Raw genomic sequence first — 72,089 nt, 5'->3', positions numbered from 1 at the left:
GCATTTTCAAGCCCCTCCCTGTTACTTACAGGTAACAGTGATGTAAATGAAGTTGGCATTTTACTTTACTGAGTCACCATAAGGGAAAAAAATATCATGTCCTTTCTAGAGGAGAAGATCTAACTGCCTGCTCAGTGTATAAGACAGGATAGAACCATAACTATACTCTTTTCCTAAGCAAAGGTTCCAAGAAAATTATTTGATCACTGGATCACTGAGTAGTTTGTTAAATCATTCCCTGAAGTTCCCTTTCATTTCTATAACTGTCAAGTAGTAAATGGTTATGACAGATATGAAATTTCTCAGAATATTTTATGCTGACTGGACACCTGTAATTCTTATTATATCACAGTTTTTAATTTAAAATTGACAAGAAGGGGAAATACAAGCAAGAACATAAGTAAATAAGGCAAAATAATTTTACTTAGTCCTCATTAATACTTCAGAAGACTCATAGATTAAGAGAGGAAAAGGAGGAGCCAATAAAGTGCTAAGAGAATTCAAACAAATGCAACAAGTTTACCCATTCCAAGAGAAGACGTATTAACTAACGTACTATTAGTGGAAATCCATCTGACAAAAATACATACACAGGTGTTTAAGGAAGCCTATTTTTACTGCTTTAGGGAAGAGAGCTTTAATACAGCTCAATATGAGCATGCTAGTTTAAAATTTTTTACCTGCTCTTGGTTTTGCTCTTCCTGTTGAGAATAAAAACATAAAAAAGATAAAAATAAACATTTAATTTCACAAAGTTACTAAACCTGCAGAAAGGAATTCATAAAATTCCTAAATAAAAGCTCTCATGTGCTAATCCCAGTTGGTCATGCTTGATACCACAGGTCAAGAAACAAATGAGTGAGATGGTGGTAGCAGTGGAAGTCTCTCCTTTGAAGGACTCAGCAGGATTTGGGGAACTCATCAGAAGTAACCTGATATCTGTAAAGATAAGAGATAACCATGTAAGTTTATCTGCCTTATTGAAATGACTTATTGAAATCTTAACAGATGTCTGCTTCTTCAGACAGGAATCTTAATTTATTGCTGTATGGGATATTTGAAAGTGACATAATTCTAACTTACATAAAAGATTTAACTATCAGGACATGGAGAATGACTTTGTAGGTGGCAGCTGGGCCTGCCTTCTGTCTGGCCCTTATGAACTGGCTGCTTATTGGTACGAAACAGAAAAAAAAAATCAACAAAGCACCTTTTGCTAGGATGTATATGCTGTCAGATTGCTTCATTTACTGTTCCACTTCAAGGCCTATTCTTACAATAATAAACATTCTATATATCTTGATTTTTTCCTGTGTTTCAGTATGGATTACATCATTTATTTCCCCTCTTTAATACAGTTGTGGAACATCAGCTAATTCATTCTGGTTCCATTCAATATATTTAGATACAGACTGGTCTTCACGATTTATTCAAGGGACTACAACTCTGCACCTCATAATAAAGACAGTATAAACATTAATATTTTGAAAAGGGTACTAGACCTAGAAAAATAAACTAGACTAGACTATAGCCTAGTGGTCAGACCATTATATCTGAAAGTGATCAAGTTGACTTCAGATCTCCTCTGATAGAGAGAATAGGAGAACCCCCACTCCTTATACCTTGGTTGGCCTATTCAAAGGCAACACCAGCATTTCACATCATGTGGACTTTCAAATACCAGGCACTCAAATACTTTTTTTCTCACAGATTTGACATACCTTATAAAAATAAGAATAAATTTGAAATAATCCAAATTGCTTCTTGGCTGTTAAAGTTTGGTTTGCAGTTTTGATTTTGTTGGGATTCTTTCAATCAACAGTTATGCAGCAGTACAAAGAGTTTCTTTTTTCCATCTGTTATTTTCATTAGGTGACTTTTTATTTTGCTTAATATATATTAATAAATAATAAGAAAAAATGTAACCTCAAACTTCAAATTTCCATCACCCACCATTTTTAGTTTTCTGTGAACTTTCTTCACTTATCATTGTTACTTCAAATAAACTATTCCTCTAGTTCCTTTTTCCACTTAACCAAGATACTGAAGAAAAAAAAAAAAACAACCCACTGCTACACCCAAGTACTTGTTAATATTTTATTGTGTCTAGATACTTTGTCTATCACAGAAGCTCGGAACTGTTCAGGTTGGAAAGGAACTCTGGATATCATCTGATCCAGGCACCCAGCTCAAGCAGGGTCATTCACAGCCGGTTCCTCAGGACCATGTGCAATCAGGTTTCAAGTATTTCCAAGGAGGGAGACTTCACAACCTCTCTACGTGTGCTGGTGTGGGCTGGGATAGTTAATTGTCTTCACAGTAGCTCATATGGTTCCATGTTTTGGATTTGTGATCAAAACAATGTCGATAACAGAAGGATGTTTCATCTATTGCTGAGCAGTGCTTACAGAGTCAGGGCTTTTTCTGGTTCTCATGCTGCCCTACCAGCAAGTTTTTTGCACAAAAATACTGGGAGGGGACACAGCTGACCCAAACTGATCCAAGGGATATTCCATGTCATGTAACAGCACGCTCAGAAGCAAAAACGGGGGAAAGAAAGAGTAAGCAGGAAGGACATTTGAAGTGATAGTGTTTGTCTTCCCAATTAAATGCTATGTGATAATGTCTTGCTTTCCTGGAGATGACTGAACACCCACCTGCCAATGAAATGTAGTGAATGAATTAATTGTTTGTCTATGCTAACATGTGAAGCTTTTTCTTTACTTACTAAACTGTCTTTATCTCAATCGATGAGTTTTCTCAATTTTAGCCTTTTGATTCTCTTCTTGCCCTTCTGGGGACAAGTAAGCAAGGAGTTTTTTGATGCTTAGCTTCTGGCTGAATCCACAACACTAAGCAACCTGTTCCAGTGTTTGATAATCTCACAGTAAAAAAGTATTTTCTTGTGTTCGAATGGAATCTCATGTGTTTTAATTTCTGTTGAATGCCTTTTGACCTTTCTGGCTACATCATCATCATTCCCTCCCATCAGGTGTTTATATACAGTAACAGGATCCCCTGAAGCCTTCTCTTCTTCAGGATGAATGGTTCCAGTTGTCTCAACCTTTCCTCATTGCTAGTCCTTTAGCGGTCTTTTGCTGGACTCTCTCCAATATGTCCATGTCTGTCTTGTACTGAGGAGACCAGAACTAGATACAGTACTCCAGATATGGCCTTACCAGTGCTTATTAGAGCAGGAGGATCATCTTCCTTGACCTGCTTGCAATACATCACACCTTAACAATTTCTTACATCTTAACAAAAGGGTTGGACTCTCTGGGAGAGACCCCACATATATTCTTCTTTATATATGTATTTCAACATACGTATAAATTTCAAAATTCCTGTCATTTGTAACAGTCATGCAAAATGTATTGCATATTTGATAATTTATTCATGTGGCACAAAGGAACGGTAGTAAGATTAGACCTGTATTTTGCATATTGAAGTGAAATAACAAAGAAATGTCCTCACTAAAATCCTCACTTTTGTGTCTTGTATAAATTCCTAAAAGATTCAGATATAAACTGTAGATGGGTAATTGAGCAGATGCCTTTAGACAAATTAGGAATAATGTCTAGTTTTTACACCAGGTTTACCTCAGGAAATACTTTGTTCACCAGTATCTCACCATCAAATTAATGTGTAAGAAAGTCCTGAATATTTACTCTGAAGCACAGACATTACCTGTTTTGTATTGCTCTATAGCACAAATTTCAGCTTACTCATGATAAAGGTGACTTTGTCTTACCAATTAAGTATGCTACTTTTGTATAACCTAATTCTTAAATGATTTAAAGCTAAACCTTATGTGTCCTTAGTCTCCAGCTGCTTGCAATGCTCAGACAACTACTGGAGGTGTCTGGAGGATGAGACCAAATTTGCAGGAATATTCAAGAATTCAGTTTGTTTTCATTCCTTACAAAAGCCACTGCAGCTGCTCTTGGGAGAACCAGTTTGCCCAATCACTTACAGACTGTAAAAACAGTTCTCAGTAGACACCACCTTGTTCCAACCTGACAGTTATTCTCAATAGTCTTTGGTAGGATCTCAGCTCAGCACAAAACTTTTCCATTTCTGATGCAAGACCCTCTAATCCAAACTCAGTGCTACACTTACCATTGATTACACTTACCATTATTGATTACACTTACCACTGATTGGTTATTCTGTGTCAGATGTATCACACAGCTCACTTTTAGTGAGGACAAACTAAGCTTGCATTTACATACAAAATAGTATGTAGTCATATCTAATGGCATATGGACTCACTTTCCCTCTCTAGAGTTCAGTGAATAAGGCACTAACCTGAAAAAGACTTCAGTTTATCCCCTGGTTCTACCTAACTTGAATTTATCCCTGCTGAAAAATTTTGACCTACCTCCAGACTTAAAACTTCTTTCTCTTGGTGACCTTAGCCTGTAGACTGGAAGTGTATCTCATACTAAGGTGTAGATGTTGCCTTCAGTGATACTGCTACTGTCTTCCTCTATAATAGCAGCACTGCAGAGCAGGTGCAAAGAGTTTCTGGCTTTCTGCTTATTCTTCAAGCTAAATGCTCAGTTTGAGGCTGTCAGCCTTGTAGCTGAACTAGCAAAGTGCCTATCTTGAGTGAATCTGCCCTGATTATTAACCTGCACATGGCACTATACCACATCTGGGTTGGCACTGGTTCACATTCAGGAACCTTGAGGACAGTGTAAATGACATCTAGCTGTACATGTGGATATGTGTAGAAATATGCAGAAGTTAGCAATTACAGACCTTTCTAATTTTTCATGATATTAGCAGATTATAGTTCTAATCCAATCTTTCATGCAGGCCTAAGATCCACCAGTAGTGTTGCTGGGTGTATTCAGGCTAAGAGCCTAATCCTTTCAATAGAAAGAAGCCTGAGCAAAGACACAAAGGACTGCAGTGGACAGCATGATACTGGGTGTGGTACGCTGGCTGACCATGGGTAAGCAGACTGGCCTAGTGTTCCTTAAACAGGCAGAGTTGTATTTTACTTCATTGTTATCTGGCTGGAGATGTTGCATTATCCCTGGGTACTTTATAGACTGTACAAATTCACCTATTCAAGGGCAGTTGTCAACTGGGAATCTCTAATTTGTATAAGGTAACTTAATGCTCCTTTAGCAGTACAGAGAGGCAATAACTGGATCAAAGATTCCATCTGAGAGTCAAGGAAACCAGCAAAGCAAGAATGAAAGTTCTTAGTGAAGAACATCTGCTAATACATAAAAATTATGTTTCTTGCTTTCACCCAGGAATCCTGCCAGATAGTACCAGAGAATGAAAGTAATAAAATGAAAGATAAATGGGTCCACTAAAGAGCTGGTGATTTCTTTTTCTTAAGAAATATTAAGAAATATGTGCATTGTAAAGAAAATAAATACACAAGTACTTGCTCAAAGTTGTTATATTGCAGCTTCTGATATGTGCTATTAAAAAAAAAAAATATGGTGGAAGAATCCTGTATGGTAATTAGGTCCTGAAATACAACTCAGTAACAGACATATAAGCACCACAGTAGTAGCTGCAAGATTCTAAGCCTTTAAGCATAAATAAGATGCCCATATTGAGTCTGGCCCTTATGGAGTCCAACATGTAGAAAAATGTCTACTTTTATTGCAAGGCAGTTCATAATTTAACTGTCTACAGGATTCTAAAAGCTTCTTAGGGTATGTTTATACTGCAGAAAGCATTCAGTGCAGCTTATGTAGGCGTTTTTGAGCTAACTTTGAATTGCTATCCATTAGAGCACCAGTATGCACTGCCTAGCCAGCACAAGAGAACAGGTGAGTTTTGTGTCAGTAATTGCCAACTTCCTTTACCTTTACCTACCTCCTTTATAACAAATTTGTTGTTCATGCCAAACAAATGCCCCCTAAATTAAACCCTTATTTTTTTACTGATTTCGGTTAAAGAAAAAGAGTTTATAGATAACATTCTGTAGCTGCCAAGCCCCAAAATGAAACTTATTTTCTGAATAAGTCAGATTTTACAAGAAAAAACAAACAAACAAACAAACAAACAAAAAAACCCAAAAGTGTGTAAGTAATCCTTCGTCGATACAAAGCCATCTGAGAGTGATCTGATACACATATTAGGAGAACCTTTGCTGAGTAGAACAAGCTCAGAATGAGTTAGAAAATTCACAACATACTGTAGTGAACTGGGTGACTCCTGTAAGGAATTAATAGCAGCTCAGAACTTGAGTTGTCAATAAATAGTGGGATTTTACTCCTAGGAATTATTAACCTGAAGTAGTAAGAAAGTGTAGGAAAAAATAAAATTTGGGCCTGACACTAATTGTTCTCCCAAATACCAGAAATGACCATCTGAAATGCATATCTCAAGAAAAAATAGTTTCTAATCCTAGGAATATGTGGCAAATGGCCTTAGCTAGTCTTTTACACATTCTCATTTCTACCTGCTGTCAGAAAAAGAGAAAATGCTTGGGAAATTGGCAACACTGACATTTCAGCTATTTAGCATGAAGGAGAAATAACATCCCAGAGCAAGTAGGGTGCATCATCTATTGTCTGTTCATCCTGCAGTGAGAGTGACAGATGAACAAAATGTTTCCAGCTGCAGGTTGGAAGTCCTACATATATGTGATTTAGTGTCATTTGGTCAAGGGCCTTATTCAGTCAGATCCTGGTTTGTCTGCAGAGACCAAATCCTGTCAAACAACCTTCCCAATTAGTTGCAAGGAATATTTTACATACAGCAGTTATCCATACACTTATTACAATTTGGCTACCAATGCAGATATGGAGGAAACAGTTCACATGACTCCAAATAGCTGCAAGCAAACAGCAGGACCTCAAAGCAATTTTCAGAGGCACTACAAAATGGGAAGCATCATAATACAAAACAGGATATTTTGCTAGTAAGCTGGGAATTGAAGAGTTACTGTTTCCTACTTTGTACATAATATTATTATAATTTGCAATATCTGTAGACCATTGCTAGATTCACAAAATGGAAAAGATACAGGAAACACTTTGACATTAGATTCCTAGATCTAGAAAATCTATAGGCTATATTGCCTAGCTGCACCTAGTCTGAAATCAAATGCAGAAGGACTAATAATTGTTAAAAATTAAATTTAGAAGCCATGTAAGAAGACGTGTTTGTTTATTGCTGATGGCCCCTAATAAAGTATGCCAGCTGGTGGCTGTGGCTTCCCTGGTTCAGAAGGTTTCAGTGCAGTGAACGGCATGCTTCGATGACTCACTGCCCACAGGCAGAACCAACCTGTTTGATGCTGAAGAAGAGCTAGCAAGAGCAGTGGGGCTCTGACAAAGCAGATAGAACTGGTGATGCCCCATGGATACACCCAGAACATAGTGCTGAGGTGCTCGTGTACAGGCAGAGTGGCAGAATCAGCATAGTATGTACCCTCTGTTCCTATGCTGCTTTTGTATTTTTATTACTGTGTGTTCGGATATATGGCAATTTACCTATGCCTGCACTTTACCTAGAACAGTGTGGGTCCTTCTCCAGAAGTAAATATGTAGTACAATTAATGAAACATTTTTAATTGTTTTCTAAAACGTCTGATCTAGATGTTATCCAGTAAGTAATTATTTGAAAATTTATTTGAGAAGCCCAGAAAAGCTAACTTTGTGATATTCTTAATTCAAAATATCTCAATCTGTCCAATTATCTTAGTAGCTTTCCTATTAAAGATGTCTGTAAGTAAGGAAAATTCTCCATTTATATTATTTTCTTCAATTATGCTTTCACCGAGAATATAGCAGGAATATATAATGGGGTACATTGTTAAGGTCATGAAAAGACTCGTTCCCCATTTATACATTTTTTATTCCAAAAAAACAAGAGCATACTTTCATGTTGTTGCTGCTCCTCAAACAATTGAGGAAACTTGGACATAGTAGTTCAGAATTATAACTCTCTTTTTAGAAGAGATTACTGACGTTGCTAGTATTGCTACTTGCATTTTTTGGCTGTGTTACCATTCTCTGGAGATTCACCAGGACTTTAGAGAAGACCAAAGAACTTTGCTATCAAGATTTTAACATCAATGAAAAACCCTAGGAATTGTGCCCTTCTCTCTGACTTCCTTCAGAAGGAAAATGTCTACAATATCTCTATACAGATCTGCATTGTGCATCAAGACAGCTTATTGGGTCAAAATAAGGATTTTTTTTCCCGTGAAAATGAATGTTCTAGAATGCCGGAGACCACATCTGAAAAATACATATCTTCGGTTTTGCAGGGAATCATACTTTCTAATCATAGTAGTGCCTTTTGGTCATCTTCATGGAATTTTTGTGGATTTTCCTTATATTCCCAACATACATTGAGAATACAATGAAATGTTAATACATTTATTTGTCTTTTGGTTTACTCCAGAGGTTAGAAAAATAGTAAGAACAGTCACCAGTGTCCTGAGTTCAGCAGTAGCAGTCATTTTTCTTCTTCTTAGTAGCTGTTGCAGTGCTGTGGTTTTGACTTTCAGCCTGGGAACAGCGCTGATAACACCAATGGCTTTAGTTGCTGCTCAGTAACGTTTACTCTGATAAAGGATTTTCTGAGTCTTATGCTCTGCCAGGGAGGAGGGGAAGCCAGGAGGAAGCAGAGAAAGGACACCTGATCCAAACTAACCAAAGAGGTATTCCATACTGCAACACATCATGCCCAGTATATAAACTGGGGGCAGCTACTTGGAAGGGCTAGATCACTGCTCGGGTCGGGCTGAGTATCGATCAACGGGTGGTGAGAGGTTGTATTTTCTTCCCTTGTTATTTCCCTTATCATTATTATTATTGGTGGTAGCAGTAATGGTTTTGTGTTATACCTTAGTTACTGGACTGTTCTTATCTCAACCCATGGGAGTTAGTTTCTTTCGATTCTCCTCCCCATGCCTCTGGGAGCAGAGGGAGGAAGGGAATGTCTCCTTCACAGGCTGACCACCCAATGAGTGGAAAAAAGATGTGTAATTGCTAAACTTCCATTATATACCTCCCAAAGTATAGGGGTGGTGACCACACTGGGAACACAAGCCAGATCAGTTTCATGATCAATGATTCTATCGTATTACAAGTCATTACCATAAAGTGCAATGAGACAAGAACCTTAGCCCAAGGCCCCCAGCCGATAAACACTAAGGCAGCAAATACTGGCTGTTAGTAAGGTACGACATGCTGAAACTCAGAGATCAAGAACAACCACTTTGAGAGCCAATAAATCAACATTGTGACAAGTGACTATTATTCTGAAACAATGAATGCTTATCACAAATACAATTAGACACACTCCAGTCAGATCTGTCGTTATCTCAATCTTTCGTGCCCCACATTGGGCGCCAAAAAAGCTGTCGTGGTTCAAGACCAGATGGCAGCGCAGAAAACCACGCAGCCGTTCGCTCACTCCCCCCCTTCCTCCCCCTTCTTCTGGAGGGATGGGGAGGAGAATTGAAAGAAACTAGCTCCCATGGGTTGAGATAAGAACAGTCCAGTAACTAAGGTATAACGCAAACCACTACTGCTACCACCAATAATAATAATGATAAGGGAAATAACAAGAGAAGAGAATACAACCACTCACCATCCATCGACTGATACCCAGCCTGACCTGAGCAATGATCTAGCCCTTCCAGGTTACTGCCGCCAGTTTATATCCTGGGCATGATGTGCTGTGATATGGAATACCTCTTTGGCTTGTTTGGGTCAGGTGCCCTTTCTCTGCTTCCTCCCAGCTTCCCCTCCTCCCTGGCAGAGCATGAGACTCAGAAAGTCCTTGGTCAAAGTAAACATTACTGAGCAGCAACTAAAGCCATTGGTGTTATCAGCACTGTTCCCAGGCTGAAAGTCAAAACCACAGCACTGCAACAGCTACTAAGAAGGAGAAAAATGACTGCTACTGCCGAACGCAGGACAACCAGTCACTGTGTTTAGAACTTACTGCACCCTCATATGCAGTCCCTCACCTCCAAACATGATTACAGCCACACATGTTATAAAGCGGACAGCTTCTTCTGTTCCTTTCTTTAGTGCATGGTAAAGGTCTAACTATAACTGATCACACACAGTGCAGATCACTAAAGGATAATGGTGTACAAAGGCAGACTTTCCAGTAGTTCCATGCACCAAAATGCTTATAGCTTACTGATTTTATCACACTAAGTGTAATAATAGACTTCAAGACTGAATGAAAAAAAGAACAAAAATTTTCCTCTTTAGCATCCTTGAACAAACTCTGCATGTAACTTTGTTGAGAAGTATAGTCTCTAATCTCTTCAACATAAGCCAACTAAATTAGGTGCAAAGAAGGCTGGCTACATAATTCTACCCCCAGCACAAGCCAGCAAAGAGGGCATGGCCTCCTGCTCATACTAAAAAGGTAAAATCCTGCTGCTCCATTATATATCTCCCATGTTTTTCTGAGGGGCACATTAAATTGCAACCTCACTTTTACAGTTTATTCAGAAGATACACCTTACCTTGATACACTCATGACAAACACAGCTGTGCAGTTAAACATTAAAGGGTTCACTATCTGACAGGAAAAAGTAGAAATAATCAGGTAGAAAATGCTTCTACTGCTTAGATAATTTCAATAATGTTTTTAAATTTATAAGTAAAAAAAGCTTTGAGTTGGTGATTATAGCTAGATCTTTGCAATATTATGAGTCCAAGAAGGACATGGAGGGTGGTAGTTTCAATATGTGGATCTCACGCTATCACACAGTAGCTGCTCTGAAACAAAGTGTTTCACAGGTTCATTCATACGGAGGAAAATGAAGAACAACGATGGGAAATCCGAGTCTTCGGTATCTGAACAAAGCTTATGGTGCCTTATTCAATATGTCTAAGTAACATTATTTTGCTGAAGAAATCTAGTGTTTGGTTAACTGTTCATGAGGAACTGTATTTGTGAGAAGATGTCTTAATAGTCATTTGTTTCTTGTAAACAACAGGATAGAACTGCAACACAGACAATGAGGCAGGCTTGGTCAGACTCCTTGTTTCAAAAGAATAATTCAGTGTGAATATACATGCTCATAATCCAGAGAACAAATAGGGTGGAAATAGGAAGTAATAAAAGTTGAAGACTGTACATAACATGGAGTAAACTCATGTTCAGAGAAACAGTTGTGAAAGGCATGCTTTCACACTGGTCTGGTTAACAACTACAAATTGCCTGGTCATGTGCTCTCGGCACATGAAATAAGAGGGATCATCATGCTTGGATGCATCACACACATTGCAAAAACCATGAATTAACCTCAGAAAAGTTTTATGCCATTTAGTAATGCAATTATATGATCCCACAATAGGCCAGTTTCAGTATATTCACCAGTGGGACTGATGTGCTACAGGATTTATTTGTTCCAGTAAACATGTCTGAATGACATTCTTTTAGGCTGCAGAAGAAAGATATTCAGAAGTGCAGATTCATAAATATTTTCACTACATTTTTTTGTTCATTTATGTTTTAAAGACATAGTGCGGGAGGCAGCTGTCTAAACTTAGGTATCTAGAGCAATTTTAGATGCTTTACCACATCCTTTGTTGCTTCCTGATGTTGCTCCACATAGACAAAGGGACTCTCTCACAGACCTAGTCATATCTGCCTGCCTCTGACATTTGTAGTCCTCCAAACTGTTTCAAATATATCAAGCTACCTAAATTTAGGTAGCTAAGCCCAAACCCTTGTAAACTTATTAACCAAAGCTATCTCCAAATCAGGAAACTATTAATTCTACATCTTTCTCAGTCATATGTTTTGTGAATTAAGTAACTTGCCTCAGTTGAGAGGCTACATACACACCAGAATTGCTAAGAGGTTGCAACTGCTCTGTTGGCACACTACCCAGCCTTCAAGCTCACTTTTTTACCCTTTAACAAGGAGAAAGTGCTATGACCTCAGGTGATACTTGCATTTTTCTTTTTCTTAACTCGGTGTCTAAAGTGCCCAGGCTTAGTGGATATGCAGAATTTGGTACTGGACTTTTCCAAGCAACTGCTTGTTATACTTCTCTTGTTCCTGAAAATTTTTTTTGAGTGTTGGAAGTTAGAGACCAGGAGTAGGCCTTGCAGTAACTCCTTTGCAAGTGTAACCCTAACATGCCATCTAATATGTCCAGAAGCCACTAAACATGACTGATCACACATAGATGCTTGAGACACATGGTTATGGTTACTGACATGTCCCCTGGCATGGCTGATTGTGCAAAAGACGCATCACTTTCACACTCTGTAACAGCACTCAGCTTTTGCCATACACAGGTCAAAACAGCAGCTAAACACTGTCTTTTGACTTAGGATCTCGAGCCTTTATGAGAAAACTTGAAAACACACAGATCCTATATACTAACTAAAGTAACTTTTCCCCTTTCAGCAGCCCTTTCCCAACTTCCAGTACTACTTTTCATATTCAACATAGAACTCCTCTTCCTATAGTATATTCAATGAGTTCTCTGTAATATCCATTCCACGTGCTTGTCTCCACCTCTTTGTTATCCAGCTGGCTAGTTGTACAGAAGACAGTTTACATATTTCCCTCTGAGAGATCACGTGCCTTCCTTTTAGTCTTCCTTTCAAAACCAATACTGAAAGTGCAGTCTTGTGCCAGCAGGCTTCACTTCACTTCCATGCTTCCCCTTCCTTACTTCACAGTCAGATTGACAAACTTATTAGAGGAGAGCCAATATTAACCATCAGCTGGTATCCAGGCAAGCATGGTGCATTATCCTACTGCTGTCAGATGTTCTTAGCCCTACGCATAGGAAACATGAAAGTGTGGAAACAGAAAGGGTGTCAAAAGAACTATGCAGAGATAAACCTCCGAAGGTCAATGTTTGTGACAGAGACACATTCCAATTCCTTTCAAGATAAGGTGAATGTTGTACATCAAATGCAGGCTTGTGGAATACAGGTTCAATCTACAGTTTATGAAGGGTGACAATTGTCTATTTCTCTCTTCATTTATAGCAAATTTATCAGTATTCATATATCCTAATAAACAGCTGAGAGGTTTTTTTGTCTTTATATTTACTTTTATGCTATCCTTGTGCTAACCGCTTTTCATTTGGTGGTGTGCTGCAAGTGTAACAGCTCCTCTGAGCAGGTCTTTTCTGAGAAAAATTATAGCATCCTTTGCTGGCTGCAGTTGGTACCTGGAACAATACCAAAGCACTTAACTTACAAGTGATTCATTCAGATGCCTTTCCAAATTGTATTAAGACTAAGATAATTGACTTCCATAAACTTAGAACAAAGGAAATGTGTTTCCTAATTCAGATTGCATTTGTTTTTAAACCAATTTGGTTTCATTTTAGCAAAAAGAGTAGCACCAAGGTTATACGTTTCAGTATGGTTCACTGCTTAAAACTGGGTTCAAGTTCCCAATTTTACTTAAGAAAATATCTTCATAACATATTGTAGTATATATGTGTTCAAAAGATGGAATTTTTCATACTGATATTTAAATCATACTGTTTAAATAATGGCAGGGTGTATTTGCAACCATGAGGCAACTACAGAATGTAATAAAATCATTGAGAAGTGGTGGTGTAATCAGAGGAAAACTGTGGGAGCCAGGCTATTTATATATGCCTCTATCACCTTTGGTTAGAATGGTACTTAGTATAATTACAGCATGTTTAAGTTTCGCACTCCTAAAATTACCTGAAGTGCTAAAAGTATTATGCTCATAATTTTAACAGCTACAATATCTTCTACTATGTATGACTGCAGTAACAAAACTTTAGAATGGACTGATATATTGACTGAAAATTTATCAAGACAGCTGTTTTCATGCAAACAATATATAAAAATCATTATCAAATTCCTCTGATCTTAAAATTCATGCAACTTTACTGACCTTATCTTAGAAATAAGTTTTGAAGTACAATTGTGAGCATTCTGAATCTCACCAAAGACGAATAAAACATAGACATGACAACTTGGAGATAAGTAATAAATATCATATATGTCATTTTTCTGTTATTTTTGATGTTGCAAAGCCTTTGAGAACAGCAGGCTTTTGCATATGAATTTTAGAGGCTTTCTTACAGCAAAACATTTTTTGCAGGTTTTTGAGTTTTACAGGTCTTTTTTTGGTGAGTTTTGTAACAGACTGTGTAAAAAGCGAAAAAAAACCACCCAGCACTTCCCTAATAAGAGACTTCTTAGCACTATCCTCTCTAGAGAGATTGCCCTAATTTACTCAGATAATGCTTTCACTTCTCCTGTTTTGCTGAGTAATTCAATGATTAGTACAAATCTCCAGTTAAAACCTGAAATCCCTACTTGTATAAATCAAGCATATCAAATGCTTATCTCTTGAAGAAAAAGTCTTTATCATGTATTCTTCCTTCTTGCTGATACTTCAGAAATGCCCTTGCTTTTATTAAATTCAGTAGATCTGCTTAGCTTTATAGCAGCTCATCTCAAATTCCAATATTTACTCATAAGCATTGACTTGTTTAATATTGGAGGTTTTAGGGTCTTTTAAAGATGAAATTTCATTCAGTTTGTATTAGAAAAGAATACATCAGTGAAAATAAATCTAGTTAATTACACTTTTTATTAATTCCAGGCTTTAAATCTGGGTGGTTTTTCATATCTTCTAATTCATATTTAAAAAAAAAAAAAAAATTTCTTTTTTCTTCCAGGAGCATATTTTGCTTTGGTATTTCTGATTATAATGGTGCTACTGTATAAAAGTTAAAGCTTCTCCAATATAATAACAATTTCAAAAAAAAATATTCTGTATTTCTCTAAAGAAGCTTTCCTCAATGTAAAATAAGAAGGCTTTTTTGCCTGTGAAGATGGTTGCTTCTAAAATATTTCATGTGGAACAACCATAAACAAATGAGAATTCATTTATAAAATGGAAAAGCAGTGACATGAAGATAAATTCTTGAACATTCACTGTACAGTACTTGTATGGCATGAAACTGCTTTTTGCTTTGTCAGTAGAAATAAAGCTTAAGATAGTGACTTCCTAACAGGAAAGAAAATCTGCTTTGTGCTTGCTCCCTGGATTTATCAAAAGACAACATGACTGGGAACATTCTGCTCATGTTTTATTTAGAAATCCAGATGTCTTTTAATGTTAAGGTCTGCCATTATGTCTGCTGGAACTTGGGGTGAGAAGAAACTCAACACCTGTGCTGAAGTGTTATTTCTTTGAGGACAAAATGTGAAAACATCAGCAGTACTCCTTAGAAATGAGCCTGCCTATAATACGCTGATGAAATTGCTGTATAATATCCTTATTATCCAAGTTCACTACACTACACATTATTTGAAACCCTTGTCAGAATCTACTTATTTGTTGCTCACTTTTTTAGATAAAAAAAATCTATACCTGGAAAATTAAGTCATGATGAGTGTGTACTTGATGGTAAGTTTGATGTGCTATTTTACATGCATTTCCACTGAAAGCACATTTCCTTTGGTGCTTATTTTACACTGGATACACTATTTTTGGTTGTGCAGCATTTAAAACTTACTACAAACTTATTATTATCCCTCAGCCTTACGTATCACAGGAGAGAACATAATGTAGGAAAACTATGATAATATTAAAGAGATTTTTTTTTAAGCAATAAGAATTCACTGCTGTAGGCTAACTGCTACTTTTCATTCATGCGTCAAAAAAAAGGTAAAGGCTTGGAAAAAAATAGCAAGCTTTCTTTATCAGATGAAAGTATTGACATCTTGTAGAAGATAGGCAATCAAGAGTATAAATGCATAGAAAATGCAATATAATTAATAAATCTCAGGAATACAGATCTCGGAGATGAAGAATGGCATAAGATTCTCTATTCCATCTCACTACATAAGGCAAAATTAAGGGTGCCCAGATAATCCTTAACTGAGCTATTTCCTCAGTTCCTGTAGATAGCTCATTCTAAACTTTCATTAACTAAAATACTAGAAGCGTATTCTTAGTGTACCATCTTTTCACAGGACTAGTACTCTTTTCTGCCTCGTTTGGTGTTGCTTGTATTCCACACTGTAGAAAGCATCAAAAATTGTTTAGGTTTTTTTTGTTTTGTTTTTGTTCTTAAATTCTTAGAGATTTATTTCCCATTAACTGCTTTTTATCTTCATTGTTCCTCCTTTAAAAAATGTAAAAACTGCTAGGTACAGTTTTTACATAACATTTATGTTGGTTTCTTCTTTATTTCTGATTTGATGGCTGAGTAGATTAAAATATCCTGGAGATACCAGAGACTAAAAAAACAAACGAGCAAACAATTAAACAAACAAGCAAAATACCCGCCTCCACACACACACACACACACACACACACACACAGACAAGCCAGAAGAATTCACCAAAATCAGTTATTATTCATTTATCTGATGACAAAAATGAAGTAGTCTGTTTGATTCTGCAAAAGACCTTATTTGAACACACTGTTAACCATGGCTTGGATGGGTATATTTTAATTAGTTTTCACGGTCTGGGCTAATAATTCATATTTTTAGGACAGGATTAAATATTATTGAATGAATTTCTGAAGTTTTAGTCAATAATTTAATAATGTCCCATCCCACTGTATATTTATTTAAAAAAAAAAAAAAAAAAGGTGATGATTCCTCAGTTCAGTATATTGGGAATGATTTGAATTTGAGTTTCAGTAAGAGATTCAAAACTTTTTAATTGCATGCAAGTGGCAAAGATGAATAGAGTCAGCATCCCAAATGAAAAAGTGTTCTGTCCACCACCTTAGATGATATTCCAGCTGACGATACTGAGATTTAGAAATGAACAAATGAACAGTCTAGATCATGCTGATCTGATTTGATTCACTAAGATTTTTTCTCGAGCATATATGAAATTAAATTGTATTTTATAAAATGTATTTTATAAGTTGAGATCATTTTTATAGAGTCACACATATATTACAGGAAAAGTCTACAATTAGGGAATGCTAAGATTACATCTGAAGTTACAAAGGGGTAGAGGTTTGGCCTGTGCAGCTACAAGCCCTATTCATACAGAAAGCATGACACCTTGCAGAAAATAAGTTTCTAAGTTAAGCAGGCAATATCAGACTTAGGGGCTGAGATTCTCCTTTACCCAATTTGGTCTACATCTAAAGACAAAATAAATCCTTTCTCTTTTTTTCCAGCCGTTTCCTTATGACTACGCCTTGGTGGAGGAGAAGTCACATATGACAAAGTGGGCATTTAGTATATGCTGAAATAATCTAGACAAGAGAGAAAATATAAAATGCCTGCATAATAGATATGCTGTTACCACTACTGCTAATCTACCTGTGGGAAATAAGGAGAATATTCCTGGGTTTACTTTTAACTTGAATGTTTCTTCTGGGTATACTTTTATGATGTGTTCATAGAAACTAATTGTTAAAAAAAAAAAAAAAAAGAAAAAGGCTTTCAGGGAATGTTGCTACTGTTACAAAACAGCTTCTAGAGTATACCCTATTTCTCAATTGTGCACAGTGCAGTGTTGTCAAACGACAGAAATTCTGAGGAAGAAAGTCACCTCTTTCCCCTGAAGTGAACTGAATGATTTCTGTAATGAAGCATTACTGTTTGGACTGTTAGGGCTAACAACAAGATTCATAATTCTTACTGAAGAGGAAATACAGTTTTGCTATCTCTTTATTGGAAAAAGTATTTTTGTGATTTTATGATTTTTTTAACCCACACCTACTCCAAAAGACTGAAATGTATATTTCTTGTCCTTTAAAAAGCAAGCAGCCAACTGCCTCTTCTGTTGAATAGAATATTCTGCTGTCATCCTAGCGATGCTTCCCCCTGGCTCCATACACTCTAGACTACAAGAAGGCAATACCAGAGATGCGTCATCCCAAAGCTCTTTGACTTACTAGAATCTGTTGCACAATGAACAGATGTTCCTCCTACTGTGCTGTATGATTGTTTTAAGTGACTTTTTTTAGAACAAATGTTCTCCTACATGTACCTAATTTACTCTAGTTTTTATGGGTTAACAGCTGACAACTGATTTTTGCTTACATATAAAGACAAATGCTCATCAGGGAATCCCACTCAGGCCATGGGCCATCATTTCTAGTAATTAGAGCTAGCTCAGGGTACTACAGTATGCAAGAACACATTGATGCATCAATAACAAGAAGAAGAAAAGCAGTAGTCTAAGGAGCTAGGCAGGGAAACAACCAACTTCAAGCCACAGCAAGTCCATATTCAAAATTAATATCTTGCAACAGCACAGTTCAAAAACAGGAATCTGGGCCAGGAAAGAGGCTGAAGTAGGGCATCAAACAGGCAGATGCATAGGAAATAGAAGAGATGCATAATTTAGATCAAAATACTCAGGTATATCTGCAACACTTGCATGGAAGAAATCCCTTAAATACTAGCTGGGCATAACAGTCCACAGTATTTCTCAGGACAGCTGGCTTATTCACCACAAAGTAGATGTCAGGGAGACAAAAATACTGAAGATCAATAGTTGACTGGTGGATTCTATCAGAGGCTTACAAATCCCCAGTAAAGCACTTGGTTTTTCTACAGAGAAATACATAGAACTGGTTCACTTTGGAAGAAATTTCTTGCCAGTGAGGGTAAAAATAAAATCACATTTTGAGCTCTAGCAAAGAAAAAGAAGTTTCCAAGGAATAAAATGGAAACTAGCAAAATGAATTTTTAAACACTGGTAAAGGTGTTCAGCTACAGATAGGTTACCATTTTATCTGCTCTAACTTATCTATCTCTATTGCATGGTCAGAATAAGATTTACAAATATTGCTGGACTTCATGTCTGCAGTTCCATGATGTATGTGTCTTAGTGATTTGTCAAAAAAGGAAAAGAAAGAACAGTAGGACAGGTGAACTGTACTGTGTGTCAAATTAGAGACCTAAGCACTAAATCTCCCCCCCCAAAAAAAAACCTATTAACAAATAGGTGTTTGCAAGCAGTGTTTGAGTCCTTCAGCAGTAGAAATTCATCAGAAAATATTGGGGAAAGGGAGCAGAAAGACATGTTTAAATTTAATTCTAGAAGAACTGCAGCTCTTCAAGGGATGCATGTGTGCAGTGAACCTGGTTTTGCTTGAGAAATAGTTTTTCATAGAAAAAACAGTGTAAGAGTGCAACAGTATTTTTACTATTTTCAATATTCATGGGTAGGTTTACATCAACAATAAGACATTGAAATGTCACTGACCCTTGTTTTCTTTACTGTAATGTCCACTTTTATAGGTTTTTCTGCATCTTTTTTACTGTAAAAAAGTCTTGTGGCTTGATATGACAGAGACACTGATTACAGTCTTTATTAACTAGTGTAATTTTTATCAAAAGATGTAATCTTGCTATCCTTTATTGTACATTTAGCTACACATATTGTCATATGAAAATGGCAGGAAGGATTTTATCAGTTTAATGATTGAGCAAATTATCAAATATCAAAAGAAACAAGATTTAGTAATGTGTTACTATTTCCTGGCAGTAGCAGCAAATGTGTTCTGCCTGGTAATATTAGATTGTTGTAATTTTTAAATTGCTGTGCTATCAGAATATCTATTTCTGAAAAAAAAATGACCATCCCTACTATACATTCTTCAAATGTATAAAACAGAAAGGCAGCCCAGCCTCAATGCAATCAGCAGTGTCAGTGCGATAGAAAGATGGAAAAAGTAGGTAACATTGGTCACTGTGATGTGTACCCGTTAAGATTTCCATAACAAAATTTTCATAGGTATTCTATCAAAGAAAGTTCAAAGGAAGATATTAACAGGATTCTTCTAGAAATATCCCAAGGATAAGGGAAACTGTAAGCCAAAGGATGTAGAAAAGTGGAGTATTTAAAGATTAAACCAGTGAGCAATAGAAGTTGGAAATAGGTGTTGTGGTGGTGAAAACCAAGGAATATTCAAATCCATCCGTAGCACTGACTCTCAGAGATATGGTGAATGTCTGAGAGGTTTCTTTGGTACTGATGTACAGAGAGAGTACATCCACAACAAAATTCAAGAGTGAGTCAAAAATATTGTTCTATAACAAAATGATCTGGGACAATGAACGGATAATTGTTTTACTTTTTCACTTTCCTTACATCTTCTGGATTCCAGTTTGATCACTTGATATTTTCTACCTCACTTTTTTTGACAGTCTTAATATTTAGCTTTGCATCTTCCATCATCATATCAAGTCCTACAGTTAGAAAGCTTTCGTATGTTCTTTCTTGACTGGAAATTGGACTTGCTGCATGAGAAATAACTGTTTTCTCAAGAAATGTTATTATGTTGGCTTTATATTATTGGACACCATAATAATGAATACAAAAATAATAAAATTATATGAATTTTATAAATACAAAGAAGAATAAGAGAAAAATAGATTAAATAAAAAATAAAAATATACATGCACACATCCATTTAGACCTTATTGACTTTAAAATGCAGCAGAAAGGAAGATGGAAAAGAGCTTTCATTCAACTCAGACTTTGTATGCATAAACACTGTAAATAAATATAATATAAGAAGGTTTTGATAAAGTAGCAGAGATGAGAAATATCATAAATTGAAAACACTTCTCCTGAAAAATATTGGAAAAGGGAGAAAGAAAATATCTATTGCTCAACACAGAGCTCAGAGCCAGAGAAAACACACACACAGACAAAACCTTTGACAGTGGAAACACTAGGTTTTCCCTACTTTCAAAAAAATAAAATCCTTTTAATATAAAATTTGTTTGCCAGGGGAAAAACAGATGAAGATTTTTGGAACCAGACAGCTACTGAGAATTAAAAAGAAAAAAATCTTTTGAAAAAAAAACTGTCAAAATGGGACACCGACTTCTGTCTTTTCTCTCACCAAGAGAATATGCATGGTTATAAAAACTGCCAATGACCACCTCTACAGGAAGCTGCTGTGAGATGATGGAATTCATTAATAAGGTCTTGGAATGCCAAACAAGCAGAAGGTTCTCACTGTGCTATCTGTTATGTTGTATCACAACTCACTGCTACACTGCTATCAGAGAGCTGCTTTAGAAAAGTCTGCATATGATATTAGAGTTGAAGTTACCTAACCGTCTGTGGGTCTGTAGCTCTGAAATGGGTTGTTCACTTTGTAGGAGCCAACATATTAACTGAATGGCTTGGCATACATTTTTCTGCCAGTTGTTGCTCTATTTTGATACAAGAGCCTACAAGCTACTACGTGACACCATAATTGCCTCTCATTCCCTAAATGAATGTCTCTTACAAGTTCCTTACACAGAACTGTGCAAGAAAAAATATTTCTTTAACAAGTGGAGGCAATGCCATTGCTCCTAAAGTGGGTTGGGTCAATAAAATATTAAATTTATTCATAATAATTATATTAACTATAGCGTCTAGGGAGCAGAGTCGCACTGTGGTAGGTATTCTTTAACAAAAGAAAATACTTCAAAGTTCTTTTCCTATTGCAATGACAATTCAAGTGTGAAATGGGAGACTATAGGTAGATATACTCTAATCTGAAATCAGTAACGGCATGGAAATCATATCTGTCTACATAACAGATAGTAGAAACAGTTCACAGGCCAGGATGCCTTTCATAAGCATTGCGACAGACCTGGACCTCAAGAAAGATAATAAATTAGCATTACAGATGTTTGCAGGGAGTGCCCCCCAGGAATGATGCATTATTTGGGAAAAAGAATGGAGATGACTTTCAAAAAATAAAACACATGGGGAAAGAAGACTGATTTGAAGAAAAATATTACATATAGGATAAAAATTTGTTCAAAATTGTCTGAAAGTTATTAAAAGCATCTTACATTTGACACGGTACTGTGAAGAATGCAAGAGTTTTCCATTTGTCTTCTGGGAGCAAAGGGACAAGACAGAAAATTCTGTGAACTTTAAACACACTGCTCCAGACATGTTCAACCAGGATGATTTAGTTACATTTAGTTACATTTAGTACCGTTAGGCTGTAAGACCTACAAAAAGCTTTAAGGCTAGGACAACTAGGAGGCAGAGCTGACAGGTGGGTGGGAGAGTAATTTCACTGTCTGTCATCATGAAAAAGTTATAGGGTTAGACCTTGAGAAAGATTAAAAGGTTTAGTTAAGTGTAAGGTAACAGGGGGATAATTATCACTGGGAAAAGGTAAAAGAAAGCAAATGGTCACCGTGTTGCAGTTTAACATTATCAGAAACTTATATCAGGCATTACATTTATGCAGAAATGAGTCATTGGAGAGCAGGAGAATCGTAGAGTATTACAGGAAATTCTGTGAAAATCTCACAAAGGCTGAAAAGATAAAAAAGTTCTTCCCCTGAGGGCACAACTTATCCCTTCTTCCCCTGACACTGGGACATCTCTCTGTGGGCAAAGTTTTGGTACAGCTCTTAAATAGTGCAGCCCAGACAGCAGAACATTACGACGGAGGGGGTTTTTTGAGAGGGAGGTGGTTGGGGTTTTTTATAGCAGAATCTTCTGTCTACATAAGATTGTATTTTGACTCAAGTGCCATAATAGAGGAGTTCAAATGTTGGCAAGTCACAAATTTGAACCAGACATCTTGTAGAAAGAAAGATTATTAGAATTACTAGATCTCCTAATGTTGCAACAGTTAGGGGAGAAGCAGTTGGAATAAACAAAACGAAATAAAACAGGACGGGAAAGGGAATGGTATCTCAGCTGCAGGAAGAGATATATGTTTAAATAGAGACTAATTCTGTTGGTTTGTGCAAAGTAATTTTCATTTTCTGATCCTTGGCAAATCATATGTAATCAGGTATTTCTTGTCAATTTTTTAAAATTTCCCTTTTGGGTGATATCTAGAAACCAAAGATTAGTAGCAAAACTTAGGTTTGTTTTTTTTTTAGATAATTCTAGTTATCAAACTATATAAATCCCATATATGACAGCTGTATGAGGTTATATTTTCCCATACAAAACATTCTACACTAAGTGCTGTCGAATCTACTCATTCCTATTATTACACTCACTCATTAACAGCTCTAATGTAGGAAGCACTTTATAACATATATATATTTTAGGAGGGGTCCTTTTTTTTGTACCTCTTGAAGTATTTAATTCAACTGTAATTCCCATATTCAATAAAAGTATATTCACTTAAAGTGTATCTAAAGAAAATAAATTTCCTAAATAAGTTATTTTGTCTGACAATTTTTGTTAACAACAATAAAACCCAAATAATTAAACCTAATAATTTAACTGTCCAAAGTCAAAAGAGGTAGCATTTGGAGAACAATTCATGTGGATGAAATATCGAAACTTAATTTTTCTAACAGAAATATGTGTGGTTTAGTGATACAAGAAGAAATTCAGGCAAACAAAACCTTAACTGTTTCATTATACAGACACAGAATGGTTTCTGCCTGTCATTGTAGTGATTATTTGGCAGTAGCTGCTGTTCTGTGACCTCTTGGTCTTACTCTCTCTATCAACTTTAATCTCAGTGGGACTCACTTCCATACTTTTCTGACTTCAGTTGCCTGCTCCTCTTTAAACTTTTCCTTTGGTTTTCCAGCTCACTTCCTGTCTTTAAATTTCAGCTAAATCCATATCTGTATCTTTTGCTTTGCTGTCTCTGTAAAGAATTCTGTGCTTTTTTGCAAGTATGTATATACTAGTAACAACATTTTCAGTGATTTGTTAACTGTACTTAATGAGAAGCGGAGTAAAAGAGAATCTCTGCTTATGTAATTTAATTCCTAGCTAAAAATAGAACATTATTTTTTTGAATCAGGTAGGAGATAGAAGCAAGCATACTTTGAAATACTTAATAAAGCAACTAAATTTCCTTTATATTTTGCCTTGTTATATCTCAAATATTTTATACATATTCGAATAGCAAGCCATGATTTTAAACCACAAGGCTACATCCAAGCTTATGAACCTTTAACAGTAACATAATAGAAAATTCAATCTGATGATGATCCAGTTGGAATCTTTTGGCAAAGCCTGAGACACAATGACTTATAAATAACTGAGTGAACATACAGTTACATTTATAATATATATTAAAATTAAATTTTGTGTCGTTGTAGCCCTAGATATTAATGAAACATTTATTAGGAGTGGGTCTTAAAAAGACTCTTGCTTTAGAGCACAAAATGTATGAAATTAATTACTGCAACGCAGTGAACACAAAAGTGTTGGAGACAATACAGCTCCAAGTTCAGGCCTAATTGGATGAATAGTGAACAGTCAATTACAGCAATGTTAACAGTGAAACATGTTAAAACTAAGCATCAATGAAGAAGCAGAAAGCCTTTTGCAGTTTCTTACTAGAAATAATATACTTTCACACAAATTCATGGGTGTGTTTTTTCTTGAAATATTTTTGTTGTTGTTTGGAAGCATATCTACACTATAGAAAGTTTGCAAAAATGCTGCATGGATGTTAAAGGTATTTTCTGCTTTGGAAATGTCAGTTTCAAATCATAAGGCAGGCAGTCAAAAAGCCAGAAAAAATATACTTCTAAAAAGGCAAAGGTTAAAATAATATCAACAGATCTGTACTTTAGCTGCTAACACTGACAACTGAAATTGTATTGTTAGGCGATGTACAAGCAAAGCCTCAAAAATTAGTTGGAAAATGTGCATACTTTTTAAATTGTACCATACACTTTCTAAGACCAACGTAAATCTCAAATGAGTCTTTAATTTGCATTTTTAAAAGTGTCTTGATTGCTGTTTAATTAAATATCAATTGTTCAAAGAATAATTACTGAAATTTAGCAGGAATGCAAAAGGTAAGCAAAGTTTTAACTCATTTATACAAAATTACCTCTGAAATACATGTATAATTACAGTTGTATTGTTTGAATGAACTCTTGTTGTTGCTTGAAAGGATATTTAGCTTTCTAATTGGTAGCAATGAAGCTCAGAGGAGCTTCTTAGTTCTTGGTTAATGTAAACACTTCTGTTCTTGGATCCAAACTGCACATCATTTCTTAGGCCGAGGGGAGCGACAGAACAAGAAAAAAAATGTAACTTTGGAACCTTTTCGCTGTTTTTTACACTGAAGCCCTGCAACACATAGATGCCTATACCAGTAGCTCAATATGTATATCCCTCCAGCAATTTCAGCAAAGCTTCATGTCAAAAATTATAGGCATTTTACTGCCTATGAGAGGCAGTCTATTATGCTTATAAAGTACCTTATTTTCCATTGCTGTTGTAGATCCATTTTGGTTTACTCAGTAGCAAACTCACGCTCATCTTAACATGAGAAATGCAGAGTCAGAAATTATTCATTCATAGCAATGGGGCAAAAGAAGACATCTGAATTCAAGTCCAATAAACTTAAAAGATTTTCTGCTGCAGTTATGGATATAAAATCAGTCGCTTAGGTTAGTTGCTGACACTGTAAACATCCAGCAGGAACCAAATTTCTTAGGGGAATAAGCCTTTGAAATTAATTCCTGGAGAATATCTTTACTGCCAGGCAGAAATTGAGGCAGTATCCACACAAACATAAAACTTTTCCACAGAAGCTCCTTTGGAAAAATAAAGTCTCTAGTAGGATATTACTTGAAACCTTCTTTCCTTTCTTCTCCTCGTCTTGGAGAAGATAAAATATGGGAAGCTGATAAATGTAGGAGAGTCTATATATTACTTTATGTCTTTTCCTATATTCTTTACAATGAGTAACAACATGGTGAGTTAAAATGTCGTTTCTATACACTGTTACTAAAAATACATAGAAAAATTTTAAAAAAGTCCTAATGTCTTCTTTAACCAAAGTGAATACGAAATTATAGAAGCAAACCATACTACCTTCCTTGGAGACTCTGCATTCTCATTGTAGTTACTTGGCCTAAGACAATGATCGGTGACACACTTCATATCAGCAGAAGAAGGGCATTCAGAAATCAATTATATTTTTCTGTTGAAATTATTTATTTATTTATTTATGTGTTTTGTTTTGTGTTTTTTTTTTTTTGCTGAGGCAGCTGTAGATTAGACCCTGCCACGTGCAATCCTGATCATTTTCTCCAGATGAGCTGCAGTGGTGAGCTCCTTATGCCTCCTTTCCTTTCTCATACACTTAGAGCCTTGGGCTGGGGCCATGCCAGAAAAGGTAATTTATCAGGAATATAATGGAGAAAAAAAATTCATATCTGGATATCTGCTCTGCTGGCTTTAGCTGATGGACAACAGACTTGCATGATAATTTTTTTTTCAGCTCTACAGAACTTGGATAGTATTCACAATGTCAGATTATAAACTGAGGCAGATGGTGAATCACAGACAGACAAAATTACTATCTTTATTGGTTTGCAGAGGCTGAGAGGCAGATCATGTTGACAAATCCTTGTGTGGTAATGGGCCTTGTGTGCAGGAAGCTGTCAACAGCTCAGCTTTCTGCAAACTTCATATTGTCTTGCAGACTGAGACCATAGATCATTTTGGCAAAAAAGAGTGGCTGAATTCATGGGCATGTCTGATTCAATTCCTGGGCAAGGTATACCCAAAACCAGGCACTGTTGTCCTCCAAATAAAGGAGCTGAGCAGACAGGCATGGATATGGCTGTAGTTTGTGAATCCCAAACGTAGCTTGTAGCCCTGCTGAAGAAGTAGAGCAGTGTAAGTTTTCCCAAGCATATGCTTGAATTGAAAATGTTTGGAAACTGAAAGAGCCTGAGCAAGAACCTTCACTTAAAACACAATATTGAAGTATTTGAGGCAATATTTAGGCTTCAGTTGTTGCTTGTACCTTAGGAACATCATTAGACCTACCCAAGGGATGAAAACAAAGAACAAGAAAATTCATCAGGAAAGTTAAAATAGAAAAATATATAACTTAATTAAATCACAGCTGTGCAAAACATGATTAAGTAATTGAGGGATAGACTCAAGGACAGAAGAGATTATTTTAAGCAGTCAGAAGTGTGCAATTATGAATAATGGGCTAAATCTGAGCAATAGAAAATGCTAAGGATAAAGCCCAGAAACAAATGCTCACTAGTAAGCTCAATTCATGCACAAAATAGTTTTTGCTGGTGTAACCACGAATCTGGCTTAGATAAATTTAAACTGGGACACCCATATATCCTACAGAAGAGGGTTATATGCCAACTCAGTAGCAAACACACTTGAGAATATACAAACCACCCAGAACACCAGAATAACCTTTGCCAGAGAGATCTGCAGGGGCACAAAGGGAGCCCCAAGATTTATAAATTTAAAATTTGAAAATCCCAAAATATAAGTCACTGAAGAATTACATTTTCTTTCATTCCTCTGTTGTATGTGAGGTTTTTTTCTGCAATATTATATCATTCCCATTCCAGTATCTTGCCAATTTATATGTTTAATTGTACCTGTGCATGATGGAGAGAAACTTATTGATGGCTGTGTCAGGGTGCGCAGGGATGGATGGACAGGGTTGGGCCAAGATATCAGCCCATGGCTGGGGTCAAGATCAGAGCCCACGAAAGGAGCCAGGTCAGGCTCAGCCCCAGGATGGCATCCTGTTGGTGGGCGGTTCTCCATGGGTTTTGAGCTGGACCCAAGCATCAGCACCAAACCAGTGGTGAAGTCCTGTCACAGACTCCCTGCTTAGCAAGGGGCATCCTCACACAAATGTGGCTCTGGATAGATTTGCTTCAAGGTATCTTCTTCAAAGTATAGTTATTTAAAGCTATGCAAGGATTGCAGTGGTAGAGAGATACGATGCATATTCTTTGGCTTTAACTGTTTTTATTACTCTTTTCTCTTATCCATAGCACTGATCAAATAATTCATAGAGTGCTTCACTTTAAGTATCTGTGAAAAACTCCATGCCTTTTAAGGAAAGAATACAACAATTTTCTCACCTTATTCTCCATAAGGCTGAAGGTAAGACAAACTCATGCAGTTCATGAATTTCTATCTAACATGACTACTTTCTAAATCCTTTCGTCATGTCAGAGACAGAAACTGCACTCTGAAAGGCTGCTTACCAAATCTTCAGAAATACCTGACTTATTTGGTTAGTTATAAGATAGGAAAGCTTTAGGACAGAAAGCCTATGAATGAGCAATGAAAAAGTTGCTGTATTGTATATTGGACACTTGCTGCAGTACTTCTGCATGCACCTGGATTTTTGACATTTCATGGAGTATAAGCACAAGAGGCCCTTTGAACCCATGTATATGTAACAACAGCAAATCAAAATGACCAAGATCTGCTCTAAGACTCCTACCGCCACCAGTTTCTCGTGCGATTTTCATCTCCCCTCCCCCCTGGGGGAGGCCTTAACCAGGGGTAAGGTTTGCCAGAAGTTCTTGGTGAGATCTCCCCACAGTCTTCATAAATCTTTGTATCCCTCTCTTTTTTTTTAGGTATAAAGCAGAAAAATGTCACTCTGTTTGCAAGGCTACTTCTTCCCCACACTTTACCCGTCATCTTCAGAATGCAGTATTTGTTTCAATTCCTAAGAATTAAAAAATAGAGTTTAAACAGATTTAAAAAATACCATGTATTCCCTGATGTATAGCTCTTGACAAGACCATGCAACCACCAACCAGGCACACAGTAACTCATATTTTTAGTCCTGGTTATCACATATTGTGATTCAAGCTAGCTATTCAACAGCTTTCACTGGCTATATTGTACTACAGGGACTGTTTAAACTCGGATTTACAGTACATCTTGTACTTTTAGGTAACCACATGTCTGTTTAAGCCCTGGCATGACCCCAGATTCAAGTGAACGTAGTAGTCTGTCCCTGTGATAATCCTTCAGGGTTATGTAAGGAAATGATTAAAGCTCTTGGTATGTCCTGCCAGCTCTGAGCACTAATTCTAAACCAGGTTCTGCTTTCTTTGGCAGATTTTTAAGAGAGCCCATGTCCTAAATGACTGTCGACCTGCATAATAATCTGAACTATTATGCAAAAATTTTATAAAATACTGCTAATAATGGTTATTTAAATAAGATTCATTTAAATGTTTCATATTACGAGTTTATAGCTTCATTCTCAGCTTTAGATTTTTGAATTTTCTGCCCCCCTCCATATGGACAAACATTCACAATGTGACATCTTCAAATTTCAATATCAAGTAATTAAATCAGTTACTAATTCAGATGCTCTCCTTTATAATATCTCAAGTCTTACACAGATACAAACCTAGGGATGTAATGTCTAGGTATTAACGGACATGGTAAGCACATATGACTGCCGCAGATCTAATCTCTGAATCTTTGTAAGGATCAGTTTTTAATTTCCTGGAAATAGAACACAATAGTGAACATGCGGTTTTACTTTACAACTTCTTAAGAGTTTTTGTTTTTCCAATTACTGTCACAGTCTGCAAATACACAGAATTTCCTGAATCCCAAGTCTTCATTGTTAACATATACTAAAAGTATCTGCATGCAAGTGAGGATTCCTGCCTCCTGAATTTTGTTGCCTTCTAAAATCTCATTTTCCTTTTTTAAGTTTTCATTTGGGTTTGGGTTTTGTTGTTTGGTTTTTTTCCCCAGTCAACTTGCACTGGGAATACTGGTTTCATGTAAGTTTGCAAATACAGGCAAATACCCAAACCCTTAGACATAGTGTTTAAAATGTGGCAGTACAGTGCTTAAAATCTAAGAACTGAGCTCTTGCTTTTTAACTTTTCAGTTCAGTCCAAAGAACTGAAATACGAGGACAAAGGAATGCTAAATATTCAAAGATTAGTGATCTTTTGTTTTATGTCTGACATGTCTGACTTCTATGTCCTACCTAAGAACTCTCACAAGTGAAGTGGCTTTATCCACTAATATATTTTTGGAATGAATTTAACTGAGTAGTAGACTAAATAAAGGAGGTCTGGAACCAGCATGAGTACTGTCTAACACTTTGAACTGTTCTGCAGTGATATACTTTGCAATCTGAAACAGAACTGGGGAACTCTTTAACACAGACTGTCATAGAAGCCAAGACTAAAACATGGATCAGCATGAGACTAAAGCAAATCACAGAGCATAGATTCCTTGTTCATCATTAAATACACTGATTTGGAAGCAATCTTTGACTTATTGCTTGGAGCTGAGAAATATCAAAAGAATAGGCTAGTGAAGCATCTTGCACATTACTTGAAGTTAAAAAAAAGAAGTGTCTGTAACTTTTCATTTTTATTTAGATGTCAGTGTCTAGCACAAAATCACATTTTTATATTAAAATAATTTATAAGAGCAGTGACATCATATTTTCATTATTTTGAATCTCTTTCCTCAGCTTTTGACACTGGACCTATTTGAAACAAATATAACATAGCCTTTTATATAGAAAACTGAAATAAAAATTAATAAGATGAATGTTCCATTATATCACTTATATCCAAAAACATATAAAATATGAGATCTAACATCAACAAATCCTACACAAGGATACAGAATCTTTTGCTTCAGTCTGGAGATAAAATATGAATGCTGTAGATATACAAAGGCCTAGCTTTTATCTGTATTTCCACTAGAGAAGCCTCATTGCTAAAGCAACTAGTATGATCTATAGTAAAATTTGGTCTTGCTATTAGCTTATATTTTGAATACTACATTAAAAAGACAATTTTCTCAGCATTTAAATGAAATTCCCCTTCTGGGGTAGAAATTATTTCAATGCTGAAGAGCAAGTCTTTAAATCAGTTGTACATGTGTCCTGGGTTCAGCTATAGCAATCATTTTTCTCCTTCCTAGTAGCTGGTGCAGTGCTGTTTTTTTTTCAATTTTACTCTGAGAGCAGTGCTGATAACACCAATGTTTTCAGTTGCTGCTCAGTAATGTTTAGTCTGACTACGGACTTTGTGAGTCTCATGCTCTGCCAGTGAGGAGGGGCACAAGAAACTGGGAGGAAGCAGAGACAGGACACCTGACCCAAACTAGCCAAAGGGGTATTCTATACCACAGCACTTCATGCCCAGTATATAAACTGGGGGCAGTTACTCGGAAGGCCCAGATCACTGCTCGGGTCGGGCTGGGTGTCGGTCAGTGGGTGATAAGCAGTTGTATTCTCTCCTCTTGTTATTCCCTTATCATTATTATTATTGGTGATATCAACAGTGGTTTTGTATTATACCTTAGTTACTGGACTGTTCTTATGCCAATCTGTGGCAGTTACACTCTTTCAATTCTCCTCCTCATGCCTCTGGGAGTGGGGGAAGGAAGAATTGGGGGAGTAAGTGAGCAGCTGCATGGTTCTGGGTTACCAGCTAGGCTTAAACCACGACAACATGACACATTTTATTTGGTAAAACATGCAAAATGCAAAAATGCAAAATGTCTGTTTCATATGCCTCTCTGTTTTGTAAAGAGAGTTTAGATGTCCAGAGGGAAATTTGATTTAAAATAACCTTTTCTTCTACCCTTGATTTTTACTTCCACCGCTTTCTATTGTTTGAGAGAGTCTCAAAAAAATCTCTGAATGAACAACATTTTGTTGATTCTTTTTCTCCTTCTCACAATTTAATCAATTTTCTAAATTTCTGAGACTTGAAAGGTTTGTAAATCTTTAGAAGAAGGGTTGGATTTTTTGTTATTTCACACTGTGAACAACTTTTGTGACTTATTTTTACTATTATCACTGAAGATTAGGCCAAACATACTGTTACTTATATCTCTTTAAAGCTTTTTTTAAAAGATTGATTTTTATTTTACTCCTGCAACCTTTTTCTCAGAGATTTATATGAACATATTTTTGGGGAATGGTGACATGTCTGAACTATTAAAAGTAGAATTTGGCTTATTGTTATATTTATATGTTACAGTTGGCATTACTATTTTATATCATAAATGTAGATATAGCTATGATTTTACAGAAGTTTGGATTTGATGCAGATGTGTCTGCACTATCTGATTCTGCACATTAACAGAAGGTTTACAGGATAGTGACATTAACATTGTAAAAATTTTATTAAAGTAGGGTCAGGATGAGAGGTTTTTTTCAAAGTACTGAGATTAAAACCACTTCTGCAATGTTCCATCCTCATAGCAACAAAAAACACACTGCCAGCACCAAAATACAATTGGTTTTATGTTAGTCTTTCCTGAGCTGTATCCACTGATAAACACTTTACTTCTATGAATATTTGACTATCATTTTCTTATTCCACAAGATGCAACTAATAATCAAGATAATTACTACAATATTCAATCTAGAGCATTCTTAAAATACGAATGCCACTTGGAAATACAACATTTACCTGTTTATAAGATAGAAGCACTAAGACATTTAAAATACTGAGTTCTAGTCATAAAGAAGTACTGATTCTAGCAGATGCCCATGATAAATAAAAACTAAGGGGAAAGTATAGTACATTTTTTTTCAAGACTGAACCCAGAGTAAAGATGTGGCTCAATATCACATGTGAAGAAGAGTTAAAAGAGTCCTTGCAGGAAGCCCTTAAAGAAGGATCCAGAAAATTATAGGAGAGTCAGTCTTTCTTCAGTCTATGGGAAAGTTATGGAACAAATCATATCACAAGGCAAATTGAAGATGTGGAGGAAGGCCATCACTAATTCACCAGGAGCAAATCATGCTTTGCAAACCTGTTCACTTTCTTCAAAATAGTAATCTGCTTGATTGATGTGGAGCAAACAATGGACATTGTCTACCTGGATTTCTCCAAGGCTTTCAACAGAGTTTCCCACAGCCTCCTGCTAAAGAAGCTGATGCATTCCGGTGTCAGTGAGTGGTCTGTGCAGTGGGTGGGAGCTGGTGACCAGCTGCACCCAGAGGGTGGTGGCAAACAGCTTCCTTTCCAGCTGGTGACTTGTCACTGGTGGTGTTAGCAGGGATCGATACTGGACCCAACACTGTTCAGTGTCTTAATAAGTGGTCTGGATGGTGAGATTGAATGTACCCTGACCAAGTTTACTGATGATACCAAACTGAGTGTAGAAGTGGACACTTTGGAGAAGAATCACCCTGCAGATAGATCTGAATAGGTTGGAGAATTGAGCTAACAAGACCTTTACGAAGTTCAACAAGGACATGTATAAGATCTTGCACCTGAGTAGATACAATCCAGGAGTGCAGCACAGGCTGGGATCTGCCCAGCCATGTAGAAGCTCTGCAAAAATGGTCCTAGTGGACAATGGGCTCAATATGAGTGAACAAGTGTGCTGCTGCAGCAAAGAAAGCCAACAGGATGCTGTGTTCCACCAGCAAGGATATCACCAGCAGAGATATAGATGTCATTATCCCACTCCACTCAGACCTTGTTAGACCACACCTGGAATACTGTGCTCAGTTTTGGTCCCTGCTATACAAAAAAAGATGTGGACAGGCTGAAGATGGTGCAAAGAAGGGCCATAATGGCTGGAAGAACTGGGCTTGTTCAGCCTGGAGAAAAGAAGGCTCAGGAAAGACCTTATCATGATGTCTAGTATTTAAAGGGTGGCTAGAAAGATGGAGAATCCCTTTTCATAATGAATTACAAGGGAAAAAAGAGGGGTAATGGACACAAGTTACTACTGTGGAGATTCTCATAGGACATGAAAGGAAAACTTTTCACAATGAGAACAACCAGCCATTGGAAAAGTTTCCTTAGGGAAGTGGTGGATTCCCTAACACTGGACTCTTTTAAGATTCATCTGGACTAGGTGCTAGGACATCTAATCTAGACTGTGCTTTTGCCTACAAAAGTTGGACCTCTTTCCACTTCCAACCTGAAATTCTGTTATTTGTCTGTTAGCCCAAGCTTATGAGGATCTTAGATGGTAATATTCAGCTTTCAATACTGAAAAAAGATTACCTTAAAAAAAATTTAAAAGGAAGGTAATGAGACTGGAAGAATCATAACAAAAAGAAGTACATAAGTTAATAAAATCACAACTCCACTATCAGAGGCAGATTTGATCTTTACCATTAAAATTTAAAATGCTTCTCCTGAAATTATAAAGCAAATTTTTAATGTTCCTAATCCATAACTACAGTGGAAGGAAATGTTACTTCCTGCATTATGTTTATTTCCAATTATATAAGCTTGGCACTTGAATTCCTCAGAAAAACAGCTGCGTGAGTCATGAGCTTCCTTCATAGCTTGCTTAGTTGTGCCAAAAATTTTTACGTTGTCGTTAACTAGGGGGAAGAAAATGAGAAAGGTAGACTGAAAAGCACTTAGAGGTTGAGACTCTTCAATTATATCTGAACAAAGCTGAACAAGAAGTTTATGCACATATTGCTTAAGTCCCTAGGGTCATAATGATAGTCAACAAAATAACTATGAGCATCAAAACATGTCATCTGCCAATCAGCTTCAAAATAAGCAAGGAACAATAGTGCTTCACAGAAAAGTGAGGAAATTCAAGGTCAAAAAATATTGTGCATGCTAAAGTTGAGGAGAAATCAGATGAACTCTTGGAAACATAGCCTGCATTTTATTATTAAATAAGCAGAACGTACATTCAGCTCATGAAATCTTATGAGATTAAAACAGTGGAGATATGGAGTACATTGCAGACACTTATTGACCTGCTTTCATAGCATCTCCTTATGGGCACTGTCATAGATAGGTGCCTCAGATAAGTGAAACTATTTTGACCTAGTTTGGCTGGTTTTATGGCTTCCCATTTACTCACTAGGAAAGAAATATCTGGTTTTGAAATTTGTGCTCTTTTGACACCACTTACCTTACGCTGTAACTTCTGTAAGACTTCTGCTAGAGAGAATGAGAAGAAATGATTTTTTTTATTTTTTTTTTTTTGATTATATGTTCTTCAATACAAGAATTAGTTATCATAATAAGTAATACATTAAATACAATAAAGACCTCATTTTTGTTAAACTCTGTGGGGTTTTTGGCATTCTCTGGAAAAAAAAAATCATACTACCTAGTAGATCACAATTTTAGATCTGACTTTCAGGGTTAGAAGAGGTTTTATTAATTCCTGTGAGAATTTACTAAAAAAAAAAAAAAAAAAAATAAAACAAATTTATATAAAAGTGAAAAATCTTCATGCATTTTATTAAATTTATTGAAAAAATTAATTTAAAGCTGTGGTATTATATGTGTGCACTCTTTATTAATACTGCAAAATAATTATCTAAGGGTTTGTATAAATTATTTTTCTATGCCAGCATGCAACACCAAAACCCAGGAAATAAAAATTATACATTCCAGACACAAAGAACTGTATACTCTTTTCCTCAGGCCTTGTTCTATTTTTTTTAAAAAAGACAAACCAAAACAAAAGCAAATAACACAAAACATCAACAACAACAAACCACCCAGAACAAAAGAAAAAAAAAAAAAACACAACTCAAAACTAGAACAAATCAATTTAAACTGCAGTTCAGACTATCCAAGCCTTTGCAGCTTCAGTCAGCTGGGAGAAGAAAGGTTAGATCCTTCTAACCTAATACCCCACCTTTCACCATACTCTATCGTCTTTCCAGTTTCCTACTACATCACTGCATATGCAGGAATACAATAAACTCTGAGATGTCAAAGCACCATCACACCTTGTCATACTACTTGATGTTGGAGAAAAAAATAACTAACCAAGCAAAAAAAGCCTTGACTGGCAGTCTCAGAATATCTCTATCTGGTAGCTGTCATCTGAGAATTCAAACACAGAATAATATCCTTCTTAGCTAGCTATAACATAGAGCTAACCGTCCACACTTAGCAGTACCATGACATCCCAAGCACCTCAGTGTAGAATTAAACGTCAATGAAGAGCTCTCCATGGAATTAGTGCTTAAAAGCCTCTATCTTTATATTTGATTTCTATCTGTGGTAATCCTGTGAGAAATCTAAGACATCATTTAATGTTTGCTTTAATAGGCTTCCTGAGAATTAGATTAGGAAACAAAAAGTTTTTCTTAGAGTAAATTTGAACTATTCAGAGCCTTTCAAGTAATCTCAGAAAATAGAAAGACTAGATATTTCATTGAGGTCGTGTATATGAGAATAGTAAAGCATTTTTACAGTTTCGTGCTTCAGCACTGTATTAAAAAACATTTTTAATGTTCTCTTTGAACAACTAGATGCTCAGAACTTGTCATAAAAACAGTATCAGTTATGTGGTCTTCCAAGCATATTTTTTAGTGTAATTCTAATAGTGTGATAGTATCACGAACATAAGGAACAAAAATCAGTTTCTGTGAAGTATGATGTGAGTACTATTATAGAAAGTGTTTATCTTCTTAGACTTGAGACAATTTCAAGGAAGATATGATTTAATTTTCAGGTTGTTGTCAAGAAATAACTTTGGCATAAACTTCTATGTGTTCCTTTTAAAATATATTTAGTTCTTAATAGAAACAAACAACAGAAAACCAGTTACACTTGGCAATGTTTTCAACACTGCACATTCTTCCATGCAAAGGGGAATTATATGCTGCCAAGGGGGTCTGATGTTTTAAAAGAATATAAAAGCAACTCTTCAGCTCAAGGGCACTGTTTTATTCATCATTGACAAGAATAGCAAGTGATGAGTCATGACTCTTTTTTTAAATTCATTCACTCACTTTCCATGCCTCTCTTTTTAGCTGGCAAATTCGCGATACCATCTGTTTTCAGCCTTTAGTGACTGGAATTGCTTCTAGCTGAGACCAAAGCCATGAATATTTAACACATGCAAACAGAATCAGTAGTTCTCTCAAGACTGTCACCTAAGCTAAGTAGACATTTGAAAATTTGTATCTGCATTTTCCATCTCTAGATACAATCAAGTACCTGTGTGAAATTCAGTAAACACAGAAGCAGCAGGCTGCAGGTACTTCCTGGGCCTCAAATCTCAGGGTAAAGGTCCATGTTTGGTACCACTCCTAGCTTGGAATATGCTTAACTTTCCTGCTTGTTGTCTTCTCCCACACAACTTTTTTCAGGACCCTAATGGTCAGACAGATTTAGTATTTACACAACTGAAAAACTGGCCAGAAAAGGGAGAAAGAAAGGAAAAGGATTCTTCCATCCCATCTCTCCCTCCTATGAAGGCATTCCATGCCTCTCTCCTATGAAGGCATTCCATGCCTCTCTCCTAGAAAGGCACTACAGACAGCAGTAACAGGAAGGTACCTATCAGCCGGAAATCACAAGTGAGAAGTGGCAACACTTAACCCAGGGCTGTACATCAGATCATTCCTTGATACTGCTGAATCAGATATAAACTTTGAGTCCAGACTGACAGAAAAGGCCTGAAACAGACAGGCGAGTGTAGTAAGAGGTAAAAAAAAACCAAACCTGAATGATTATATTTTTTGAAAATTTATGGAAAATTATATTTTCATTTATTTATTTCTTGATGGCCTGGTGTATTTATTTGTTGATAGCCTGTTTTAATATAATCTATTAAACCTATTCACAACAAAATTATGTGAGTGTAAGTAAATTAAAAAGGCAAAGGACTGGTCAAAGATAAAATATGATACAGCTAAATGAGTCTCTCAAAATAACAAGATGCCCCAAACCAGGGCGCTTCAAAAAGATCTTTTTTCCACAACATGTCTTGAAAAATTGCCTCCCAAAAAACTGACGTAGCCATATCTACTTATAAGTTCAATTTCTAATCTCTTTTCAGTATTGCAAAAAAAAAAATAAGAAAGAAAAAAAGTTTCATATCTGTAACTTTAGTACTTTTTCACTTGGTTTCTATGGAGATTATAGATATTTTAAGGGACAGACTTGTAGAAATTCTTTTAATATTTGTTCTACAGCATGCTTTTTTTCCAGAAACTTAACTGTGGAAAAAGAATAGGAAATAAATTCTGTTAGACATTCTTTAATTCTTTAAAATGCATAATTCAATTTCACACAAGCTTCAAGGTGGTGCATGGTGTGACATTTCTGGTAGAATTAAGTTATGCAAATGACCTTTAGTAATATTTTGGAAAGTAATTTGCAAAATGTAGTCCATATTCCTATGGAATTATATATCCTACTATATTCCTGTTTTGGTAATTTACTCCTTTTATTGAAGAGTAGTCAAGTGTTTTCTTAACAGTTTACTGACATTACCTGCAGCAGTTAAGAAATAAGTTCTGATTCTGCTCAGCAAAGGCAGGAATCTAGGTAATATTTATGAAGAAGAAAATCAAAATCTTTTTAACTTGAATAGACCTCTCTTACTGAAATTACACAGCACTAGAAGGTGTTATTCTGTGGTGGGATATCTAGCAACTGCAAAAAGAGTTCCATATAGTGTTCTTCAGAGATACAGGTGACGTAAATAAAGCCATGTATTTCAATGCTCAGCAGAAATTGGTCATCGGGAATTTTAACAGATTTATTGGTCAATAATTTTTTTTTGTTGCACCTTTAAATGAAACAGTTTGACCTCCAAGATAATTAAAAAGGAGGAAAAGGATCATTCCTCCTCCAAATTTCTTAAATCATGGCATTTGAAATTCAGTGAATTTTGCTTAAGCCTCAGATTAAAGCTATGCTGACATAGCTTTTTCTGTAATTGCCAAATTTTCATACTATTCTATTTCTCCACAAGTAATTAGAAAATATGTGATAGCTTAGGGCTGACTTTGAAACACTGCTTATTTAGAACTATGACCTTTATTCTTGCTGTTATTAACAATTATTTTCTTGTAAACAATTTCTTTATAACTGGAATTTTTGTCAGGCTTTATAATTTGGGGCTAAATCTTCCTTGCTCACTGACTACTTTATGCTGGTTCTAAGAAATGAAATGGTTCTTTAATCACTTACATTAGTTCTTTCCCTCGACTCCTCCACAGTAGTATCTGACTCTGTAACAGTCTGGAACAGAGCAGAGTCTGGAACAGAGCTGAGTCTGATATGGTTTCAGATCCCACACATCTGCTTTTTCCTAATCCCCACATGCTATGCTTTTAGTAAAGGTGGTACAAGGGCTAGAATAGCATTTGTCAAAATAAGAATAAAATTTCATAGCACTAATAAAACTAAATAGCTTACAGACTACCACGTTATGCTACAAACTCACAGTATAGAGGAGAGGGGAAAAAAAGGAAACATAACTTAAGGAGTATTTTCTACATTTTGCTATTTGTGAAATCAAGGTTGTTCACTTTTTTTTTGTTAGTATAAGGGGAACTTTTTTTACCTAACACTTTCATTGTCAAAATCCTAAGGGCCTGCCATTATTTTTACAGTAACACTTCTTTATCAAGCACAAAAAAACATGTGTTGGTTGTTCTTATCAGGTTTAATGAAACATTCAGCTACTGGTATTGAAAGTATCAATTGGCCTGCTGGCTACTTCAGTGGGTAAAGGAAAATAAGAAAAAAAAAACTTTTTGACTTTCAGTTTGCTGAGTTTTACACTCCCACGAAGTAGTGGGTCCTTCACTGAGAAATTATTAGGATACAATAAAAATGCAAACCACAATGTCAGAGTGCAATTGCTCCTTGAATTTCTAAATTTTTTCTCAACCAAAAAATCTTTCCAAGATTTTGTTCATAGTAGGTCTTACTGAGGAGGTAGGATTTAGAGATACGTCAAGAGTACCTAAAAATTATTGCAGCTCAGGCTGCTTGTTGCATAGGTATATCCTTCAAGGACTGTTAGTGCTTTCTGACAGTAACCTATGTTAATCCTGCTGTCCAATTTATTTTTTTTTTTCAACATTTGACCTTTTTGACTTTTTAATTTTTTTTTTTTAAAGTCAGGATCTTCTTCTAAAGTGAGACAATAATTTCTTTACATATATTTATCACATCACTAGCCTTTTGGCGTGCTCAGCTGCTGAAAAAAAGACTTTTTTTCTGAGTCAGTGTGCCATCTATATTCTTTGAGATCCAGCAAGAGCTTCAGTGTCATACTAATAAAAGGAAATTTCAGCATAGCTGTCAAAGCAGCAAAATCACCTGTAAGACATATATCACTAAGCGGTCTCCTAACATTACTCCACAGGTGTCTGTGAAATTATCCAACTAGAGTATGTTGCACAGGCTACAGCTGTCAAATCCATCTTTAATTTAATCCAGATTTCTTGTTGTTTTCAATATTTGATTGAAAAAAAATCAGTGAGAAAACCTGGAACAATTAAGAATGATCTACTAGCAAAAAATGAGATCTGTTTTAAGATCACAACAAAGAGATGAAAAGAGAAAAAACAGCTGCTTGCCATTTGTCTTCATTTTGCAACATCCCATTTTCTTCTATTGCAGCCTCACACACAGTCTGCCTGCATGCATCAAAATAAGATAAATATGTATGCAACATATATCCAATACACTTATTTGTCTAAAAGAGGCAGCAAATAGAATGCTTTGTTTTCACATTATTTCAATTATTCACCAGTTTAAACTGCAAATTATTTCTTTTCTCTTAAAGTTTCGTCACAGGAAACTTCACATTGTTAATATCAGAATGGTTTAAATGTATTTGTTAGTAGTTATCTCACCTTAATGGAAATGCTAAATATTTTTTGAGGTAAGATTTAGACAAAGTATACCAGTATAAAAATCAACCATCAGTCTATGGTTCTGTATTTTTATCACACATACTGTACTGATTACAGGTATTTTTGTTGCTTGGAAAACTACAACATGGCTTTCCGCAGTGCAAACGTTTTTCATCTTTCTATTTCTGAACAATTTAAAGTTAAGTCATATTCTTTTTGTTTTTTTCTAGAAATGAGACTAGAAGATGACTAGAGCAAATGGTATTTGAAGGAATAATAACAGTTAGTGTTGTATAGAATGTATTAGCACTCATAAGTATGCATTCTGAGATGCCTAACTCTGAGATGCCTGGCTTCAAAATTTAATAATGACTTAAATATTCGTATGTTCTACCTTACATAGGGTACCTATCTACACACAGAGTGCATGCCATAGCTTATGGCACCTTGACAGTTTACAATTAGTTTAAAGGAAATTTTCTTTTGCCATCTTATGTCCTTTCCAGTTTACAAAATATAAACACTGCCAAAGACTATCTGCCAGAAGATCACTGCAAAGGCTGTCTGTATGGAAGTGTTTACATGGAATGGTATTTACTTTGTGAGCAAACAAATAATATAATCCTTATATAAATTTAATAAATTACACACAGATTACACAGGCAAGGAAAGTATCATAACTGACTCTTATTTAACCGGCATAAAGCATTCTGTATAGTTTTTGAGTATATTCACGGGTCTCCAAACATCTTTCAAGGTTATCCTTTCCCATAGCTGCAGTATAAACACAGAGTACTCGCATTTTGATTTTAAATTTATTGTAAGCTCAAAAAAGGGACCATGAAAGATGATGACATCTGGCTCTAAAACAGATAGCTTATCACTTCTACAATTTCATTTCCTTTTAACCACTTTATAATCTGCTTGTCATTCGTATCATTTGCAGGGCAACAAGCAGCCAAATGTTAACATTAGTTTATATTCCAGATATTAAAAAAGCAAAATAACAAATTATTCCTTTGCAGTACCAGGAGTTACTCTCAAAAAGCAAATCGTTAGCAAAAAGCTTGAAATTAAACTGTCCAGAATGCCTGCAAAGTAGTGGAGTCTTTAAAAACCAAAGTACAAGTAAAACTAGCAGGATCCAGAGATAAAGAAGTGGCATTTGACAATGAACCACATTGTTGTTTACCTGCAAGTTTATTACAGATATTTTCAATATTTTCTCCTAAACTCTCTACCTAAACTATTAAATTTGCTACCATAGTATATATTTGATTAAAAAGGCCAGGGTTTATTGCTATTTTATTTTATTCTTATCATACTTTGTTGCTTGCAGAGAGTCCCTTTCATAATTCTGTATTAGCCACTAACCACAGTGCAATCATTTAACAACACAAGTGGTTATATGTCTGCAGTAATGCTAGGGGAGTTGTATCTGCCTGCAGGAACTAACCTGCTGCAACTGCAAGAGCACATTCATCAACTTGTGAGCATCATCAATAGAGGGGAGGCAGACACAATTCTTTGGGTCACATCTGCTGGCCTTCTAGCACTTTCTTTTCAAGGCAATTTATTAAAGTACTCAGTGGAAGATCCTTTATTTTTCCATTCTGTTTTGTGGAACATTCAATTTTCTCAGTTTGGATTCACCAGACAGATTAATTTTCTCTTCACATCTATTCTCTGAGCTCTGTTTTGGGAATTTTGTTTAGCACTAAGGATTCACTGCAAAATTTTTCTCAATACAAAGTGTTCAGAATGAACAATACTTCATAGCTGTGGCCAGAAAAGTCACAGGATACATGTGAACAACAAAGCACTGGGCACAGTATTAATGTTTTTGTATGAATATTAAAGTATTTTTATGACTTCTAGAAAACTGTTTCTTTGAATTCTAATGTGCAGCACAGCATTTGTCTTCTATAAGTAATAACAACTAACTTATTCTGACTTGTGAAGCTTATCTTCTTCTGAAAACAGGCACAAAAGGTGCAAAACAGACCAGTGAAAAACATTGGTTAGATCTCTTTAACTAACACAATTGCCATGAGGCATAATTTTCTTCACATGAAGTTGACATTTTAACAATTCTATCACTGCTTACTTCTAATAATTATGAGAGCAGGTATATAGTTTTGAAGTTTATACTAGCATAATGTGGTTTTCTCATTTTGGACAAGCTCTGAACAGTTCTGTATAAAGCCACAACAGGCATTTCGTTGGCAGCTGAACACTAGTCTTCTGCAAAGCTCAAGAGAGTAAAGGGCAGCCGTCACTGATTCAGTTCAATTACAGCAGAAGTTAGAAAGGTGAGATAAAAAAAGTTACTAACAAAGATGAAATAGCTTGTGCTTTAACTGTGCCATGGTACCTTTGATAGTATTTAAGGAGTATGGGAATATCATCTGCTTACAAGAGCATGACATATATAAATGCCATTGCCAAAGAATCTGCGCACAATAGAAACCACTGGGCCACCTAGATAGCACCAAAATTCCAGATATAATTTGGTGAGTAAAAAAGACTTCGTAGTGCTTTAGGAGCTGTGAAAGCTCTATCAGAGTATAGTTCAGAGAGCAATGAGAAAGAACATAGTTAGCTGCCAGTGGCTGTACATATCATAAAAAGAAAACCTGAATTTTCTTCAGCAGCTGAACTAAACAGGCTTGATAGGGGCATGAACAGGAGCAATGGAATATAAAGCTAGATCTGTGACTGGGATGAGTAAACAGCATATGATTAGAGGGATAGGAAAAAAACTGTCAGATATATTAAGCAAAAAAAAAAAAAAAAACAACCAAAAAAACCCCAACATAATAGCCTAAAAAAATCGCTGAAACAGGAATATGTGTAAAACATTGTTTATATGTATTTTCTTGGTTTTGATGCATACAATTTCGTACCAAATCAGTTTATTTAAAAGCTGAAAAAATGATAACTGAAACAGAGACTCCAATCTTTCTAATTTGGTCTTTATAATGTTGAAAAAAATTAGCAAAGATATTGTTTTACAAAAGCAATTATCTGGAATGATTTCTAAACTTCAGTTATATGAGTGGAGGAAGGCTATGAAGAACATTAGTTGCACTCAACTTATAAGTAAAATAAAGGATGAAATGGGATATTAAAACCATATTAAGGCCATGGGTGAAGGAGAGAAGAATGCAGAAAAATAAATAAATAATGGCTTACAATAAGAGTAATTTCAGTATATCCTTTGTAATCTTGTGGACAATATACCTAAGTAAATACATAAAAAAATAGTACAGTACAAGAAAGGGCACAGACCAACAGTTACTTTAAATTATAGAGCCTGATGTGAAAAAAACTCATAATGTTAGTTATGGAAAACAGAGATTCTGTAAATGCTCCCTTTGAATGTCTCACGTTTTTTTCTAATGTGATTTTTCTACATGAGATGCCTAGCCTGAGATTGTGATCTGCTCTAGAGAAATGAGAATGTTGTGTCGTTTTCAAAAGTAAATGTTTCCTTTGACATCATTTTAAATGGAGGTAACACTCCTTATAGTACATTAAAATTCAAGTAATTTCCCTTCACTTGTGGAAATTTCATGTGACAAGGGATAACTGCTAATCTCAATACAAAATAAATCAGGATAGACTAGATTTTGTTATCAAAACCTATCAGTACCATTCATCAGTGTCTCATGTGATTATAAAAGTGTTCAGAGAGACAGGTCAGTTTATTTTTACTTAGAGAAGCACAAGAGGTGTGTAGAAATAGCATGTAATACTGAAATATGTCAACTTCTTATGCTCATCTAGACTCTCAGGTGTTTGAAACCTTCTGAACCAATACTTAGTTATATGGTTTTCAGGCAGAACTCTCTCTTGTGTCTAAAATAGCATTCTCCAAGCTTTATTTCCAAAATAATTTGTTGCTCTTTCAGCATCATGCTTTTGATATATATTTATGTTGCCTTTGGATTCTATTCACACAGATATCCCCATATAATGCATTCGCATTTGACTTCATATTCTTTGGAAAAACACCCACTAAAATTGAGCCTGAATAGCCATGCTAATATTTACCTCCAAAATATTGCATTTTTTCCCTCATTGCAAAAACCTACAAAAATTTGATTAAACCGTAATCGTCATTCTGTTACCAGATTTGCCAATGGAATTAGAAGCAGGCTTAGCTCCCTACTTGGAATTCTCCCAACCACAACTGAAGTAAAGCTCATTAATTAATTCCCTAAAAACATTTTTTCTTCCTATATATCTGGATTAGCATATATATATCCTTCCTGTATATCTGGATTAACAATAATGTGGCATCTCTGGCCATACTTGGGTTTTCCTTAGCATCTTCAAAAACTTCGTGTACATTATTTCAAAACTACCTTTTCTTTCTGTTTATTTAAGCCGCTTGTCCTTAAGAGTTTAAGGGAATCCATTTATGACAACACATCTGTGGATTTTTTTAAAACTTTCTAGGCATCAAAAAATTGCTTCTTCAGCAATCTGTGTCAGACTATTTTCAATTATTGGTTCTGTGCTGGTAGATCTATTTTTCTGAAGAAGTGCTTCTTTCTTATTCCAGTACCCTAACAAGAATTTCATCACAGGCCACCAGTGGAACACCTTTGACTTCTGTAGTTATTCTTGAGCTAATTTCTTTTACTCCAAACAGTGAAATCTCTTTCTTTATCATGATTTTAGCTAATCGCATACTTAATATTTGCCACTTCTGTAAAACAATTTAGAGAAAGGAAGGCATTTACTATTCCTGTACATCTGGATTAGCAAAAATTTTCTATACTTCACTTTTAGGCACTTAGCCTAAATTTTCCTCTGACTTCTTTTTCTTTCTTGTTACAGCAGATTTTCGTTGCTTTTTCTAGTTCTTAATAAAAGAAAGTCATTATATCTGACCTTCCTGCTTTTATATCCATATGCATGTACCATTCCTTAAACTTAGCTATGGGCATACTTGCATTCCTTCCTTTCGTTATCTTTGAAATTCTGTTGAATAAAGATGTCCTGATGTATTCATAAATGGGTTTTTTTATGTTTTCCATGTACCTGAATGAAAAAAAAAAAAAAAGAGGTTTCAGAATTGCTGTTGGGTATTTAAATTAATCTTCTGTATCACATTGTTCTCCCAACAACTCTACGTTACGGTTTTACATGTCGGGAGATCCTACTCATCAGATCATTATTTTTAAATTTTTATTTGTTATTCTACAGCTGTCACAACCTCTTTTCCTGGAGAAAACAGGAAAATATGAACAGTTCCACAGTGTTAATATCTCCAATTTTTAGATTTTCTGACTTTTGTTTTTCCTCTCATTAGAACAGCTGCTCTTCCACAAAATCTCTGAATGAACACATGCTTCATACATTTCAAAACTTGAATGGACTATCTACATACACTTTTTTCCTAGCAGATATGTGGAGAATCAAAGTACCTTCTGTTTCTACAAAGTCCCACTTGCTATATTTTTCTAGAAAATATCGAAGTCCCCAATTATATTATCATTATCAGATCATGGCCACAACATTACTCTTACTGTTTTCCTCATTTCCTGGAGAAATTCAGGAAACCTGACTCTCACTTCTTCCTGAACACAAAGAACAAAGTACTTACAAGCTATGCTAAATAGCATCCTTATTTTGAAAGCAGTAACACATTTTAAGCTATGAACTTTGTCATAACATCTAGCAACAGGAGGCACTTGATCCAAAATTCCCAAAGCCATGACCTATGTTAACAGGTAGCACTTGCCAAAAAGGTGAAATCAACAGAATCCTTCTCACAACCAATAATACCATGGTCACTGAAATCATGAAGATCCAGAACTGTAAAACATTTTCTGCAAAGTGGTCTTATCAAAAAGCAGTTTAACAGAAAATCTGTGTAACCTTTCCAACAAATTAGAAGAAATGTGCTTAGTATGTTTGCTTTGAAAAGGAAATCTTGCCAACATGTCCAGACTTCATCCATTCCAGTAAAATTGTTTTAAAATTACTAAGTTATATCAATCATGAAAAAATATTTTCAAGTCAATATGCAGTAGCAGAAGGAAAAGTCTATCATTGCAAGATAATTTTTAATGCAAATCATTTTCACTGGGTTTACAAAATAAGGCCAGAAACAGTGGGAGCACAATAGAACAGCTGATGAATAAGCCAGAATTCCAGATTTCTTAAACACACCTTCACTGAGTGTATTTGTTTTACATGGCAAGGTTTTGGTAGCCAGTGGGGGCTGCAGGTGTGGATTCTCTGAGAAGACACCACAAAATGCCTCTGTGTGGGAGTCCTCTCTTGTTCGAAGGAGGACTTGCTGTTGACCAAAGCTGAGCCCATCAGCAGCATAGCTCCTCTATGAAAACATATTTAAGAAAGAGTAAAAACTGTTGCAAAATGTCTGTGAGAGACGAGTGAGGAAATGTGACAGAAACAGCCCTGCAGATGTCAAAGTCAGTGCAGAAGGAAGGAAGAAGGTGCTCCAGGTGCCAGAGCAGAAATTCTCCTGCATGGAGGTCCACAGTGGAGCAGATATCCTCTCTGCAGCTTGTGAAGGAGGACACCATGTTGCAGCAGGTGGATGTGCCTGGAAGGAAATTGCATGGCCCATGGAGAGCTTGCCCTGGAGCAGGTCCAGGCAGGAGCTCTGACCCCCGGGGAGGGAACCATACTGGAGCAGTCTGTTCCTGAAAGACTGTATGCCTTTCCTACTGTACCGTGCTTGGGAAAGGACTCATGCTAAAGCAGTTCTTAAAGAACCATAGCCTATGGGATGGACCCACGCTACTGAAGCTTGTGAAGGACTGTACTCTGAGAAACCCCACACTGGACCACGGGAAGAGTGTGAGCAGGAATGAGCAGCAGAGATGCAGCATTATAAATGACCAAAATTCCCATTCCCCGTTCTCCTGCATGTTTGGAAGGGAGGACATGGAAAAGATGAGAGTAAAGTTTTTTCTGGGAAGAATGTAGGGGTAGGAGGAAGGCTGTTTTATTTTTGTTTTATTCCCCACTCTCCTACTCTATCACAACAAATTGGCATAAATTAAATGAATTTCCACCTATTGCACCTGGTTTGCCCATTAAGGTAATTGATAAACAACCAAGACTTAGCTGAACAGGGTTGTGGGCTTGTGTAGACTGTTTTTGCAGAGAAAAGTTGGACCTTGAGGTTCTTTCCAACCTTGTATTCTATGTTTCTCTGATCTCCCTGTCCTTATCTCAAGCCATAAGCTTTTCATTGTATTTTGCCCCAGTCCTGTTGATGGAGTGTAGATGATAAAGTGATTGGATGGGCACCTGGTGGCCAACCAAGATCAAACCACCACACTGAATTAAATTCTTCAGCAGTTAGAGTACTAATACTGATTGCCTCAGCCAGTATTGCAAAGGTGGATTCATTTCAAGTTAAAGCTTTTAATATCCATTGACTTTTGAGACATGGGTGCTAGAAAATAGCAATACCAGGACTTTTGTTTTGGATCCCTTCCTGTTTGTGCCTTGACTAGGTTATCTCATCATGTGAGGGGGACGGAGTAGTGTAATCTGAGTGGAAACAAATTAATTGACACAAAAAAACATTCCTGAGAGACATTCTTGTTCCTGATGTAACTGGTATTTAGGGCTTATTGCAAAATTCCTTTGGGATAAGACCATCCACCTAAGTTAATAAGTCACAGTCTCACATAGGGCTGTAAGTACCATCATATTATAAACTACTACTATTATCAGTGGTAAATGTTAGTTCAATAACAGTAAAATAGTACTTGACTGTTACATAACAATAAAATGTAACAACATAGAAGTTAAATTTATCATGTCCCAAAATGCTGTTGTCTATTAGAACACAAACAGTTCAAATTACTAAAGAGGTCTGAATGTAAAGCAATATACTGGGAACAATGAAACAACCTGGGTGAGAGGCACAACAGAAAAGGTTTATATTGCACAGGTAAATAGATATATGTTTTATGGATGTTTGTTGTCAAATAATTCCCTTCAGAGTAATTTAGCCTTCACCATTCTGACTCAAGTCTACACAATAGTTAGGAAAAAGCCCTGTTAGTGGCAGTAGACATACCACATGATCTTGGCATTAGAAAAAGTTAAGTAAATCTGTAGCTGTTGGAAAAGTCTAGGCAGTACTGCAGAACATAATTTCAAAGAACAGACATGGGAAAAAATAGAAACATTTAGCTAGGACTACAGTGAGAAACTGCCACTGCTGAGGGAAAGACGAATCAAAACATGGCAGAAAAGTGCCCAAATCATCCTTATCAATCTTCAAATATTGAAAAAAATATCAAGCTTCAAATATTAAAAAAAAAAAAATAATCAGAGTTTCAAAGAGCAATGTATATCAAGGAGCATAAAAATTAGAATTGCTAGTATGGTAAAATCCACCTAGTGTTATGTAGGAAGTTTTCCAAAGTGACTCATATTAAAGTAGCCTCATAACTCCATCATGAAGCCTGGTTCTTAGTATTTAGAAGATTAAAAATTATTGGAGTCAAGTTTGTATTTTTTTCCTTTCCTACTCATCAATATCCCAGCAACACAGGGGTATCATAATAAGACGGAGATGACCAAAGACTTAATAACTGTAAAGTGCCAGGTTTCTTGCTGTCTAATCAAAGAGAAGTTTGCTGATAACAGCTGTCACAGATGTCCCTTACTGACACTGGTAACACTTGAGCCAGAAAGTCCTGTAAGTTGCATTAGCACTATCATCTGGAGGTGAAATTTTCCAGAAAGGTAGAAAAAGGAATGAGAGTATGGATGTGAGCTGCAGAACCCTGTCAGCATTCTATAAATGTATTTATAACACAATGAAAAAAAAACCCAAACCTGTTAGTGTCATATTAAATCCTGACACACCCACACAATTTTCAGCAGCAATTCTGATTTCAGGTTCTCCTTAGATGTCTTACACATTCTGTCCTCTGCAGCACTCATATTTTTGACAGGACAAGCACATGGTCTCAGACACGGATCTGAAGCAAATATCTGAAAAAAAAAAAAAAAAGTAGGGTTTTTTTTTTTCAGGTTGGGTTTGTTTAAGTTCTAATCTAGCAAAATGAGTATACATATTGACTTCAGATTGCCCATCCTGTAACAGAGACTGTGTACTCAAAAGGAAATACTTAGACTTGAAGGAAAATAGATTTCTGGGTAGTTTGTAAAGAAGGTATTGTCCTCAACCTTTTATGAATGAAGGTGCAATACACTTTTCATATTTTGTCTTTCATGTGTACAAGTAGGACAGGAGCAGATTTACACTTTTTCTAAGATGAGTGTAATGAAAAAGAGCCCATCGTCACATAGTTTAAGCTGAGCAGTAAGTTTGTTTCTAACCATGAGATTCTATTTCTATTTTGTTGCACACACTTTTTAATATCTGTGTAATTCCTATCATCTGAAAGCCTAGAATATTAGCTAGACATTTCAATGAACTGAAAATTTTATGTTATAAAGGTACTGGGGATCCTTACAGAATCCAGCTTAATAGGTTGGTAAACTTCAACAGTGGATTCCTTAAACACGTTGGAAAGTGTTCAAAAAATACATTGAGCTAGTCAAGTGCAATAGGAGCACTTGATGTTGTTGACTTTATTGTCGGTGTTTGAGTTCAGCTAAAAAAAATCATATTTTGTAAGCCAAATTCAGATGATGCAAGGTTAATGTGTCACTGTATAACACAAAAAAGTTTTGAGTATTAAGACAAGTATCTGCCTACATGAATCAATATAAAGACATTTTAAAAGCATTTGATTAATTTGATACCCTTTTCTTCTGTAGCATCTATTTATCTGTTTATCAAACTAATTATATTATACCATGGAGCATAGAAATAGCATGATATACCCAGAAGTGAATAAGTATTCACTCTCTATGAATTTTTGTTAGTGTTAGTCATATATATAGTCTTGTTTTGCTTTTTTATCAGCTGAATATTTTTGTAAGATTACTATATCAATTGTATGGTTAGCTAAATGTTGCTTAGTTCTTAAACTGCTTTGTTTTGACACATTAAAATCTGTCAATAAATCTGACATTTGTAAATTCACATTTCATTGACAAACTACAGGTAGGATATAGAAAGTTGTTAATAGATTAGTTTTATCACCTCTAATTCTGACAAAGAATGCAGAGGAGCAACTCGTTTTGAAATCCCAGTGTTCCTGTGTTAATGTAATGCCATATACTTTAGCAGGTGTTAAGGATGATAATAAAGGGATTATATTTCTTCTATACACAGGGCTTTTTTTCGTTTTTATGTACTCAGTCATATTTGTCAATCAGTTTCAGTCACACAACTCTAATATTATTTCATGGGAAAAGGCTGGATAAATATGAGCAGAGATTTCTACATGCTTATCTAAATACACTTGAAAATAAAATAAAAAAGAAACTTAAATTATGAGCATGTAAATTAAATTTTAAGAGGGTTAATTCTTTAGAAAAGTCTACATCTACTGAGCTGCACTAAACTGAAGGCTTCATATCCTGGCTGTGTTTGTTTCTAAAGCATTTACTTTTATAAATCAATCATATTAAGCAAAATCCCCTTCCACTAGTAAGATGCCTGCTTCAATATATAAAACTGTTTCTTGAATATATGTTCATTGCAAAGTCATTCGTTTATCTGTGCCGTGATTCAGCTATTGAATTTCTCACACTCAGCATACTGAGTACATTTATCAAATTAGGAAAGGACATCTGCTATGCTGGAGAGTAGTAATAGCAGCAGCCACAACACATTAAAGACTGTGTTTGAAAAGTTCTCTCCTTTTTCATTACTGTGGAATGCCTATGAAAATCACAGTAGGAAGACAGACAAGAAAATATGTAAAATTTTAAGTCCACAGAATTGAAAATTTGATGCAATGGTATTAGTTATAACACTGGCACAGTACCAAGATAAAATTAATTTAAAGAAGATATACTTAACAGGTTATTCATCAAATGCATATATCCTATTAATTCACTGGTGGGATTATTGAGTAGTGCATCCATGAATGAAGGACTTTGCATCTGGCCTTTTCTGAGATACCAGGATGATCAGCCAGGTAGAGGCGATAAAGTATCATATCTGTATTGAAAAAGTGCAAGAGGAAGAGACACAAAGGGATCATATAGCATCAAGAACAAGGTATCATGAAGACTAAGATCCAGCAATATGTAGCTTGCACTCATGTCTTACATCAACATAAAACTTATTTTTTTCTTCTTTTACAACACACCCATCCCACTGGAATAAATAAACAACACAATTTGACAAAGTCAGTATTGCTTACAGTCTCCCAGAGGGAAGGATCACAGATAGGATCCCTAACAAGCCAGCTGGTTTCCAGGATAAGTGATGCAACTGAGGCCCATTTCCTGGGCTGCCTGCCATGCTAGTTTTGATGACAAGGACATGATGCCCTGGGATATGCTTGGGAATCCAGAAAAAGGTGGCTGATCCCAGAACTGCATACTGCACTGCACTTATTTAAAAGACTTTAAACTATTTGCCCACAGAGTTATGACTGTGAAGAAACAGGCAAAACCAAAAGCCTATGCTAAAAATAGAAATCTGAAATACATGCCAGAATCACAAGAAGTAAACAGTAGAATTTGAGCTTGAATGGTAATAGGAAAAAAGATGCCTCAAGAGCCATGGATCTATTACCCACACATAATAAACACAGAGGCAGTAAATGGTGTATTTTATTAAAGATAAAATTATGAACTAAAATATGTATTAGGAGGCCTAATCACACAGAATAAATTCCACTATAGTGTGTCATTTGAGATGTTTTCGGTTTTTATCCAGAGTGGTGTTTGAGACTCTATTACAGTCTCACTTATCCCTTTGAGTAGTTAGTATGACAAAACAAACCGTATTCTCTCTGCTGTGAATTATTTACCCTCAAATTAAAGGTAAAACTGGGCCAATATAGGGTCAAAACCTCATGATATCTTCAGAATCATAACTCTACTACCGTAACAGACTTGCTTTCTTGGCACAAATATTTCACATTAATATATAATATGGTATTACTTTCCCCAGGGTTATTTTAGCCTATCTACTTTTTTCCTCCTCCTTCTTCTCTTTTGTGTGGGTTTTTTAATTTGGTTTGGGTTGTTTTGTTGGTTTTTTTTCCTGTTCATTGCTAGACAGATGGGCACTGCAGCTCTTCATGTGTTCTTGCAGGTTAAGAAAAGTGAACTCCCAGACAAGTGTTTTAACTACTTATCTAGCAAACATCAGGCTGAATATATTCATTAGCCACAGCTGCTGGCTCTTTTGAAAATTAATGGATCTTTCTTCCCTAAGAACCCTCTTCCCTCACTGCTTGCATGGTATAAGCAGCCATATTCCAGGCATTGTATAGGTGACTAACTAGAGGTGGCACAGCTATAACACAAATGCATTCAGGAGCGCTAGGAACCATGTGTACTTCTTTCAGCTGTTTCAGTTCTGTCAATGCAGCTGTAACTATGTCAGGTGCTCTGAGTACTTCCCACACATCTGCAAGAGAGACAAAAAGATGAAACTTCACGAGCAAGCAATTTAGTGAGAGCACTTCAGTCTCACTTGCTAGAACAAGTTGCACAAAAATTACAAAGGACTCCAGTATTAATCACTATGACAGCACTATACCCTGCTACAAAGACACACATAAAATTTAAATATTTGTTTTAATTGTTTTACATTTATTTATCAGTTAGAGTGCTCTACAAATACTTCACTGGACATTGAAAACTTAATCATAGAATCATAGAATAGTTAGGGTTGGAAAGGACCTTAAGATCATCTGGTTCCAAACCCCCTGCCATGGGCAGGGACACCTCACACTAAACCATGTCACCCAAGGCCTCATCCAACCTGGCCTTGAACACAGCCAAGGATGGAGCATTCACAACCTCCCTGGGCAACCCATTCCAGTGCCTCACCACCCTCACAGTAAAGAATTTCTTCCTTATATCCAGTCTAAACTTCCCCTGTTTAAGTTTGAATCCATTACCCCTTGTCCTGTCACTACAGTCCCTGATGAAGAGTCCATCCCCAGCATCCTTGTAGGCCCCCTTCAGATACTGGAAGGCTGCTATGAGGTCTCCTCACAGCCTTCTCTTCTCCAAGCTGAACAGCCCCAACTTTCTCAGCCTATCTTCATACGGGAGGTGCTCCAGTCCCCTGATCATCCTCGTGGCCCTCCTCTGGACTTGTTCCAACAGTTCTATGTCCTTTTTATGTTGAGGACACCAGAACTGCACACAATACTCCAAGTGAGGTCTCATGAGAGCAGAGTAGAGGGGCAGGATCACCTCCTTCGACCTGCTGGTCATGCTTCTTTTGATGCAGCGCAGGATACAGTTGGCTTTCTGGGCTGAAAGCACACACTGCTGCCGGCTCATGTTCATTTTCTCATCAACCAACATCCCCAAGTCCTTCTCCGCAGGGCTGCCCTGAATCTCTTCTCTGCCCAACCTGTAGCTGTGCCTGGGATTGCCCTGACCCTGGTGTAGGACCTTGCACTTGGCTTGGTGAAACTTCATAAGGTTGGCATCAGCCCACTTCACAAGCGTGTCGAGGTCCCTCTGGATGGCATCCCTTCCCTCCGGCGTATCAACTGAACCACACAGCTTGGTGTCATCAGCAAACTTGCTGAGGGCGTACTCAATCCCACTGTCCATGTCACCAACAAAGATGTTGAATAAGACTGGTCCCAACATCGATCCCTGAGGGACACCACTCATTACCGGTCTCCAGCTGGACGTCGAGCCATTGATCACAACTGTTTGCATGCAGCCATCCAGCCAGTTCTTTATGTACTGAGTGGTCCACCCATCTGTCCTGGGTTCAGCAGTAGCAGTCATTTTTCCTCCTTCTTAGTAGCTGTTGCAGCACTGTGTTTTTGACTTTCAGCCTGGGAACAGAGCTGATAACACCGATGTTTAGACTGACCAAGGACTTTGTGAGTCTCATGCTCTGCCAGGGAGGAGGAGAAGCTGGGAGGAAGCAGGGACAGGACACCTGACCCAAACTAGCCAAAGAGGTATTCCATACCACAGCACGTCATGCCCAGGATGTAGAACTGAGAGTTCCCAGATGGGCTGGATCACTGCGGGGTGGGGGCGAGGTACCGGTTGGTGAGTGGTTGTATTCTCTTCTCTTGTTATTTCCTTTATCATTATTATTATTGGTGGTAGCAGTAGTGATTTGTGTTATACCTTAGTTATTAAACTGTTCTTATCTCAACCCATGAGAGCTGCATTCTTTTGATTCTCCTCCCCGTCCTTCCAGAAGCGGAGGGAAGAAAGGTGTGGGGGGAAGTGGACTTCGTGGTTCTGATTTATGGCCTGGGCTTAAACCACGACACCATCAAATTGATGTCTCTCCAATTTAGAGACAAGGATGTCATGTGGGACAGTATCGAACGCTTTGCACGAGTCCAGGTCGATGATGTCAGCTGCTGTGCCCCTGTCCGTCAGTTCCATACCCCCACCATAGAAGGCTACCAAATTGGTCAGGCAGGATTTCCCCTTAGTGAAGCCATGCTGGCTGTCACCAACCACCTCCTTGTTTTTCATGTGCCTTAGCATGCCTTCCAGGAGAATCTGTTCCAAGATTTTGCCAGGCACGGAGGTGAGACTGACTGGTCGGTCTGTAATTTAATCAGTAAGATCACAATAAAGTTCCTTCTGCTTTCAAAGTACTAGACTATAAATAAAACTGATGCAGTCAGCCCATAGGTGTTCTCTGGAAACAATTGACTTCTTTGTTGCTCAGGAGAACAAAGAGGAGCAAGATACTGGTAAGTCTTGTCAGTAGTGACAGAATAAATGGAAAAATGGAATTTGCACTTATAGTCCATTGCCTTAAATTTGCTCAACATCTTCATGAGGAAACTGAAAATGTCAGCCACAAGAAATAATATTCTTCAACTACACAGTCCTGTTCTTTTAATAATAAATGAAGGCCAGGAAGGACAAATGAACCAAAAGGAATACTCTGTTTCAACTTCTCTTTTCTGTTTTTTACCATCAAAGACAAAACTTTATGTAAGTTTTGAAAATAAATCCCATGAAAGTCTCACATACCTCCCTCTAAGGAAAAGGATCTAATTAGCTTTCACCTAAAATTAAATTCTCTCTCTCAAAGTGCTTATACATGAGCAGAAGCATCAACAATTTTCTTGAGAAAACAAAGTCACAGAGGTGTGTTTGTTTACATTCCTGCTAGTTGGTGACAGATGAGGAACTAGTATTTGCAACATACAGAGCTGCGTTTAACTCCTGAAATCAAATGTCTTTCTTCCTCACAGTATTCTTTCAAGTCACATTCCTGCTGAGAATCAGTAACTGTGAGAGAGGTGTATTGTTTTTCAAATGGTCAGATATTTTGAACAGATAGCTGGCATAGCAACTATCTATCTCTTCTCCTCTCTTTTCCTCTCTTTCCCTCCTCTTCCCTCCTTTCTTACTATTCCTTTCAGACATTTCCTGGTTCTAACCTGAAGTTTAGCCTCAGGAGTGCAAAGAGACCTCTGAGTAGTTTAATTTCTAATAGGCGTGTAAATTCAAGTGTCTAGCATTTTTAGCATGTAAATTTAACTGTCTAGCACTGAAAATTCTTGGGTAAAGAGCTATCTTTCCACAAGAGAAATAGTGCCCTGATTCTTCCCTTTGAGGATAGAAAGTTACTTGTTCAATTACCAACAGGTGTTTAAATACACACTTAAGATACTTAAGTAATTAAGTAATCTGAGCATGACAGAAAACCATGATGATTAAGATTTTAATTTTAAAAGTATTTTATGCACATATATGTTTGAGTAGATCCTTGGCTGGATTTTATTCTCAACTACTAAACACAGTTCAGGATATTCAGTCTGTATGAAACAGAGATATTAATGTAGAAGAACGAAAGATCTTCACTCTTAAGTAAAATTACGCAAAGTACACACATGTGGCAAACAGATAAACTGCTACAAAGATCTGTTTCTGGCTCATGATGGTTCCAACCCACCTAGGCACCCTATCATAAAGACTATGACAGATGATAGGAAATACAGCTCAAAGACAAGGCATTTGGCAAACTTTTTGGCAGAATGGAAATTTCTAAGTAAAACTGACCAAGCAAAACCAGAATTTGCTTCCCCCTACGTGTTAATACAACTGGGGGCTTTAATATTTTTTTCCAAATCATGGTCAGTCACAGCTAGCAAGTATTACAAGGAGAGAACTAGTGAACAGGCAATGGGTCCAGTTCTGTCTTATGTCATATTTATATCTTGACAAATAGAAGTATAAGTCTGTTTTGTAGAGTGCTAATACCCAAACATTGACCTCATCTTCTTCTGTTTAGGCCTCATTCTAAAGCATATACTCCCACTAAAGTCATGTGAGTAGACCAGAAGTAAATGTAATGACCAGCTACAGATGCTAGAAACTGAGGCAAAGAGCAACACGAGAAGAAGAAATCAAGTACACGTGCTAACCCTAGGGCCTGCACAAGTATACAGTCTCATAGTACGCAGGGCAACCAACTGAGCGTGGCAGACTTTTTGAGTACCAATATATTCTTCCTTTCTCAATACAGTATTTTGCTGCAATCATCACCACCACCATCATCATCATCATCATGTTATACAGTTTATGTTCTAAATTGCATGAAATGTGTCTAACCATGAATTTATTTTTGACATTGATGTACTAAAAAAATGCAAGAAACATGAAGATTATGTGTTTTCTTCTTCTAATTCTGAACACCATTTCACATAACTCAATCTCCTCCCAAAGCCTAAAGAAGTTGGTAGGCTTAGCAGTAGATTTGGAAAGTGAACCTATATGTCTCTCCTAGAGAAACAATGTGCCACCAGTAGCTTCAGAGAAGACGTATCATACATGACTCGGGGATTCAGAGAACACCGAATAATTGCTGGTTTTATGACTTTCAGTATATTTCAATATGCAGTAGAGAGAAACACAGTCACAAATGAAACTGACACCTGCTTCACTTGCAACATATCAATACCAACTGTGTATGAGGAAACAACTTCTGTGCAGGAGAACTACTGAAGAAAAACATTTTTTATGAGTCTATGTGGATCAATATAACAAAAAAGAACTTGATTCTCAGTCACTTATTAAGAAACAGAAAGTACTGGAAAAATAAAAAGACAGTCATGCCTTGGACTCATCTTTTCAAAGCTGTCATGTAGTTTATGTGGCAAATTCTGAACAACCAAATTTGGTCACTGAAGTCCTCGTTGTCAGGTGTGCGCACCTGCAGTTCTTCATGGAGCGAAAAATTCATCAAATTACAACTTCTGTAAAAGTCAGGCCTACCCTTTAGAAAAAGGGAAATGAAAGGTGTGGGCCATTGTTGAATTCTACCATATAAAAGCAACTCAAAAGAATATACTGAAATCAAACATGTCTCCTTCTGACAAACCAGTGATAAACATTTTTCCTGAAAGGTCACAAGAAATGAGCCAATGTAATTTTCATGGAGAAAAGCTTGTGATTGACCTACAGTCCACAAGCGACAACCTACTTGATGATGTTACCTTCTCTATCTTTGCCACAGGTGGCTTTTCTGAGTGTTAGGAGTGATTGTATCATCAGTTTGTTACTTTGGCCAGGTAGATAACATGGCTTTTATTGGATTGTAGAGATTTATTTGGAGTATTCATAACAGAAAAAATTACATATAAATGCCTGAACAGTGGACATACTGTTCACATCAGCTACTCACATCACTGCTAGCTGAGTTTCAAATTAGTCATCCTGTGTAGGTAAGTCTATTCTCTGCAAAAATCTGTTACTGCTGCATTCCAACTTCATATTCTGTCATTTGACAGCCTAATGTTGTTCCTTGAATACCATTTAATTCAGGCAGTTTTGAAAGGCAGCAATGTGGAGTGAAGCAGTGCAAGCAAGCTAGGAGAAACCAAATAACTCACGAGAAGATATTTTAGTACATTATTTAAATATATGCAGCATCCACAAAAATGTCACATTATTCCATGAGAAATTACTATGGTGATGTAAAAGAGAAAGAGAAAAAACATTTTAACTATACATACAATTAATTCAAATCTTATGAGGATAAACTTTAGAAAATGAACCTGAAAATGTTTTTTCAAAGGGCAATATGATACCATATTTTCTTTTCTTTACTCAGTATCTATAATCTTATACGATATGTAACAATAACAGTAATGGAGCAGGTTATCTATTGGTCTGTAAAGAAGCCACTATACTTATAGGAAGAGAAAGTACTTATAATTATATGCAATTTCAGCCAGTATTTTACAGAGTGCTTCCCTAATGAACTGTGCTGTTTTTATAAGATAAAGCTGAGTGCATTTTATCTGCTAATACATGGTATATAAATACCAGCTGTATACTCCTATAGCAGTATACACAGTTTTGTTAACAGAATTTTTGAGTACACATCATCTCCAAAGAAAAATACAGATATGTATTGTCAATTTTTTTCTCCTTAGATTCTTTGATCTGTAAAGAGAATGAAAGTACAAAATCTTATTCATAAACTAAAATATGGCATAAACCACATTTATGTATATGATCACTCCTAAATATATTTATGATTTCATGTTAAAAACTTCAAAGGTAAATTGAATTGTATGGATTAATCTCTCCTTTCTTTTAGTTAATTTTATTTTTAACTTCAGGTTCCATTTAAGAATCTGTAAAAAGATAAAGATATTGTCTATACTGTTTCTAAAGAATATATTTGCTTTTTGAATGAAGTAGCTGCCCCTCAGGCTTGTTCTTTGCAGGTTCAACAATAAGAAAATTAAGTGTAGTAATGATTATTCTCTATCCTTAACTACTAAAATATAAGTCTTTAACAAACACTACAAAGAGATTGAATATTCCTCCTTTAAGGCAACCTAATTTGTGTAGGACTGATACATATCAGCCTTCCTAATTCACTTCCTATTCATTACCACAAAGGATTTTTCAGCATGATGCTGTCATTTCGATTCTTGGCTCTTAAGATAAGGACTGGTTTTACTTTATATTACAACATCAGTAAACACAATGAAACCCTACTTACCTTAATAATATTGACATAGATGCACCATAAAGCAGTAAAAAATATTTACATGTATAATAATTATATATATTCATAAATTAATACATGCTATTAAATGCATTTATAGACAAGATAATTTGATCCAAAACATATTTACTTAACAATTTAACATTGTAAATTTGAAAGGTAAATATAAAGAATAACACATTTATATATACTTATCTCTTTCTACCAGTCTATCAAAACATCTCTGTAAATACCAACAATGTTGAAATTTATACATTCCACTAAAATAAGCAGTGCACCACTGAAGGAATTCTTCAACTTAGCACCATTTCCCTTTATATGATGTCAGCTATTTGAAACCTAAATGAAAATTCTGTAACAACTTTGAACTAATAACCAATTCAAGATAAAACTGTCCCTCTAAGTTCTTTCTCTCAAACATATTTTATAGCTTCAGCATAGCTACAGTATATCTAAACAAACTAAGAGGAAAAAATATTTTTATGTCTCTGGTTACTACAACGTATTTTCCTCTAATTAAAACTTCAGTTTAAAACTTTAGCAACACAGGTCATTCACTTGTTAGAAAGAATGCAACTGTAACTAATACAGCGTTCTCAGGATCAAGAATCTTAACTTCCATATCACACAACAGAAGGACTTTTCCCATTTTACTTACAGTTATATTGCACAGTTCTACTCCTGACAGAAATTCAAAAACCTCATTAACTTTGACTTCATACTTTGAACTTCAGTTAGTCTTCATAGTAGAGATGCTTTCCTGAACCAAGACAGGACTTAAGCTGTCTTGATTCAAGGATGCTTGAATCTGAAGAACAGCAGTGTTTTAAAGTAAGTTTAGCATCTGGCTAGGATCTGGGTCTATAAACTGTATCCCTGTCCTGGGTTCAACAGTAGCAGTCAGTTTTTCTCCTTCTTAGTAGCTGTTGCAGCACTGTGTTTTTGACTTTTGGCCTGGGAATAAAGCTGATAACACCGATGTTTAGACTGACCAAGGACTTTGTGAGTCTCATGCTCTGCCAGGGAGGAGGAAGGGCTGGGAGGGAGCGGGGACAGGACACCTGACCCAAACTAGCCAAAGAGGTATTCCATACCACAGCACGTCATGCCGGGGGATGTAACTGGGAGCTACCCGGAAGGGCGCATTCTCTTTTTCGGTTGGGCTCTCTTTTCCAGCGAGCGGTATCGTGTTCTCTTCCCTTGTTATTTCTCTTATCATTGTTGGTGTTGGTGGCAGCAGTAGTGATTTGTGTTATACTTTAGTTATTAAACTGTTCTTATCTCAACCCGTGGGAGCTGCATTCTTTTGGTTCTCCTCCCCGTCCCTCCAGAAGCGGAGGGAAGAAAGGTGGCGGGGGGAAGTGGACTTCGTGGTTCTGATTTACAGCCGGGGCTTAAACCACGACAGTTCTTTTTGGCGCCCAACGTGGGGCTCGAAGGGTTGAGATAACGACAGATCTGACCGGAGTGTGTCTAATCGTATTTGTGATAAGCATTCAGTGTTTTGGATTAATAGTCACTCGTCACAATGCTGATTTATTGGCTCTCAAAGTTGTTGTTTTTGATCTCACAGTCTCAATATGCCGTAGGTTACTTAGAGCCGGTATTTGCTGTGTTAGTGTTTTTCAAGTGTGGGGCTTGGGCTAAGGTTATTGTCTCATTGTATTTTATGGTAATGACTTGTAATACAATAGAAAAATTGATCATGAAACTGATCTGGCTTATGTTCCCGGTGTGGTCACCACCTTTATACTTTGGGAGGTATATAATACAAATGCTTAGCAACTATACATCTTTTTTCTCCTTCCTGGGTGGTCAACCGATGAAGGAGACATTCTTTTACCCTCCCAGTGCCCCTCCCAGACCATTTACAGCATCGTTTGAGAGTTTTGAAATTTTTAAGTGGCCTTTTAATATTGTTGAGACCTGTTTGCTGATTGTGATGGGGGTCACCATGTTGGCACGCGTACAGAGTGCGTTTTGTCCACAACCATTACGTCTGATCTCAAGAGTTAAGCAGAGTCGGGTTTGGGTCTTGTCTGGGGTTAGACGACAAAATAGGGGGACCGAGAGATTTTCCCCAAGGTTGGACAGCCATGAGTGGCAGGGTGTGTGGGATAGTATGGGCAAGTATCTAGGTCAGTGGGCCCCTCCGGTGTTTTGGAATTTCACCACCGAAAAACTGCAAAATCCAGAAGAATTAGTAAAACATTTAAATGAGGTATGTTGTCATCCTGGTCATACCAGAGAGGGACAAATCATGTCAACGTGCTGGGGCTCGGCCTATGCTTACCGGGCCTTGTTCAACACTATCCAGCACCTTCAAAAGGGAAAAAATGTCCCTGGATCTGAGGGCGAAGCAAGAGACAGTGCAGCTACCCCAGCGACAAGTACAGCCGCTACTCAAACTTCAACTGCAACAGACAGCGAAGCTACCCCAGCTCCAAGCACAGCAGCTACACCACCCCCAGCAACAAGTACTGTTGCTACTCAAGCCACAGTGATAATGACTGCAGCTAAACCAGAGGACCAATTCGTACCAATATCGATTGCCCCTGTAAGCAAGAGAAAAAGCAAAAAAGAAGCAAGAAGGGTGAGGCAAGATGAAGAAACAATGTATTCACCACCCGGGCCACCATCTGATCAGCAGTCATCATCACATGACGAAGAAGAAGAAGAGGTGACTTCTTGACCTCGGACCTCAACCGAGCTATGGAATATGCGAAAAGATTTTACCCGTCAACCAGGAGAGCACATCATCACCTGGTTGCTACGATGCTGGGACAATGGGGCCGATGGTCACGAGCTAGGAGGTACGGAAGCCAAGCAGCTGGGATCACTTGCTAGAGAAGGCGGAATTGACAAAGCAATTGCAAGAGAGAAAAAGTCCCTCAGTCTTTGGAGGCGGCTCTTGGCAGCTGTGAAAGATACAAGGACAATGTTACAAGTCGTTCGGCCAAGTGGACTACTTTAGACAAAGGCATCCAGTCTCTGAGGGAATCAGCCATCGTAGAGATGATCTATCACATCAAACCGAATAGCGGAGATATACCCATAGACCCAGATGAAGTCGAATGTACACGACCCATGTGGCGAAAACTTACACAGAATGCACCGTCATCATATGCCCATTCATTGGCAACAGTAACCTGGGGTGACATAGTAACACCAACAGTGGATGAAATGAGTCATAAACTCCGAGAGTTCGAAGACAATCTCACCCCTTCCATCATCTCAGCTGTGGAGAAACTGTCCCAGGATGTCAAACAATTGAGGGATGATCTATCTGATTTATCCAGCTCCCCACGTGTACCAACATACGTCTCAGCTGTTAACAAAAGACGTCCTATTGTTCGAGACAGAAGATATAGAAGGCAAACACCACGGGCCACCCTATGGTTTTACCTGCGGGATCATGGAGAAGACATGACGAAGTGGGATGGAAAACCTACTTCAGCTTTGGAGGAACGGGTGCATGAATTGAAAATAGGAACAAGGGTCAAGACTAATCATCGCATGAGAGCTGCGGCTTCAGTCTCTGGTGAGCAGGTTCCCAGATGGAGCGGAAGAGCTGATTTAACTCCAGCCCTGTGATAACGAAGAATAATCCCTTTCAATACGACTTAGGTGTCCAACGTTGTGATGACTGTTAGAGGGACCCTGCCTCCAGCCAGGTGGAGGTAGGGGACAATCGGATTTACTGGACTGTGTGGATCAGATGGCCTGGCACAGCAGTCCCACAGAAGTATAAAGCTCTCGTAGATACCGGTGCACAGTGTACCCTGATGCCGTCAAGCTGTCAAGGGGTGGAACCCATCTATATCTCTGGAGTGACAGGAGGTTCCCAAGAGTTGACTGTACTGGAGGCTGAGATCAGCCTGACTGGAAGGAAATGGCAAAAGCACCCCATTGTGACTGGTCCAGAGGCTCCATGCATCCTCGGCATAGATTACCTCAGGAGAGGGTACTTCAAAGACCCAAAAGGGTACCGATGGGCTTTTGGTATTGCTGCTTTGGAGACTGAAGAAAATGAGCAGCTGTCCACCTTGCCTGGTCTCTCAGAGGATCCTTCTGTTGTGGGGTTGCTGAAGGTCGAAGAACAACAAGTGCCAATCGTGACCACAACAGTGCACCAGCGGCAATATCGCACCAACCGAGACCCCCTGATTCCCATCCATAAACTGATCCGTAGTCTGGAGAGTCAGGGAGTGATCAGCAGGACCCGCTCACCCTTTAATAGCCCCATATGGCCAGTGCGAAAGTCTAACGGAGAGTGTAGACTAACAGTAGACTATCGTGGCCCAAATGAAGTCACACCACCATTGAGTGCTGCTGTACCAGACATGCTAGACCTTCAGTATGAACTGGAATCAAAGGCAGCCAAGTGGTATGCCACGATTGATATTGCCAATGCATTTTTCTCAATTCCTTTGGCAGCAGAGTGCAGGCAACAGTTTGCTTTTACTTGGAGGGGCGTCCAGTACACTTGGAACCGAATGCCCCAGGGGTGGAAACACAGCCCTACCATTTGCCATGGACTGATCCAGAATGCACTGGAACAGGGGCAAGCTCCAGAACACCTGCAGTACATTGATGACATTATTGTGTGGGGTGATACAGCGGAAGAAGTCTTTGAGAAAGGGAGGGAAATAATCCAAATCCTGCTGAAAGCTGGTTTTGCCATAAAACGAAGTAAGGTCAAGGGACCTGCACAGGAGATTCAATTTTGGGGAATAAAATGGCAAGATGGACGTCGCCAGATCCCTACAGATGTGATCAACAAAATAACAGCAATGTCTCCACCAACTAATAAGAAAGAAACACAAGCTTTCTTGGGTGCTGTGGGGTTCTGGAGAATGCACATCCCAAATTACAGTTCGATTGTAAGCCCTCTCTATCATGTAACCCGGAAGAAGAATGATTTTAAATGGGGCCCTGAGCAACAACAAGCCTTTGAGCAAATTAAACGTGAGATAGTTCATGCAGTAGCCCTTGGACCAGTCCGGACTGGGCCAGATGTAAAAAATGTACTGTACACCACAGCTGGGGAGAATGGTCCTACCTGGAGCCTCTGGCAGAAAGCTCCAGGGGAGACTCGAGGTCGATCCCTCGGCTTTTGGAGTCGGGGATACAAAGGATCTGAGGCCAGCTATACCCCAACTGAGAAAGAGATACTGGCAGCCTATGAAGGGGTTCCAGCTGCTTCGGAGGTGATTGGCACTGAAGCACAGCTCCTCCTGGCACCCCGGTTGCCCGTTCTGGGCTGGATGTTCAAAGGCAGGGTCTCCTCTACACATCATGCAACCGATGCGACATGGAGTAAATGGGCTACACTAATTACACAACGAGCTCGAATAGGAAATCCCAGTCGTCCAAGCATTCTAGAAGTCATCATGGACTGGCCAGAGGGCAAAGATTTTGGAATGTCACCAGAGGAGGAGGTGATGCGTGCTGAAGAGGCCCCACCATATAATAAACTGTCAGAAAGTGAAAAGCAGTATGCCTTGTTTACTGATGGGTCCTGCCGTATTGTGGGAAAGCATCGGAAATGGAAGGCAGCCGTATGGAGTCCTCAACGACAAGTTGCAGAAACTGTTGAAGGGGAGGGTGAATCGAGTCAGTTTGCCGAGGTGAAAGCCACCCAGCTGGCCCTGGACATTGCTGAATGAGAAAAGTGGCCAGTACTTTATCTCTATACTGACTCATGGATGGTGGCAAATGCCCTGTGGGGCTGATTGCAGCAATGGAAGCAGAGCAACTGGCAACGCAGAGGTAAACCCATCTAGGCTGCTGCACTGTGGCAAGATATCGCTGCCCAGGTGCAGAACCTGGTGGTGAAGGTACACCATGTAGACGCCCATGTACCCAAGAGTCGGGCCGCTGAGGAACACCAGAACAACCAACAAGTGGATAAAGCTGCTAAGATTGAAGTGGCTCAGATGGACTTAGATTGGCAACATAAAGGTGAATTATTTTTGGCCCGGTGTGCCCATGACACTTCAGGTCATCAGGGCAGAGATGCAACATACAGATGGGCCCGTGATCGAGGGGTGGACTTAACAATGGACACTATTGCCCAGGTTATTCATGAGTGTGAAACATGTGCTGCAATTAAACAAGCCAAACGGTTAAAGCCTCTTTGGTATGGAGGACGATGGCTGAAGTATAAATATGGGGAGGCCTGGCAGATTGACTATATCACACTTCCACCAACCCACCAAGGCAAGCGCCATGTGCTTACCATGGTGGAAGCAACCACCGGATGGCTGGAAACATACGCTGTGCCCCATGCCACTGCCCGGAGCAGTATCCTGGGCCTTGAGAACCAGATTTTGTGGCGACATGGCACCCCAGAAAGAATTGAATCAGACAATGGGACTCATTTCCGGAATAACCTTATAGACACTTGGGCCAAAGAGCATGGCATTGAGTGGGTATATCACATCACCAGCCTCTGGGAAAATCGAACGGTACAATGGGTTGTTAAAAACTACACTGAGAGCAATGGGTGGGGGAACTTTCAAGCATTGGGATACACATTTACCAAAGGCCACCTGGTTGGTCAACACCAGAGGATCTGCCAACAGGGCTGGCCCAGCCCAGTCAGAACTTTTACATATTGTAGAGGGGGACAAAGTTCCTGTGGTGCACATGAAGAATTTGCTGGGGAAGACAGTCTGGGTTATTCCTGCTTCAGGTAAAGGCAAACCCACTCGTGGGATTGCTTTTGCTCAGGGACCTGGATATACTTGATGGGTAATGCGGGAAGATGGGGAAGTCCGATGCGTACCTCAAGGGGATTTGATTTTAGGGGAAAACAGACAATGAACTCAATTGTACGCTGTTGCCTGCTATAGCCCATCAACTAGAAGTCTGCAGGGCACCAGCGACTGGCCCTGACTTCCCTCCGACCATCATCCCAACAGAGAATGAACTTTGATAGAACCGGATGAGTTCTACAGTAAAGGAATGATCAGCATCAGCAGGCAACGATCCAACACTGCACACAGCTTCTCCTGCCCTGAAAGACTGTTACAAGAGATGGAGCCCAACATCATGAACCGAATGGACTCAGTAGCTTTATAGGAATTGGTCCGTGCACTAAGATAACAGTGCACTGAAATGAGAGTGAGGGTATATGGAAAATGTGGGATCTGAGCATGACATGAATGGTATGGAATAAGGGGTGGATACTGTCCTGGGTTCAGCAGTAGCAGTCAGTTTTTCTCCTTCTTAGTAGCTGTTGTAGCACTGTGTTTTTGACTTTTGGCCTGGGAATAAAGCTGATAACACCGATGTTTAGACTGACCAAGGACTTTGTGAGTCTCATGCTCTGCCAGGGAGGAGGAGGGGCCGGGAGGGAGCAGGGACAGGACACCTGACCCAAACTAGCCAAAGAGGTATTCCATACCACAGCACGTCATGCCGGGGGATGTAACTGGGAGCTACCCAGAAGGGCACGTTCTCTTTTTCGGTCGGGCTCTCTTTTCCGGCGAGCAGTATCGTGTTCTCTTCCCTTGTTATTTCTCTTATCATTGTTGGTGTTGGTGGCAGCAGTAGTGATTTGTGTTATACTTTAGTTATTAAACTGTTCTTATCTCAACCCGTGGGAGCTGCATTCTTTTGGTTCTCCTCCCCGTCCCTCCAGAAGCGGAGGGAAGAAAGGTGGCGGGGGGAAGTGGACTTCGTGGTTCTGATTTACGGCCTGGGCTTAAACCATGACAATCCCAAAGCCACAAAAATAAATAGCATGTTAATTTGATTTAAATGACATTTGATCCAGACAACCATAACTACATTGCATCAAATGATATTCTATTCTATTTGGTTTCATCTCTTTAGATAGAAAGATTAAAAATGGAGGAGAAGAAATTGTACCATTCAGTATTGTGAATGTGTCATCAAAATGGCTCAAAACCACTGAAATATTAAACAGAAACATTTGTAGAGGTGAAAATTTACTATTTCTGTAGATGCAGCAATGCACATCAAAACCACTCCCTGGGTATTAGCAACATCTCATCGGGATTCTGCTCCACAAAGTCAGTTTGAATCCAAATGGAAAATAACCTGTCCTTTTGTCTGCCATTGTTTTACACACATAAATTCTCCTCTCCTCCAGAAGAAACCTGTTCTTTACTAAGTTTTCTCTGCTATGTTCTTGCCTGAAGACTAGGAAGGAAGGTTTGCCATCTGACTAGATTACTTTGGCATCATATACCATAACTTGAAGGAATTTCCTAATGGAGCCTATGATCTTTATCTTTCAGTAAAGCCAGAATAGGTGACGCTCAGTGTCCCTGTAGCAGATGACGAGACTGTCTGGGTCATTCATATCAGAAACAGGAGGTGGAAATGAAGCTGGCAGATGGCATGAGAGGATAGAATTGACCTATTCTATTGATAAATAGAATTGGCCAAGGGTAAGCAAGATGCCTTTGTACATTTAAGATAACGTTTGTTAAAATATTTTTCTTTCTAAACCACAGGAATTTTTAAAATGCTTAACTTGCAAGTAATGAGTTATACTTTGAAATATGAGAGGAAAGCTTTTAAGATCCTTTCAAAATCAAACCAGGAAGTATATTTTTTGATAGGATGAGAAACTGTGTCCCATTCCAGTTTCCTTGCACAGGGTACCTAGAGTTCATAGTGATCTGACAAAGCTCATTATACTATGTCACCTAAGCTGGGAGAAGGCACAGTTTTATGCATTTTAGTGAGGGCATACCTTTTGTTGGGAAGCAAGCTATCATCTCCTGTAAAGCTAATCCCATGAAAGATGTTCAGGTATTTACTGTAGCTCAGTCAGGTGAAACTGACGAGTGACTAGAGGGGCATATCAGTGTAGAAGACTTTTGAAAAGCTACTTTTTCTTGGGAAGCAAGCTATCAGTTTTTCTCTCTCTTCCAGGTAGCCTGAACTACTAAGAAGAGAGAAAAAAAGTTTTAAAATGTTTTACATCAGTCGTCAGTTAGGGTTTTTAACAAAACAAATACTAGCCAGATTTGAAAATTAAAGCACAGTGAATATCTGAACATCTGTCGTGTGGTTAGATTTACACCTTTAGCTACCTCATTTGTTTGAAAAACAGAAGCCTGCTTAAATGTTAACATGCTTAACACTTTAACAGTGAGCTTCTCAATTTCCATGAAGCAATCTATGACTTCTATCCTCTTATTAAGTAAATGGATGCTCAAGAATGCAGGAGAAAAGATAAATCCTTTGCTAAGTGAGAGGAAAAAAAAAATCCTGTATTGAATGAATAATTTTCTGCAGAAGACCTTTTTCAATAAAGGACCTGTCACTCAGGTTTTTGTAACCATTACATTCTAAAAACCTGTTGAGCCTACATGACCTCAGAGGCTGCTTTTCAAATTTGTGCAATGGGACACACATCTTATTCTGACCATAGCTGATAATCAGTTTGAGGATAATACTTCCTTTTTTTTTTTTCATATCACAACAAAGAGGGAGCAGAAGGCTCCTGCTACTTGCATTCAGGAGATTTGTTCAGAAGGAAAATTTCACTGAGAGTATCATGCTTGCCTGGATTCATTGCCTGTACATTCACTTTGAATGCAGATCTTCAGAAAAGACTTATCATTTCACAGGATTGTACCACAGCCACAGAATAACAAACAATAAGACATGGAAGCCGTGTCTAAACAGCAAGAGCAGTCCTCAAGAAATGCTGAAATTTTTTCCTGTTGTGTCAGTTCCTTTCAGCCTAGTCCTGGCAACTGTCTCAGGAGGTTGCACCTTGGGGAGCCTTGTTTGATTAAAACCATGAGAAATACCCAGCAGGTTTTCATACAATTCCCAAGTATTCCACAATTTCTGCACACTTAGTCATTCAGCCTTTAAAAAAAAATGTGTACTGAATACCAACATTATATTAAAAGCACAAGAGTTTATAAGGAGGAAGGACTTATAGAAATTGTTTATTATACACAATATTAGAGAACTGTATAATAGAATCATAGAATAGTCAGGGTTGGAAAGGACCTTAAGATCATCTGGTTCCAAACCCCCTGCCATGGGCAGGGACACCTCACACTAAACCATGTCACCCAAGGCCTCATCCAACCTGGCCTTGAACACCGCCAAGGATGGAGCATTCACAACCTCCCTGGGCAACCCATTCCAGTGCCTCACCACCCTCACAGTAAAGAATTTCTTCCTTATATCCAGTCTAAACTTCCCCTGTTTAAGTTTGAATCCATTACCCCTTGTCCTGTCACTACAGTCCCTGATGAAGAGTCCATCCCCAGCATCCTTGTAGGCCCCCTTCAGATACTGGAAGGCTGCTATGAGGTCTCCTCACAGCCTTCTCTTCTCCAAGCTGAACAGCCCCAACTTTCTCAGCCTATCTTCATACGGGAGGTGCTCCAGTCCCCTGATCATCCTCGTGGCCCTCCTCTGGACTTGTTCCAACAGTTCCATGTCCTTTTTACATTGAGGACACCAGAACTGTACACAATACTCCAAGTGAGGTCTCATGAGAGCAGAGTAGAGGGGCAGGATCACCTCCTTCGACCTGCTGGTCATGCTCCTTTTGATGCAGCGCAGGATACAGTTGGCTTTCTGGGCTGAAAGCACACACTGCTGCCGGCTCATGTTCATTTTCTCATCAACCAACATCCCCAAGTCCTTCTCCGCAGGGCTGCCCTGAATCTCTTCTCTGCCCAACCGGTAGCTGTGCCTAGGATTGCTTTGACCAAGGTGTAGGCCCTTGCACTTGGCTTGGTGAAACTTCATAAGGTTGGCATCAGCCCACCTGACAAGCGTGTCGAGGTCCCTCTGGATGGCATTCCTTCCCTCCGGCGTATCAACTGAACCACACTGCTTGGTGTCATCAGCAAACTTGCTGAGGGCGTACTCAATCCCACTGTCCATGTCACCAACAAAGATGTTGAACAAGACTGGTCCCAACATCGATCCCTGAGGGACATCACTTGTTACTGGTCTCCAGCCGGACGTCGAGCCATTGACCACAACTCTTTGTGTGCGGCCATCCAGCCAGTTCTTTATCCATCGACTGGTCTACCCATCAAATTGATGTCTCTCCAATTTAGAGACAAGGATGTCGTGTGGGATAGTGTCGAACGATTTGCACAAGTCCAAGCAGATGACATCAACTGAAGTCAAAAGCATCAACTTGTAACTGTCCGTCAGTTCCGCTCATCATAGAAGGCCACCAAATTGGTCAGGCAGGATTTCCCCTTAGTGAAGCCATGCTGGCTGTCACCAACCACCTCCTTGTTTTTCATGTGCCTTAGCATGCCTTCCAGGAGAATCTGTTCCAAGATTTTGCCAGGCACAGAGGTGAGACTGACTGGTCTGTAGTTCCCTGGGTCTTCCATTTTCCCCTTCTTGAAAATGGGGCTTATATTTCCCTTTTTCCAGTTGTCAGAAATTTCACCTGACTGCCATGATTTTTCAGATATGGTGGGCAGTGGCTTAGCAGCTTCATTTGCCAGCTCCTTCAGGACCAACGGATGGACTTCGTCAAGTCCCATGGACTTGTGTACATTCAGGTTCTTCAGATGGTCTCGAACCAGATCCTCTCCTAGAGTGGGCTAAGGGTCTTCATTCTCACAGCCCCTGCGTCTGCCTTCCAAGACCTTGGGGGTGTGGTCAGAGCCTTTGTCAGTGAAAACCGAGGCAAAGAAGTCATTAAGAACCTCAGCCTTCTCCAAATCCACGGTAGCCAGTTCTCCCGATAGCTTCCGGAGGGGGCTCACGTTGTCCCTAGTCTGTCTTTTATTCGCTACATGCCTATAGAATCTCTTCCTGTTATCCTTAACATCCCTAGCCAAGTTTATTCTAACTGGGCCTTAGCTTTCCTAACCTGGTCCCTAGCTTCCCGGACAACATCCCTGTATCTTTCCCAGGCCGCCTGTCCTTGCTTCCACCTTTCATAAGCCTCTTTTTTCCTTCAAATTTTCCTGAGCAGCTCCTTATCCATCCAAGGAGGTCTCCTGCCCTCCTGCTGCACTTCGTTCTAGTTGGGATGCAACACTCCTGAGCTTGTAGTAGGTGATCCTTGAATATCAACCAAGAGTTTTGGGTCCCCCTGCCCTCTGGGGCTATATCCCATGGAACCTTACTAAGCAGGTTCCTGAAGAGGCCAAAGTCTGCTCTCTTGAAGTCCAGGGCAGTGAGCTTGCTGCATGCTCTTCTCACTCTCCTGAGGATCTCAAATTCAACCATCTCATGATCGCTGCAACCAAGGCTGCCCTGGAGTGTCACATTTCCAACCAGCCCTTCCCTGTTGGTGAGCACGAGGTTAAGCATGGCACCTCTCCTTGTCGGCTCCTCTATTACTTGCAGAAGGAAATTGTCTTCTACACCATCGAGGAACCTCGTGGACTGCTTGTGCTAATTAATTGTAATATTAACATTTAAATTCACTCACCCTAATATTCCTCTTCAAAAACTTACGGATACATGCTTAAGAGCAGGAAATTCTGATGTATTAATACCCTGATCAGATGCAATAGAAATCTAAATTCCAGAACAAGCCGCTTGGTAATTCATTTACTAAAAACTCTTCAAAGCCAGATTCTTGGAGAAGATGCCTAGTCAAGATGCCATAGCAAGGACGCTTGCATTTGTCTTTATAGCTTCTGTAAGTCAATAAACAGCATTAATAAGAGGCACAAAGTCAAAATCTTTTGACAACCAATTCATAAGCAGAAGAAAATCTCTAAATTTA

This window comes from Psittacula echo (genome assembly GCF_963264785.1).
Source record: "Psittacula echo genome assembly, chromosome: Z".
Lineage (NCBI taxonomy): Eukaryota > Metazoa > Chordata > Aves > Psittaciformes > Psittacidae > Psittacula > Psittacula echo.
This window is presented reverse-complemented; position numbering follows the sequence as displayed.